The following is a 72,089-nucleotide window of genomic DNA, read 5'->3' as shown; positions in this document are numbered from 1 at the left end:
TGGTCCGTGCTGCTGCGTCCCCCCTCCACCTGGCTACCTATACTGAGGTACCTATTCCCAACTATCTATACTTAGGCATCTATCCCTGGCTATCTATACTGAGGTACCTATTTCTAACTATTAATACTGAGGCATCTAATCCTGGCTATCTATACTGAGGCATCTATTCCAGACTGTCTATACTGAGGTACCTATTTCTGACTATCTATACTGAGGCATCTAAAAGTGAGTATTTGATGACACCCTCTGTGGCAGCACATGGGGAGGACGAGTGGGGCCCTCAGGAGCCCGGGCCCAGTCACACAGGCGACTGCTGCGACCGTGGCCCCTACGCCCCTGCTAGTGTGTATGGGTCGAGATGTCGACAAATGGTTTTTCAGGGGTGTTTCGGTGTCCCAGCAGTGGAGGAGAAAGGGGAAATCCTATAAAGGATCCAGAGGCTTCACCCTCCCAAGGTGGGTGTCCCTTGGGGGCACTTTTTCTTTTACACATGGTACGGCCACTGGTGATTTGGGCGCAGGAAGAAGCTGAAGGGCAGCCTTTACTGTGCTAGGTAATCTCCGGGAATATATTAAAAAAAATTCCGTACTAATTTTCTCAGCAATGCAATCAAAACTTGATCCTGCCAATCATGATTGAACTCTGACACAGGGCACTGACCATGCAGATGATCCACAGACAAATCTAGCAAGTGCTGCCTCTCTGGCTGATCTTGTGTCACCCGCCGCTGTGCGGCTCGCAGCTTTCATTATAGCTCCGCTGAAAACAAAAGGCACAGCCGCTGGGAATCCGGACGTGTGCTGGGAATGGGATGCCAATATTTGCAAACTGTTGCCTGTCATTTAAGATCGATTTTGGATGGCAGACACTTTGTCAGGTGCTGGAATTGCATGTTGGCTGCCTTCCCACCGCACAGGAGGGAAAAGTGATAAGTGGATACGTTTAGTGATTTCAACAAGATTTACTCCTAAAACAATATCCTATGTGTGCATCGCAGTCTTCTGTATTACAGCTGCCTCTTTGATCAGGATATGCACTTAATATTACAACCAAAAGAGGGAATCTGTGCTAAAAATAAGATGCTGATGCGTTCCTCCTAAAACCCCTTGTGGTGTCTGGGTAGCGACCTGGTTAAAGGCGGTTATAACATCCAAAAATAAACAACTGCCAAAAAATAGTTAGCAACCCAAACTATATATGTAAATGCCATTTCTTCTAAAATAGGGCCCCACATGCAGCCCAGTTTTTTTTATCTTTACCTGGTCTGGGTGCCTTTCCCTAACTTTAAAGTGGATCCGAGGTGAACTTTTACTCATTGCATAATTGTGTTCCTTTCCTATTGTTTATAGGGCATTCCTCAAGCCAAATACTTTTTTGTTTTTGTTTTAATACTCTAATTCCCTATAAACTAAAAAAGCCACGCCCACAGGTTTTCAGAGAGCCAAGGCAGTAGCAAGGGCTCATGGGAGCTCAGTCTGGGCAGGAGGAGGGGGAGGTGTTACTAGCCATTGATTTCAGAGGCAGAGGGGAGGAGAGGGGATTTGGCTGATGGCTCAAGATACAGATAAGCCTGCTTCTATGTAATGTTTACAAACAACATGGCCGCTGTCATTGTATCACAGGAATAAATAATCATATTCTATTAAAACTGTTTGCAGCTAGATTTGCTGTGTAAACCATCTAAACTTTACATAAGATATATAGACAAGTTACCTGTTATAGTTAGTTTTTCATCTTGGATCCGCTTTAAGGAACTCAGGATTGCAGGAAGTTGTTTTCTTTGTCTTAGCTACAGTGCCAAGCTTATCTAAGCATGCTAATTACAGGCAGCTTCCTATTTCAGATAAGATAAGGACACTATGACCAGAAGAAGGTAATTGAACTCCTCAACCGATTGAAGAGTTTACACAGTAATGTAAGCATGTTGTCTAGGTGATGTTTGCTGTGGGAGGGTCAGTAAGCTGTAGCAGTAGGGAGGGAATATTAGCACTGAGCTGGGTTGAAAAAGGAAAAGAATGTAAGTGATGTCACTTTTGGCATTACAGAGAAACGATAAAGATGGAAACCAGCAGAAATATTATTTTCTTTTTTGTCATATCACATTTCTACTGAATTTGACAGTGAACACTAAAAACAACAATAGGCAGGCTAAATAAGTTATTTCTCATTGGATTATTTCTAATTTAGTTTTTCAGTTAATATGGCGTTTCACCGCACTTTAAGGGTGTTGCCTTTGATATAGGGTTCAAACCTTTGACCAGGGCTCAAGCCAGTACGTAAAAACAATAAGGAGTCTTTGGGCAAGACTGCAAATCTGAAGCACTTTGTGTCCGACAGGAGAAAAGCACAATATAAATGTTATGTGTCTTGACAAAAGTCAAGATAAAACAAAACTACTTCAACAGACGGTCATGTTAATTCACTGCCTTTAAAGCAGTTTAAAACCCTGACATAATATTCAATAAAAACATGTTTTCCTACTTTTTATATGCCATACGGTTATCATATTTGCATTTGTGCATAAGTATTATTATTCATTTAGAAGTTATAGGTTCCCAAAAGTACAGTTTTTTGCTTTGTGAGCTGACTTTGCATTTTATTAATAACTGGTTTTATTAATTCATTCATTCAGGCAGACATGCTTTCACTCTCTGTCTGTGTTGAGCAGCTTCTCCACAGTCAAAGAATGTGTCACATTCCTCACTTGATACATTTAAGTAAACACAAGATGACATTATCTAAAGTTTGGATGCCTCTGCATTTCACTGCACTGAACTTTCAAGCTCTGTGTGTAACCCTTCCAATGCTGGTCTAGTAAAAAAAAATGCTGGTTGCATTATATAATATGCTGTAAAAAATGTTTTAGAGCAAAGATGAAATGCATGGTTATATTCCGCTTTAAAGTGTAAATCTAGTTTCAATAAAGTTACTGTAGCTCAGCCAGCGATCTTGAAATGGGAGGCCATCATCTTGGTGCTTCAGACCGAAAGACGCACAGGGCCTCAAAATACTAATGCCAAGCAGCAAGTATTATTCCAGCCTGCACTGCCTAAGCCACTAGAGCAGGGGTGTCAAATACAAAGTGTGCCGAATTTGAGGACTAAGACCTAGCTCCGGGCCAACCTCAAAGTCTACTGGCCACCTTATAAAGTTCCCTTGTGTCTAATTGCCCCCACCCCCCTTCAGCTCCTATACAGTTCCTTGGTGTCTAGTGGTTTTCCACCCCTCCCCTATACAGGTTGCTGGTGTCTAGTGGTCCGCCCTCCCCTATAAAGTTCTCTGGTGTCTAGTGTCCCCCACTCTCCCCTGTACAGTTCCCTAGTGTTTAGTGCTTTCCCTGTACCTCCCCATGTGATTTCCCTGGTGCTCTAGGGTTTCACCTCCAATATAGCTTCCCTGGTGATCTAGAGTGGGCTAAACATAATGCTAAGTCGGGAAACCCCTTGAGGGTCAAATTTAATGGCTCTGAGAGCCAGATATGGCCCTCGGGCCGGAGTTTAACATGTATGCACTACAGGGAACATAGCATAGATGTGAAGGTGTTAAGCAACACAAAACTATCTCTGTATCTTTGTTCTGCACCCTCTAGTGGTGGGAGGGAGCAGTATTTGGAGAATCACTAGTTACTGAAATGGAACTACAGTCACCACATATAATGGCCCTTTTTCTCTTTAGTTTTCTCTTAGGAGATTATTTTTCATCTTTCATTTAAAATAACTTTTCAGCAGTCTGCAAATAAAAAGTAACAACAAGTAGGTCAAAAAGTACTGTGTTCATTATTGAGAGTATATTCTAGTGGCTTGAAAGTCATTTTACTGACAAGGGCTCATATGCAATTAACTTTTTATCCTAAAAAAGTACCAAAAAGTTGGTGAAAAATAACTATCAAGATTATTTTGAGTGAACATATCACCTTGGAGATAACTCAGGAGTAAACATTCATTGCACCTGGGCCCAGATGGGAAAATATCACCTAGGAGAAAACTTGGGAGAAAAAGTGAATTGAGAAAGGGCCACTGTGTCTAAAATGAATGACTTACACTACCTTTAGCATACTATTTATAGCACTGAAAAAGTCATTTTTATTCTGAAGCTAGAAAGCCTTACTTTCCTTTTCCCTCGGCTATGGTCATGTGATTATGCCTACAGGAAGCCACAAAGACATTCTGGGTGAGAAATCCAGAATGATCAAATTGTGTAAATTGGTGGCTGAAACAAAGACGGGATGCATTTATAAATAGAAGCCATGTACCTTTTTAACTGTAATGCTCATATATTTGCAATATTCTTAGCAACGGACTTATTTTATTTCCTTTTGCAGCATTCAACATACTAGTGAATGTTGGGGTTGTCCTGACGTATCCAATCCTTATCTCTATTGGCACAGTTCTCAGTGTTCCAGGTAATGCAGGTAAGTTAGTATTACCACAGTATTAGTTACCATCCTGTGGCCTAAAGCAACTAAAGATGTAAGCTTTAAAGGACAACTGTAGAGAGAGGTATGTGGAGGCTGCCATATTTACTTCCTTTTAAGCAATACTAGTTACCTGGCAGCCCTGCTAATCCTCTACCGCTACTACTTTCAGCCCCAGATCTTGAACAAGCATGCAGCAGATCAGATGTTTCTGACATTATTGTCAGATCTGACAAGCTTAGCTGCATGCTTGTTTCTGGTGTTATTCAGACAATACTGCAGCCAAATAGATTAGCAGGGCTGCCAGGCAACTGGTATTGTTTAAAAGAAAATCAATATGGCAGCCTCCACAAAACTCTCCCTACAGTTGTCTTTTAAAGCTGAACGCCAAGGATCTGTTGTAAAACTAATACAGTACTGTAGAGTCTTGGTTTTCCGCCGCTGATGGCGATCGGCTGATGCAGTGTAAGTGTGTTTTTTGGTTGCATGAAATGCAATGTTAAAAATAGGCCTAGCTGATAAAGTGCTATATCCCACTCTATATACATACCATGAATTCAGTATTAAATGTTAAAATACAGTAATTAAAAGTATATTAATGTTGGGGGAGCTTTAAAGGCTACCAGAGCCCAAGACACAATATAAAAAAGACATGGTATGCTGTCAGGATGGTGTGAGCCCTCTCTTACTGCTCCCTTGTTTGCAACCTTTGTGCTTGTGTTCCCCTGTTCTAGACCCAGTTAGCGGCTCTCGACCCCAGGATTAACTAAGGAAATACTGGGCTGCGCATGCACAGTATTTCCTTCCTTCTCCCCCTGTGCCCACGGCTACACCATAGCTAGATACGCCCAACTGTTTATGACGTAGCTGTTCCACTATTTCCATAGTGGAACTGCGCATGCGTGGTGCAGCATTTCCTTAGTGGACGCTGGAGCCGGAAGCCACTAACGGGTTCTAGAACGGGGGAACGGAGGCAGGGGCGTAGCAATAGGGGGTGCAGAGGTAGCGTCCGCATTGGGGGCCCTTGGGCCAGAGAGGCCCAGAAGGGCCCTCCCTCAACTACAGTATTAGCTCTCTATTGGTCCTGTGCTCATAATAATAACTTCTATAGATACTTTGAATAGTGGTAATCATTAACAAACTGTTCCCCATCCCCTTCTTGCACCTCTGATGCTATAGTTGCCATTGGCAGGTTTTGGTGCGCCGTATCAATTGTTATGTTAAGAGTGCTTGGGGGGCCCCATTGTAAAACTTGCATCGGGGCCCACAGCTCCTTAGCTACGCCACTGAACGGAGGCACACAGGTTGCAAACAAGGGAGTGGTAAGAGAGGGCTCACACCCTCCTACAGCATACCATGTCTTTTTTTATATTGTGGCTTGGGCGCTGGTATCCTTTAACAGCAGAGCCCACAAAACAGCTTAAGAAGTTGGCCTTCACCACTGTGAGTACTGCCAAAGATATGTGTTGGTTGGTTGAGACTGCTAGTTACTTGGGTTCCGGGCAGAGCAGGGACAAGGTCCTCCAGCACCCAAGGCTGAGACACCAAAGTGCGCCCCTCCATCCCTACCACCCCAGCCGTCACACACTGATTGCTATTAGACTAAGAGGGCCACAGGGCCCACAACCTCCCCAACACCTTAATATTTAGTTATCTGGCTTGCAGTCACTGCTATGTATCCCCTTTTATTATTTCTTTCTGCTTCATACACAATTAGGAATGACAGCTGAATGAATTGTGCGCCCCCTCCTACACTGCGCCCTGAGGCTGGAGCCTCTCCAGCCTATGCCTCGGCCCGGCCCTGGTTCCGGGTAACCGTGACTCTGCTGTACAGTGGTTTTAAGTGCAGATGGCCCAAAATAGGTCCACTGTAGTTTACATGGCAATCTTTGCTGATTGGTCATTGTTAAAGGGTAATAGCTTCAACGTCTCACCTATACATAAGATTTGAGGTAACGCATAAATGCGTATTTATGCCAGGTAGCTATTAAAGTGTATTTTGAATGTAGGCATGCAGTCAGCACTTGGACCAATCAGGGGTAAGGTCCTGTTGTTGGACCATTTGGTGGTCAGTCTTTGTCTCTCCCAAACACTGCAGAGGAGCATGCTCAGGACAGGATAGCCAGGGGAGGACTGGCTAGGGGGGAAGGGGGGAGATTTCCCCCCAGGCTGCCTCTCTTTTAATAATTTAGGGCTGGCTGATCCGCCAACCGCTTTATAATTATTATCCAATCAGATGACAATCGGTGCCACCACAAGCATGCCCATTTAACAATTTGACTTATTTTGGGTGGACAGTAATTGAATGTATCGATGTGCCGATGTGTTCATGAAGTGCGATAATAACAAACTATGAATGCGATGGAAACCCCAGCCGGTGTCCCTCAAAATGTATTATGTGCCCCACGGTGCCTGAGCATTTATACGTTACCTGTCATGCTGTCCCTTGAGTATCCTTGCTGCATTGGCGACCCACATGACTACCGGTATATAGCACTTGGGGCGCCGCGCGTGTGATGTCATTTGGGCTGGGGTTGCTGTGAAACCAGGCCTCTAGTTTGTGTTTTCCCTCCAGGCCGAAAGGTCCCAGTCCTCCCCTGAGGATAGCATACAGTGTATCAAACAACTGATAGATAGAGAACCTCCAGCACTGTTCAGAAGTTTATTTCCATAGACAAGTCTTGCAAACATCAATGTGCAAAGGCATGTGATGTAACAAACAACAGTAATCTGTATCCAATGTAATCTGTAACTGTGAATGGACAGTGTAATGGATGTGGCAGTGGGTGGCGGTGGTGCATGGCCTGACAACCATTTTGCAGGCTAGTCTATGAGGAAGTTGAAGGTGGAAAACAGTGGTCAAACCGTGCATCACCCTGATCCACAGCTAAAGTAGAACTGCACCCAAGACATAAACTTGATCAGACACATTGGCTGCATGCAAAAGGATTACATATCCAGACGCACACTAAAATCTGATTAAAGGGCAGGTAGTAGTGGACTTACCTCCAGACAGTAATGACACAATGGGTCTACTATTAAAAAACATCTTTATTTTCAAATAAAAAAACTACATATGCAACGTGTATCGTGGAACTAACCACTTCCTCAGGCAAAATACTGGAGCATCTGTTTACCAAGAAAAGCAATATACTTTAGATGCCCACAAATGCCTGCCGTTCTCTCGCCATCCATTTCACAAATGTACAGAATATTAGATGCATATCTGTGAATACTGAAGGATGACCTACACTGAGGACAGCTTCATTTTTTCCAGAACATCGATAAACAGATTTTTTTTTCTTTTGTGTAGCGATTGACCTGCTGAAGCATGAAGTGATCTTCAGTGTTGTGAGACTGGGGGCCACTATTATCATCTGTCTCGGCTTTCTACTGATGCTGCTCCCAGAGGAGTGGGACGAGATTACACTGAGATTCATCAACAGCTTGAAGGAGAAGAAGACGGAGGAGCATGCAGAGGACGTGGCCGATGCCGGCGTGCACACGCGCAGCAGGAGCAGAGCCAACGGCACAGTGTCTATACCACTGTCCTAAGAAAAACCCATCATCCTTTGAATGCACGTGAATGTATATTCTGTGAATATAATTTATTTCTCTAATTGTAATGTAAGATCACAGTATTAATTTAAAAAAATGAATTCTAAGTTAAATACATTCAAAATGTTTACATTTATACACTTATGTGTAAATAAAATCAATAAAGATTTTTTTTATGGAAAACTTTTTTTAAGGATCTTATTTTCCTTAAAGTGAACCTTAAGTCACCAAAATAAAAATCAATCAATCAACAGCAACTGGTCTGAGTGTATTAAGTGATTCAAAACTTTTAAAACGTTTTCTGCTGTTATGGTTTGGAGTTATCACATACTTTAGGAGCACTGGCCCTTTAATAGTCAGTGCCAAACAGTTGCATGCTGGGGGTTCTCTTTATCTATAATATATTCCTCCTTTTCCATTTATTTCCCTGCCTAGCTGCCTAGCTGAAACATGATGCTCTGCTCACTTGTGTTTACAAGCAAGACTGAGGTGACTCGGCGATTGGAGGAGAAAAGAAAAAAAAAGTTAAGAGCAGAAATGACATCAGCATTTAGCCTCAAACTGTGGGTAAAAGACATGGCCCCCGCCAGGAACAGAATTCTTTTCATTTTCTATATACAATTCACTGAAATCAAAATGTGGACAGTACAATACATGTGTTATGCAAGTAGATAAAGTATTTATCTACTTATATATGTGTTTTTTCCCCCTGGCATAGTATGGATAATCCTCCTGCTGGGGGGTGGGTCCCATGTAAAACTTGTACCAGGGCCCACAGCTCCTTTGCTACACCACTGCCTATGTGTATCTTCCTAGGGTAGTTTTCTTCACTTACTGTTCTCTAGTAACTTCTGTAGTGAGAGGGGATCCATCAAATGAGGATAAAAAAAACAGCATTACAAACCTAGTACATACCTAACCCTATTTCACAACATTTCAGTCTCATCTGATTTACACAGCTGCAGAAGAGCTGAGTCAGATGACCTGATTTGCATAGCCATTCTGAGTCAGGGACTCAGAAAACATTACAGGAGGTAGACTGCCGCAAGAGTAAAGTAAATAGCATTTTTCAAAAAGGAGGCCATCAGTGGTGCCATTCAGAGTATCTCTCCTTCAATTTCCTTAAATGAAACCGGAAGTGAGAGTGATATGGAGGCAGACATCATTATTTCCTTTTAAACAATGCACATTGCCTGGCTCTCCTGCTGACCCTCTGCCTGCTAAGATGTACTACTGACTTAAAGAGGAACTTCAGCCTAAACAAACATACTGTCATTAAGTTACATTATTTCTGTTAATTAAAATACATAGGTAATATAATCTCTGAACCACCCTGTTTTAAAAGAACAGGCAAATGTTTGTGATTTCATGAGGGCAGCCATGTTTTTGGTTGAAAGGAGGTGACAGGGAGCATGAGACACAGTTCCAGCTGTCCTGTGTCCTGATCACCCCTCCCAGTTGCTAGGCAACGTGAATAACAACATAGAAAATCCCATCATGCTTTGCACAGCATCAGGGGGGAAAAGCCCGGGCAGTTTTCTTTAATGGGGCGGAGCTTAACTAAAAATGCAGCTAAAAATGAGACTTCTATAAGAAAAACAAAGTTCTGATGCTGTGAAACTGTTAAAGAAAAACCAAGCCCTTTCAGTTCTGCTGAGTAGATTTTTAGTCTGGTGGTTCACTTTAAGTTGGACTAGATTTGTCACATGCTTGTTTCAGGCGTGTGAGTCAGACACTACTAATGCATGAAAAATCAGCAGTGCTGCCAGGCAACTGGTGTTGTTTAAAAGGAAATAAATATGGCAGCCTCAATATCCCTCACACCTCAAATTCCATTTAAATGAATAAATAAATATGAAAAATGAATCTTTCAGCTCTCACAGTGCAGGATTTTCCAGGACTTGATGAATGGGATGCACACTGTTCAGCTTTATTAGTAGCGTACAATGTATAAATGTTGGCACCTGAGCCCTGGATACCAGCTGATAGACTCAGGTGCGCAATAGCTGGCAGCACTTGTTCCCAGGCAGATACCAATAACAAGAACAAATAGAGCCAGCTGCGCCCGCACTGCAGTCAGCATGGTTGTTGACTAACGATTGGCATTTGGCATTCCAGCTCTGGTATCTTGGCTTCACTCCCATCCATGTCAGTAATTGGTAGAAATTTAATATTCTATACATGTTTTATTAAACTATTAACTATAAAGCAAGCCTGAACTGAAAATTAAAAGTAAAAAATAAACATACACACATCATAATTACCTTCCATGTAGTCTACTCATCAATCTCTTTCTCCTCTCCTTCTCCCAGTTTGTCCACTGTGATCAATGGAATTCTCTTTCCTCCATTTTGAAAATGGCGATGACCCCATAACAGCTTCTGGGTCAGCACGCTGTTAAACTGTAATATCGCTAACTTGAGCCATAGGGAAACATGGACATTACCTTGCTCATCAGGTGTCCTTTCAGTTATAACTGACAGCAACTGATAAAATCTTGTCAGAACTGAAAGGAATCGTTCTAAGAAGAAAATGGTGAGCTTCTGAGAAGAACTGACAGAGAGGTAAGTATGTAATATTAATTTGCCAATACATCATTTGTTTATTTTAAATAATTTTACTCAGTTCAGGTTCACTTTAAAATGTCTGGCTGTCCTTTGCAACTGCACTCAATAAGGAGGTTAGATTGTAAGCTCTTCTGGGCAAACAGCAGAGTTTTCTATTATGCAGGAGCACACTGCATACATTATTTTGTAACTAAAGGTCAAGCTCTTTGAAAAGAGGCATTTCCACTACGGTTTGTGTCTGCTCCTCTCGTAGATTATAAGAAGAAGATACTACATCTATGCTGCAGTTTTCAGTGTTGTTCCAAAAAGACCCCATTCTGAGCCCGGATTTACATCACAGGAGCCTATAGGCACAGATGTCCTGGCACCCTAGAATTTGCCCTCCACGGACCTACAAACCCCCGCCAAATCGCACCAAGTGTGCTGACTGGCCCAGCTGTCACCTCTCTCTTACTTCCCTTGCCCCTCATAAGTAGCTACAGGTGCCTCTTAAAGAGACTCTGTAACTTCGAAAAGATCCCCTGGGGGGTACTCACCTCGGGTGGGGGAAGCCTCCGGATCCTAATGAGGCTTCCCACGCCGTCCTGCGTCCCACGGGGGTCTCGCTGCAGCCCTCTGAACAGCCGGCGACAGGCCCGACTGTAATTTCAATACTTACCTTTGCTGGCTCCAGCGGGGGCGCTGTGACTGCTTTAGGCTCGGAAATAGACGGAAATACCCGATCTCCGTCGGGTCCGCTCTATTGCGCAGGCGCCGGAGACTTGCGCCTGCACAGTAGAGCGGACCCGACGGCGATCGGGTACTTCCGCCTACTTCGGAGCCGACAGCCGTCAGAGCGCTTGCGCAGGAGCCAGGAAGGTAAATATTACGTCACGGCTGTACGGAGGGCTGCAGCGAGACCCCCGTGGAACAGAGGACGGCGTGGGAAGCCTCATCAGGGTCCTGAGGCTTCCCCCACCCGAGGTGAGTACCCCCCAGGGGACGTTTTGCCGTTACAGTTCCTCTTTAATATTAGTTAGCCAGAGCTGTTCTCACATTGCACTGCTATGGAACAACTCATCAGTTAAAACGCATCCGTTTTTCAGCATTCAGTGTGAAAGAAACCTAAAAGTGTAATTTCCCTTCAAATGTAAGACTATTGCTCAGAGACAGGTACTCATCCATTGTGACGCATGTCAAATAGTCTCAGCTATCCTCGGTTTGCCAGCCCTGCTAACCACTGGCAAACTGTGTATTATTTCAGACAGGGCCAATATACTGTACATACCGAGACTTCTCCATCTATGACAAGACCAGCAATCGCTGCAGATAAACAGCCAACAACCAGCCTGCAGGCGGCAAAGGACACAATTGTGTCACACTTAATATACTACAGAGAACAAGTCTATTAATACATTTTACACAGATCAGTAATTTGTTTGCACTGCGCTCGGCAAGCCTCAGAGGCAGTGTACAGTATGTGCTGCATCAGCCACAGTTTGCTCAGTCCAATCCCTTTGATTGGAGAAGGTTCTTGCCCAGAGGAGGAAATCCCAGCTGGATTCCTGTTTCAAAAGTAAATGCCTTTGGTGCTCTCATACGCTGCTGCCAGCCTCTGTGATTAAATATAAATACTACAAGCTTGTTTAAACGTTACTAGCGGTGTTTTCTAAAAATAAGGAGGTTTCGCTGGAGAAAGGTTTTAATTGTATTTATGTCAAGATGGCTTGAGCAGACAGTGAAGAGTGCCTGGTAAAACTTTAACATCGCAGCCATCCTGATCTTCCGAAATGCGTTATAGGGAGAGAAGTAAACGCTCTGTGCTGCTTCCACCATCAGAGGGCGCTGCAAATCATGGGGAACTACTGTACAATTATGAGCCCTAGGCACGGTTAAAAAGGAACTTTAGCAAAAAGGGGGGGAAAATGAATACATTGTAAAGTGAGAAGTTAAAAAATAGATGTCAGATTAAGAAATGATTGATATTCGCCGTGTAATTTGTTCATGTTGTTTGATCCACAATCAGACTGCACGTCATCATCTTTACTACTGACAGACATGAAAAAAGCTCCAACTGACATTTGGCCTCAATTCACTAAGCTTATCTCCTCTCTATAATAAAGTTTCTAGAGTGGTCACCATGGTGATGAGGCATGTCGTATTCAGGAAACATTTTATCTCAGGCAAACCTAAAGTTAACTCTTCTGTCTTTAAGTTAACTCTTCAATCCTTAAAATAACTCCACAGTTAAAGACAGGCTGTTTATTAACTGCGTGTGAAAATAACTACAGAGGAGGTAAATTAACTACAGAGGAGGTAAATTAACTACAAAGGAGGTAACTTAAAGCGGAATATAACCCTGCATTTCAACTTTGCTCTAAAACATTATTTACAGTATATTATATGCAACCAGCATTTTTTTTTTTACTAGACCAGCATTGGAAGGGTTACACAGGGCTTTAAAGTTCCTTTAGATTTCTGCAGACGCATCCGAAGCTGAAAAGAGATACATTTTGTTTACAGAAATGTATCTAAGTGTTGAATGACTCATCTCTCTGACTGAGAAGGAGCTTGGAGGACTGCCAAAGAGTGTGTAACTGTTTATCAATAGATGCATAGAATGTAACAATCTGAACTTCTGCATATCTCTCCACGGAACTTGAAACGTCTGTGTTTAACCCAGGGGCGCCTCTGGCCATTTTGTCACTCCAGGCAAGGAAACCTGTGGCGCCCCCCGCCCTCTCCATGAAAATATTTGCAATGCAACAGCTTTTCACCAGAAAATAATCGTATTACAGTAGTGGTTCAGCGCAATACTGCGAGCCCCTGCTCTATCGCCACTATACCACTGTGTCCAATTGTAATGTACTGCTTGATTGTACTTTTGGTACATTTTTGCCATGGATTGATTGAAATTCTGATCGATGTGATGGTTGATAATCGCCAGATTCTATCATTTTGAAAGAATCTGTCTGTAAAAATGAATGCATGTATTGATAGCAATAGGCTAGGTTTACTAATAACAAGATTGGGTGATTCAATTGTAAGGGTAAGATTGGGAGGGGGGGGGGGGCAAAGTAGAGAGTAACAAGGAACATTTATAATTATTTTTTTCCTGGCGGACGGACTCAGTGCTGACTCGCTCAGTAGGCAGTAGCAGTGTTAGGGAGTCTTGCCAAAGGTCTCCTACTGAATAGGTGCTGGCTTACTGAGTAGGAAGAAGCAGAGATTTGAACCCAGGTTGCCTGTGCCAGAGGCAGAGCCCTTAACCATTACACTATCCAGAGAGAGGAGTAAAAGCACTTTTATTTTGCTTTCCTTTAAAGGGGAACTGAAGAGAGAGGTATATGGAGGCTGTCATGTTTATTTCCTTTTAATCAATACCAGTTGCCTGGCAGCCCTGCTGGTCTATTTCTCTGCAGTAGTATCTGATTAAAACCAGAAACAAGCATGCAGCTAGTCTTGTCAGATCAGACTTATAAGTCTGAACCACTGAAACACCTGATCTGCTGCATGCTTGTTCAGGGGCTATGGCTAATAGTATTAGAGGCAGAGGATCAGCAGGGCTGCCAGGCAACTGGTATTGTCTAAAAGGAAATAAACATGACAGCCTCCATATACCTCTCTCTTCAGTTCCCCTTTAAGACAAGAAGACAGCCAGCACTAGGGGAAGGGGGGGGGGAAACAAAGGTGAATGAGGGAGAGAGGAGGAGTAGAGAGAGACTGAGAATAACCTGAGATGGAGCAGAGAGCTTATCTGTATTGCAGCCATATCACACAGAGGCGACTTGCCTGTAATGTGACTCTGAGATAACACTAACATTAGGGAATGCCATACAAAGTGTTGTAGACAAAAGGTTTGTAGATTCCTTATTTGAGGCTGAGCAGTAGAGGCTTTCATTAGAACTTTTTATCTCCGTTCCCTAAGTTTTCAGTCTCTAAGGACAGGAAAAATAAACTTTTTTTCCCTCAGAGCGCCCTGCAATAAATCTGCCGCTCTAGGCAATTAGCTTAACAGCTGGTCTCTAGAAGCGCCTCTGGTTTAACCCTTCCAATGCTGGTCTAGTAAAAAAAAAAAATGATTTTTGCATATAATATGCTGTAAATAATATTTTAGAGCAAAGTTGAAATGCAGGGTTATATTCCGCTTTAAGGAATGAAGAGATAAGTTAACTCTCTAACTGGGTGGAGCTACGTTTTCTCTTGCCTTTTTATCTCCAGCATGATCTTAGTGAATTGAGGTCAATTATCTATAACCACACCTCCATACAATGCAATAGGCTAAAAGGTTGTTTTATTTTATAGATATACATATGCACAGAGAGAGATACTGGTTGCTTGGCAGTTGGGTTTTCCCACAATGCAACAAAGTTCACAGACAGGAAACTGTCAGGATCATAGTCATGACATCAGACTGTGGGAGGGGTTTCACCACAATATCAGCCGTACAGACTCCCCTGATGATCTATTTGAGAAAAGGAAAAGATTTCTCATGGGAAAGGGGGTATAAGCTACTGATTGGGATGAAGTTCAATTGTTGGTTACAGTTCCTCTTTAAAGAGACACTGAAGCAAAAAAAATTATGATATAATGAATTGGTTGTATAGTACGGATAATTACTAGAACATTAGTAGCAAAAAAAATATTCTCATATTTTTATTTTCAGTTATATAGCTTTTTTGTAACATTGCATTATTCTCTAATATTTACACACTATTCAGCATTCTAAATGTTTTTACAGAACAGGCAGTGAACTTTTGACCTGTCCTGAACTGTTCTCTGCAAAAGAAAAAACAATACAGTTAAGATAATAGCCTTCAGAACACAAAGCTCTCTGTGACTTTGAAAGTCGTGGAGCTCAATGGCAATTTGCATACATAACAACTGTAGTTTCTTATCTCTTTCTGTACTGGAAACAACATTAGACTTATGTCCCTGCTTTATTTCTTAGGTGTACTAAACATACAAATCATTATATCATAATTTTTTTTTCGCTTCAGTGTCTCTTTAAAGAGGAACTCAACTGACAAATAGTGCATACATTTGAAATCGGCGCCGGTAGACTTGGGCGCAGAATACAGCCGGTATATGGCTGATCCTGCTTCTGCACAAGTCCGGGCCGTGTTAATTACTATTCCCCCTCCAGGCCGCCATGGACAGTGGGGAATTATATAATTCGGCTTCCAGCTAGTGCTGGAAGTCGAATGATTGTGTTTTATTAAAAGCAACTTCGGCTCCATCCTCTGACGGCACCGACGTTACTCACTGAGCGCCGCTATAGACTGATTCCTATTACGGTCTATGGTGGCGATGGCTGCGCCCAAATCTAGCGAACTGAAAAGCACTGCCCTGCAAATAGTAGTAGGACAAATAGTAGTAGGAGGGAAATAAATCAATACGTTGCAAAGTTACAGATAGCCCAGCAGAGATGATCGTAATGTGCTAATTACGATTTTGTGAAATTTTGCATAACTTTTTCAATTATGATCATAATGGAGAAATCATAACTACAAAAAGTTACGTGCAACTTCATGTAATTTCAACGATACACAAATTTTCGCAATTACTATAAAAATTTCATGACAAAATTTTCGGAATTATTTTTCGGAGGAATTTTTGTGTAAAACACAAAATTATGATTTTGATCACTGTCCTTGCCAAGTTGTTCCTGGTGCATGCAGCGTTTTACTTTTTTCATAGGACACCGGCAATTGAAGCTCCTCCCCCACCAGCCGCAATACAGTGCCCTGCCCAGCCTTTGAAACTGCCGCTCCGACACCCCCCCCCCCCCATACAGTGATAGCGTCACTTTGCAGCGTCGCAGAGAGCAGCGCTTCAAGTATCCCAGCCAGCACTGAGGAAAGACTCCTGAAGCAATTAACCCCTTATGATCTGCAAGCATGTTTCCAAGACTCTGCTGCTGTTAATGTTATGTTATGTAACACATTAACGGAAGCACAGTGTGGGGAAGATGCATGGAGATCATGCAGGGTCAATTGCTCCAGGTATCTTGCCTCATATATATGAAAACAGCATATAAAAAAGTACCATAATCTCCTTAAAGGATACATTAGCGCAAAATATATTTAATAAAAGGGACGACTACTGTCTGTGTGCGGAGTTGTGCAGAGGCTTACTGTACCTCCCGTGCACCACCACCTCGACTTAAACTTGAGTCATCAAAAAATTCCAGCTTAAGAGGGTCAAATATTTGGGTCGACTTATACACAAGGTCAACTTATATTTGAGTATATATGGTAGGTTATCAATGATCTTCCTGATCACTAGATTGTGACAGGGAGACAAAAGGTGCCTTGCCTGGGGTACCAAAATGGCCAGAAACAACCCTGATCAACTGTAATGTTTTCAGCATTCGGGTGGCCGAATGGTGGTAAAAGGCCGAATAGATAATTCACCTTGATCTCACAAAGTAACGATAATAAAGCGCTGACTTTGCTCTATGAGGTTCAGGCTAGCAGCGATGATGTGAGGCTCTCCCCAGCCTCTGAACAATGAGACAAATACGCGGTTTTCTCAGTGATATTGGGGGAAGTGATCCGCTGCTGTGAAGTGCAGAGATCAATAGAGGAAGAAGAAAGAAAAAACTGAGTTCAGGCGGCTTCTAGCATTGTCATTATGGGAAGTCAGTCTAGCGGAAATTCTTTACCCTTTCACTATAAATACAGAACATATTATACTAGGAGCATTTTGTGCACAATATGGAGCAAAGCAACTACTCGGGATGCCATTTCAAGAAAAAAAATCATCAATGTGAAAGCACGGTAGGCAGTGCATAAATTATAGTATACTAGCACCACAATTAGAAGTGCAATAAAGATAAACTAGCTATGAGCGCCTATACGTCCTGCGCATCCTTTTGAAAGCTAATATATTTAAGGTATTATCATTTTGTTTTGCTTTACAAATATCTATGAATTTTCTGTTACTTATTTTTAACCCATGGGCTAAGTCCAAAGTGTGCCCCCCCCCCCCCATGCACACACACATCTTCTCTACCCCTAAACTGTGCCCACCCCAGTATAGGTAGCAGATGTATCCCAGCTCTAGGTTCTCCTTCCAGTATAGGTAGCCAGGTGTTCCCCAGTATTAGGTAGGTCCGCCCCTTCCCCTCAGTATAGGTAGCAAAATGTGCCCCCAGGCTTAGGTAGCCTATCTCTTCAGTATAGATAGCTTATGTGCCCCAGTATTAAGTATGTTCTACCCCCAGTATAGGTAGCCAGATTGCCCCCAGTATTGGGTAGGTTCTACCCCCCAGTATAGGTAGCCAGATGTGCCCCCAGTATTAAGTATGTTCTACCCCCCAGTATAGGTAGCCAGATTGCCCCCAGTATTGGGTAGGTTCTACCCCCCAGTATAGGTAGCCAGATGTGCCCCCAGTATTAAGTATGTTCTACCCCCCAGTATAGGTAGCCAGATTGCCCCCAGTATTGGGTAGGTTCTACCCCCCAGTATAGGTAGCCAGATGTGCCCCCAGCATTAAGTAGGTTCTACCCCCCTTCCGCCCCAGTATAGGTAGCCAGATGAGCCCCCAGTATTAGGGCCTATTTCCACTACACGCAGTTTGGATGCAGAATGGATGCAGAAAAACTGACTCCAATGAATGTCTATGGGCCTGTTTCCACTAAACACGATTTTTCTGATGCAGATTTTCCCATAGGCATTCATTGGAGTCAGTTTTTCTGCATCCATTCTGCATCAATTCTGCGTGTAGTGGAAATAGGCCCTTAAAGCGGAATATAACCCAGCATTTCAACTTTGCTCTAAAACATTATTTACAGCATATTATATGCAACCAGCATTTTTTTTTTTACTAGACCAGCATTGGAAAGGTTACACACGGAGCTTTAAGGTTCCCTGGAGAGAAATGCAGACGCATCCGAAGTTTAGATAGATATATTTAAGTAAACACAATGTAACAAGTGGGGAATGTGACCCACACTCTGACTGTGCAGGAGCTGGAGGACAGCCAGAGAGTGTGTAACATTCACCACTTGTTACATTGTGTTTACTTAAATGTATCTATCTAAACTTCGGATGCGTCTGCATTTCTCTCCAGGGAACTTTAAAGCTCTGTGTGTAACCCTTCCAATGCTGGTCTAGTAAAAAAAAATGCTGGTTGCATATAATATGCTGTAAATAATGTTTTAGAGCAAAGTTGAAATGCTGGGTTATATTCCGCTTTAAGTAGGTTCTACCCACTGGCGAACTGAGGGGGCTATTCCGGGTGTCTGGAGCCTCCCCCCTGCACTGAGCTGTGTATTCAGCCAGGGAAGCCCGCATAATATAAACAGCCTCATTCTCCCTCCCTTCTTACTTCTGGTGCTTCCCTCCAGCTAATAGAATGAGAGAGGCAGCCTAGCTTCCCCAACAAGAAGATGCAGCCTGCAGTAAGAGAATGTTGATTCTGGAGTCCTGACTCCCCACAGCACAGAAGTGTCAGACATGATGAAATTAGAGTACAGGCAAGCTGGTAAATATACACAGCATGATGCAGAGCTTGCCTGGACTCAGGGTCTGTGGGCAAACATCTGTCTGGTCTCTCCCCATTGTTATAATGACTGCATGTGTGGGTAAGGTGTTAAACAAGCTGAAAAGTTTTTGACAGTCCCTAGACTCCAGGAGGGCTTCTTTCTGACTTGTGTGAGAGACTGACAGGGACAGGAGTCCGATTACAGGCAAGTAACCTGTCTGATGTGGGACTGCAATACAGATACGTTCTCTGCTCCATCTCAGGCTATTCTCAATTTCTCCACTCCTCTCTCTGGGCTAGTGCACGCCAAAATGACAATAGCAATCGCTAGCAATTTGTGAGTGTGATTTTGTGAAGTGATTTTCAGAGCGATTTTTGAATGAATTGCTCAAAAACATGCTACATGCAGTATACGTGCGATTTTGAAAAAATCACAACGCTGCTGTGGGAACACCCACATAGGGTAACATTAGCCAAGCGCTTTTCAAATCACTGTTGATTTGAAAAACGCTCAGAAGCACTCTTGGTGTGCACCAGCCCTCCCTCATTCACCTTTGTTTCCCTCTTCCCCTAATGCTGGCTGGCTGTGTCTTCTTGTCATACAGGAAAGCTAAATAAAAGTGCAATCCTGGTGAGGCAAAATATTATTATTTAGTATTTATATAGCACCGCCATCTTCCGCAGATGCATATATCCCTGCATCATATGGGTATCGCTTGCGCTATGTGACACTATGTGGCATATTCCACTGAATTGTCCAAACTAAGTCTATCTCTCGGGGAGTTGTGCCAGCGCTGTACCCCGTTCACATTTGCTGCTACCAGAAGCCCTCAGAAACACTCGTGTCCTTGAGTACTTCCAAAGATAGGCAGCTCCGTAATACGCCAGCACACTTTTGTGCATGGGCAGTATGGAGCCACCTGTATTCAGAAGCACTCGGGGACATACGCGCTTCTGGATCTTTCAGGAACCCCCCCCCCTTAAAAATCCTGCGTTTGCCCCTGCTACCCCCCAGTATAGGTAGCCAGATGTGCCCCCAGTATTAGGTAGGTTCTACCCCCCCACCCCAGTATAGGTAGCCAGATGTGCCCCTAGTATTAAGTTCTACCCCCCCCCCCCCCCAGTATAGGTAGCCAGATGTGCCCACAGTATTAGGTAGGTTCTACCAACCCAGCATAGGTAGCCAGATGTGCCCCCAGTATTAAGTAGGTTCTACCCCCCCCCCCCCAGTATAGGTAGCCAGATGTGCCCTCAGTATTAAGTAGGTTCTATCCTCTCTTTCCCCCCTCCCCCTCTATAGATAGCAAATATTAGGTAGCTCCTGCCCCAGTATAGATAGCAGATGTGCCCCCAGAGTGTTATAGTTAACTCATCTCTCGGTGCTGGGGTCTCTCTTTAGCCGATTTGCAGCATTCCCTCTCTGTGACTCCCCCAGTGGCATTATGGAATGAGAGATGCTGACGTATAAGTAATACAGAGGGGATGCTGTGATGTGGCTCCTTGTGCCAAGAAGTGAGTAAACCCCTCACACCCTACCTGCGAGCCACGACTTGCAGCCGGGGGACACGGGGCACTTATGGAGGTACAGCAACTGCCGAGGGGGGGGGAGAGGGGACCATGCTGACACCTCTACAGCTTCCCCAAAACCACCAAACTGGACTAGCACCATCATAATTAAATCAAAATATTACTTAGAGTATTGTACCAATGAAACGTGCAGAAAGACAAGAGCAATTATAACAACAATGAAGAGTGGTTATAAATAATATCGCACCAAACCATATAGATCAATAAAAAATTCAGCTTTATTGTCAAAAACATGAGTAAAAACAACTAACAACGCATGTATGCCAGTGGGGTCCAAACATGATTAACAAATGTGAAAATAAGTACAATAACATTGGCAATGCACATCTCAAATATTGCACCAATCAATCAGACATATAAGTATCCCTTAAACAGACACTGAAGCAAGGGAAAAAAATTATGATATAATGAATTGGTTGTGTAGTACGGATAATTACTAGAACTTTAGTAGCAAAGAAAATATTCACATATTTTTATTTTCAGTTATACGTAGTGTTTTTTTATAACATTGCACCATTCTCTAATATTTGCAGTCTACACACTACTCAGCATTCTAAATGATTTTACAGAGCAGGTCAGTGAACTTTTGACCTTTTCTCTGCAGAGAAAAAGAAAATACAGTGACTGACAGTTGAGATATCAAGCTTCAGAAGACAGAGCTCTGAAGGTCATGGAGCTCAATTGCTCATAGATAACAACTGGAGTTTATTAACTCTTCCTGTACTGGAAACCATATTAGACTTATGCCTCTGCTCCTAATGTTTTATTTCTTAGCTGTACTAAACATACAAATCATTATATCATAAAAAAAATTCCACTTCAGTGTCTCTTTAAATAGGTAAGATAAGATAAGATAAAGTGCAAGAACAATTTTAAGGAGCAATATACTGTAATTGCAGATAAAGTGCCAGTGCTAAATCAGCTATGATAAACAGTGACATACTTATATGTCTGATTGATTGGTGTGATATTAGAGACATGCATTGCCTTTGTTGTTGTGCTTATTTGCACATTTGTTAACCACTTCACCTCCAAGGGTTTTTCCCCTTAAAAACCAGAGCAATTTTCACATTTCGGCGCTGCATCCATTCATCTGCCAATAACGTTATCAGTACTTATCACACTGAAATGATCTATACATTGTTTTTTTTTCTCCATCAATAAGGCTTTCTTTTTATTCAAACTGCATGTTAAAGGGAATACAGTAATAAGAAAAAAATGGGGAAAAAAATCATTATTTCTCAGTTTTCAGCCATTATAATTTTAAAATAAAATGTTCTACTGTGGATAAAATTCACACATTTTATTTGCCCATTTTGTCCCGGTTATTGCAACGTTTAAAATATTTCCCTAGTACAATGTATGGCGCTAATATTTTATTTGGAAATAAATGTGCATTTTTTCAGTTTTGCATCCATCACTAATTACAAGCCCATAATTTAAAAAAAATGCAGTAATATACCCTCTTGACATACATATGAAAAAAGTTCTGCCTCTAAGGTAACTATTTATGTATTTTTTTGATTGTCATTTTTTTTATGAAAAAAAAATTATTTGGGTACTACGGGAGAGCGTGGAAGGGAAGGAGTTAATTTTAAATGTATGTGTGGGTCTTTTTATTAAAATAAATATATGTAGGTGTAAATTTAATATTAGGCCACAAGATGTCCTCGCGCATTATTTCCTATTAGCGTACTATACATACGTGAACAGGAAGTAATGCGTAGACGTGTTACTTCCTTAGTTACAAGGACAGCAGGCCTCTCATTGATGCCGGCGAACAATGACACAGGGACTTGGAACAATGAATGGGAACTGCGTTCCCATTCATTGCTCTTTCCTCTAACGATCAGCGGTGTGAACAAGCGCGGGATCAAGCAGGAATGCGCGGTGGCAAAGGGACGAGTATCTACTTCCCTACGAGGTGTATTGGTGTTTTGCAGGGACATAGATACTTGTCTCGGGGGAGGTAAAGTGGTTAATCATGTTTGGACCCCACTGGCATGTATGTGTTTTCAATTGTTTTTACTCATGTTTTTGACAATAAAGCTACATTTATATTGTTCTGTATGGTTTGGTGCGGTATTATGACTACTCTTCATTGTTGTTATGACCTCTCCAGCCTCTGCCTCTACCCAGCCCTGCTGATTAGCCAGAGCTACATTTTTTTTTAAAAAAGGGCGTTAGGTTCAAATGTGATGGGAAATGTTGGCCTCCGCATCCAAAACAACTTTTTTAGAGCGTTTTCATTGATGATCATGACATGTTAGCAAAAATTATTTTGAGCAAGTCATGTTTAGGCCTCACTGTGAGTATGATGGTATATGGAGAGAGCCTGGCTGCCAGCAGGTGAAGCCAGTGAGTCATTGCTCCCAGTAGGTAGGCAAATCTCATTGTAGATCAGAGAATGATTACACGCTGCATGCTGCTCTGAACGCTGTAATGTGCATACGCTGTAATGTGCTGCTGGGAAAGGCCCCCCTGGCTCTCCATCGTACAGTTAAATATTCAGCTTTCGGTTTTTGCCATCCTCCCATCTCTGCTTTGTGTCAATGTTTAACTAGCGCTAGCCAGGAGTCCCAGCAGGGCAGCTAGTCAGGCAGGAGATGGCTGGTGTGTCTGTAGAAACAGGGTGAAGTTCTGAAAACAGAAGTCCTTCAAACATGGAAACTGTATTTTTCTACATTCATGTGAACTTTTAGCTGGATCTTTCACTGCGATGGGGCTGAACAGTTCCAAACTCAACCACAAGGTGAGGAAGGTGGCACCTCTGGACAATAAAGATGTTTTTGTGTCACCCGCAATTAATGGCCTGAACACCTATTCAGATTATGGGAGAATGGATAATGGAAGTCCAATGTATGAACGACAGCTTCCACCTCTCAGGGAGACCCTGTATGGAAGAGGCCCAATAGGTAAGAGGTATGAATGTATTCTCGGTTCATAGACAAGGCACACATAAGATTATGGGACTGATAGAGACTATGTTCACAGTGGGGTGTTGCGGTGTAACTAGAGGCGGCTATAGACCTGTGCAGCTGCACAAGGGCCCCATGTCTCCTGGGACCCGTGCAGCTGCACCACAGTCAGGGCCAGATTATCCTGTCTCTCCCTACCTGTGTTACTCCCCTCCGTGTAGTTGTCTTTCCTTCCATGTTATTATCGCTCATATGTAGGTGACTCTCATTATGACTATGTACTTTGTGAAGTGTTGTGGAGGATGGCAACACCACAGCTCCCAACTTTTCAGAGGGACAATCCCTCTTTAAAAGCCAAATCCCTCTGTCCCTCTTTCTTCCTCGTTTGTCCTTCTTTCAGGACAGAACTCGGGTTCAGTAATGTGTAATAGTGCAATAAACCACGGTGTCCTCTTCTCCTTTCAAAGCAGTCAAAGCAGGGTGACGCCCGCGGAGCTAGTGGGAACGTCTTAAGGGGACCCCTTCCTACTCCAGCTGCCTTGTCCTATCTACACTTCGCCTTGGGCTAAGTATCTCCTCTCTTTTTTGCACCATCTCTTATCTCTGATGCACTTTATAGACTGCTCCTATTTGTTGCATATTGGTTTATTGCAGTCTTATTGTAGGTTTATTGCACTATTACACTTTTCTGAACCCGGGTTCTACAACTGGAGGGCTCTTACTGATGACCACTAAGTTGATTATAGATGCTCTCTTCAGAATTGATATTGAATATAATATAAGATACATTTATGCATATATTGTTTATTCAATAGGGTATAATTGGTTGCAGCTGGATGATTTAGGAACATGTGGTCTTTTTTAATTGATTTTAATATCCTTGTTGAACTTCTAATGTGTCATTATGTATGATATGTGATATATTTTGGAATAAAGCAATTTTTGTACATTGAGTGGTGCTGTCCATATGGGACTTCTTTTTCTCAGGTTGTGGGTAATAGTATTTTTTCTATTATACATATGGGATGTATCACGGAGATTTGAGCATTTAGCGTGATGTGTTACGACTTCAAAAAGGTTGGGAACCGCTGTCCTAGGAGTAGAGATGTCGCGAACGGTTCCCGAACCGTTCACCGGCGAACATCTCAGTTTCTCTGTGCTATGTACTACTTCCTGGTCGCTATGACCCGGAGTAGTACGCCTGCACTGGCCCGGCGGTGCGCGTCCTAGATCGTGTTCCTGTTGCCGGGCACTTTCTGCGCATGTGCGTGACGTCATGAGTGAGATTCGCCTGGCGAACGGTTCGGGCCATCTCTACCTAGGAGTAATTCAGGAAAAAGGTGAATTGCATATAGGCTTGTGTGTGTGTGTGCACGCGCAAAGAGGATGAAGGGGGGCACAAAATTCAGGTTTCGCTCAGGGCGCTGTAAAATCTAAGGCCGGCAGCCACAGCCACAGCTTATTACACTTACTCTGTCCAACTCTGATGGAGCAAAACTGGCTCTGCAGACTTCACCAGCATCACTACAGTACAAAGCATTTGGGGAGGGGTAGAGAGGCTGGGGGTAGAGTAGAGCTGTACATAAGACCCTGCGGAACACTGAATAGGGACGGTCTACAAATTTTTTGTCTGCAAAACTTTGTATGATTCCTTATCTGTGGTTAAGCAAATCCAGTCATTAGAACAATTGTGCAGAGAGCAGAAAGTTTTTTCTCTCCTTGCCCTTAGTTGTCAGTCTCTTAGGACGGGCCCCCCTGTGGCTTCTGGGCCCCCCTGCGGCTGCATTCCTTGCAGGGTCTATTGTTACTCCCCTGGCAGCACTATATAAATACACAATGATAATTTGGTAGAGGGACTTTAGACTATAACTATTGTAGGCATTAGATAAATTCCCGCGAGGAAAGTCAGTAACATGACTGCACTCAATAAATTACACTATGGAAGATATTAGCGCTATATAATTGATACCGAATAGAAATGGTATGGTAGGTTGTTGGTTTTTTGACCATTAAAATTTTTGCATATTCTCATCTTTCTCTTAGGAATTTTGGTGACACTGCTGCTGCTGCATGAGAAGTAATTGCTGGTGGCCCAGTCATGTATGGGACATAATGAATGCATGGAAATGATGTGCTAGATTAATACCGTGCTTACAGAATGTAACTTAGGTTCACATAGTTTTAGGTATTGACGTGGATCCACCCATGAACTGTTATGACCACGCCCCTCTCTTGTGGGGTCCCCTACATTTATTCTGCCCAGGAGCCCACTGTTGGCTTTGTTCACCAAAGGGGGCGACGTAACGGTCGCATCGTAATGCAGAACTTCCTCTTCAATGCACCACCTATTGTGACTATAGCGACATTCACAGTGCAGCCGGTATGGTCTAGTAAATTGTGAGCCACTCTGAGGGATAGTTAAGTGACAAGACAAAATACTCTGTACAGCGATGCGGAAGATGTTGGTGCTATATAAATACTAAATAATAATGACAGGTGGTGAATTCCTCTCCTTCAGCTGCGCATATGAAAGAGCCTATACTGTTCTCTACCTCAACAACCAAGCACCAGATTATTCTACTGATTGCATTCATTTTTCTACCCCACCCTTGTTGATCCCACTCTTCACACATAGAGAGTGATTCGCTGTTTTCTTTCACTGGCTCTGTATATCTGTTACTTGGGACTCGTTAAATAATTAACAGAGGTTAATCACAACACTTAACTATTCCACATGAAGTGACCTCCGTAGAGAGCTATGAAACCCCCACTATGAATGCAGAAATGTTGTTAATGTTTAATTTAGAGCAGTTAATAATTGCTGCTGGCTTCCAGCTCTGCTCTTATTATGAGAACAATAAATATTAACACTCGGATATATATTTAGAAGGATTGTTATATTTGTGCCTCTTCGGTTTGACAGATTTACAGGATTGGAGATCAGTCAGTTTAAATCACTTGGTAAAAACTGGAGCAGGGTTGAGGGTATCCTATGACTGAAGTGCCGGATAGGTTATGAGTGAGTGTTCCACCTACTGTATGGCTGATATTGGCTTGCTAGTTATTGGTGCTAGAAGAGTAAACATGCTGTGGCTTTTTGGCAGTGGCATAGCTAAGAAGCTGTGGGCCCCAGTGCAAGTTTTGCATTGGGACATCCCAAGCATGCTATACATAACAATTGATACGGCGCACCAAAACCAATCAAGGACAATCACAGTGTAAGCGGTGCAAGAAGGGGATGGGGAACAGTGTGTTAATGATCACTATTATTCAAAGCATATATAGACGCAATGTGGGCAACATTGCAGCAAAAAACAAACGCAATGTGGGCAACATTTCAGCAAAAAACAAACACAATTTGGGCAACATTTCAGCAAAAAACAAACGCAATGTGGGCAACATTTCAGCAAAAAACAAATGCAATGTGGGCAACATTTGAGCAAAAAAAAAAAAACACAATGTGGGCAACATTTGAGCAAAAAATAAACGCAATGTGGGCAACATTTCAGCAGAAAATAAATGCAATTTGGGCAACATTTCACCTGCAAAAAAAAAGAATTTACTCATCTGACAGAAGTCTCCTCACCCGCCTGGCCTCTGGCGCGCAGCTCCCCGGAGATATTGCTCCTGCAATCTCCCGTGCTGAATGGAATAGCAGGGCTACGGGAGGATGGCGCCTGAAGCCCTGTACTGGAGACACAAATAGTCTCTACTACAGGGCTTCGGACGCCATCTTCCCATAGCCCTGTTCTGCCTGCCGGAAGACTATGCAGGCTGGAGCGGGGCTGCGGGCTATGAACTGGCGCGGCGTCTATTAGACCAGCCCAGTGCGGACAGCAGTGTGATGTCACGACGACATCACAGAGCCTCCGAGGCCCCTAAATATGTGAGACCCCAAGTGGCTGCTTGGCCTGCTTTTTGGTTATTCTGAAGCCAAAACTTCCCACTTTGGACACTGAAGATCAGGGGTAGAACCACAAATCATGGGGTCCCCTATCAAAACTTTGCTGGTGCCCCCTTAATTTTCACAAAACCTCCCTTGCCTCCCCTTGGTGACCCCCATAGCCTGGGGGCACATCTTATGTGGGTCATAAAACAAGTATGAAAAAGGGGGGGTTGCGCATCCCTAAAAACATGCTGGTTAATCACTCAGGCATGCACCACCTCTATTAGGCTGAAAATGCATGCCCTGCGTCCAAAATAAATGCTACATTTATTATACTATGGAGGAACTTTGGCTTCCACTATAGTTTGCATGTAAAGTATAATATACTGGACACTTGCGCCATGGTGAGGCAGACCTCCGGGCAAGTGACCGAACCTAAATTACAAAAAACATAGGTATAACCTTGGGAGCAGCTAAGCAAAAATGTGTAACTTACAATTTAATGGACAGCGAGGAGAGGGCCAGCGCATACCACAAAGGCTGCATCTGAAATGACATAAAACAAGTATGGCCATCAGGATCTTCACACCTATAACAAGTGTAGCCACAAAAACTCCTGATCTGGAGTATCATAGGGAGGGAGGATTAGTAGTTGGCCCCCCTTACCTCTGGGCTCCCCTGCATTTGTAGGGGCTGCTCCCCTATAGTTACATCGCTTCTGAAGATTATGTTAGGCACCAATATCAGTAGGGCTGGTAATAGGGGATAGAGAGGGAGGTTAGGGACAGTAGACATTAGGCAGGGAGGTTAGGGTTAGGCATTAGGAAGAGAGTTATGTTGGCCAGGGAGATTAGCGTTAGGCACTAGAGCGGTGATTACTTTAGGCAGGGAGGCAGGCCCAGATTTACATCACAGGAGCCTATAGATAGAGATGTCGCGAACATAGAATTTTCTGTTTGCGAACGCAAACTACCGAAAACTGTTCGTGAACAGGCAAATCTGCCGAACCCCCATAGACTTCTATGGGCAGACGAATTTTAAAACCTACAAAGACTGTTTCTGGCCACAAAAGTGATGAAAAAGTTGTTTGAAGGGGTCTAATGCCTGGACTGTGGCATGCAAGAGGGGGATCCATGCCAAAAGTCTCACCAAAAATTATGGAGTTGATGCAAAGTCGGGTTTTAACCCTTAAAGGGCAGAAATCACATTATGCACAGCTCTGGGTGTCAGTGGGCTGTGGAGTGTCACACACAGAGAAATGCAATAGTACTATCAGAATACAGTGAAATAATAATGCACTGGAGTAGTACTGTGCATGCAACTTAATGAGGCAACAGCAGTAGTGTGCACACAGCTCTGGGTGTCAGTGGGCTGTGGAGTGCCACATACAGAGTAATGCAATAGTACTATCAGAATGCAGTGAAATATATCTGACAAGCTTTTGTCAGATATGTTCAGAGGGTCTGTGCGCAGCAATTGTGAGATTGAGGAGGACATGGGAAGCCAGTGGATTATTACTTGAAACAATAATTTTCTATATGATGTTATCTGTCTCTTCTATTACTGAGGAGAAATTTTGGGGCACTCTTCTTTATTGAGGTTCGGGGGCTCTCTTTAGATCCCACAGCAACATGTCGATTGGGTTAAGGTCTGGACTTTGAATGGGCCACTGCAACACCATGATTATTTTCATTTTTGGTCATTCTGTTGCAGATTTACTTCAGGTCATTGTCCTGTTGCATGACTAAATTATGGACAAGCTCCTGCTATTGCAGAGATGGCCTCATATTAACTGTAGAATTTTTTTGGTATATAGTGGAGTTCATGGTTGTCTCATTGACAACAAGGTGACCAGGTACTGTGGTTGCAACACAAGACCAAACAATCACCCTTCAAGCTCTATGCTTGATCTTTGGTGTGGGATATTTGAGCTGATATTATGTAATTGTTGTTTTTTTCCACACGTGGTCTGTGCATTATGACCAAAAATCTCCGCTTTGGTCTCATGATCTATTTATAGAAGTTCATCATTCTGTAGTGAGAATGATTTCTCACAAAGATTTACAGATTGATGGGCAGTAACAATTCTTTCTCTAGCATTAGTGCTAATGTCTTGTGATCCCAGCAAATCAGAGCTTTACAACTCTATCAGCTGATCAATCAAATCACATGCTTCTCCCTGAGTTCTCCCAGACATGATGATCACTACTGCCTACTTGTGATTTGGGTACACACTGCCTACTTATTTACAGGGGAGCAAACAACTTTTATACTACCTACTTATGTTTTGAGCAGACTCTTTTTTTATTATGTATTGGGACATAGCACGTAGTTATGTTTTGGGGGACAGAAATGTGTTATATATAGGGACATACTGCCTCCTTATGTTGTTTTGGGGGTGGTGCTGCTTTATTATGTATGGGAACACATTGCCTACTTATATTTTGGTGGGACACTAGTTTATTATATATGGAAACAAACTGCCTAGTTATGTTTGGGGGGAGCACTAGTGTATTATATATGGAAACATACTTCCTACTCTTGTTTTGGGGGAACACTGTTTTATTATGTATGGAGATACACTGCCTACTTATGATTGGGGGGACATTAATTTTTTATATATGGGAGGGGCACATTACTTTTTTATACATGGTAATACATTGCCTATTCTCGGCGACGGGGGCCTCTATAGGATCCCGAGGCTTCCTTTGCCTTAGGTAAGTATGTGTTTTGGTACCCGAGCTTCTGCGTGGGTACACTTTAACCTGATGAGTACAGAGGGTCAATGAGATGGTAATATTCTGAGCTGATACAAATTGTGTTGCAAATGGCATACAGCATGAAATTAGGTCAATCCAGATCTGAAGCAACTGCATTTTACTGGGCCAGTTCCAACATACTTACCGGTATGTATAATTTACTACAAAACTTGCATCACCTTACTGACTGACCATGTCTAATTATGAGTGAACTCTGTCATATAAAAGTAGCTGTTTCCATACCTTCATGATCCACATTCCTTCTATTATTGTTTTCTGTTGATTACAGTACCCAGGCCAACATCTTTTGACGTCCCATTGGATAATGGCGGAACAAATAGCATCATCAAGAAGCACCCCCCTCGAAGACTTCAAGTAAGAACACTTTGCATGAGACCTAGGTAAACTTTAACTTAAAAAAATGATTTGAAAACATGTAGAAGAAAGAACTTCCCATCCCTCTGCTGATCATTAAACCCACAGGCTTCCTTTAAAGGAACAGTATTGCAAAAAATTTTACAATTTAAAATACATCAAAACACATGAATTAACTCTCCCAGAGTTAAATGTGCTATACATGACTCTTCTCCTATGTTGCTGTCATTTACAGTAGGTAGTACAAATCTCACAGAACTGAAAGGTTTGGACTAGGCCATCTCCTCATGGGGGATTCTTGGGGTTCATCCTGGATGGCAGTTGCTTAGACCAACTGCCAGAATAGTGTGCAAACAGGTAGGGAGGGTGGTCTGCATCTTTATATAGATCCTTTCCATGGAGTGCTGTTGTAAAGAGTAAATAAAATACTGAGCATTCCCCATGAAGAGATGGACTAGTCAAAAACCTGTCAGTTCCACCAGATTTCTACTACCCTCTGTAAGTGACAGCAGCCTAGGAAAAAAGTAATTTACAGCTCATTTTACTCTGAAAGAAATTTACTTATTATGTGTTCACGTGTATTTAAAATTTTACCATTTTTTGGGATAGTGGTCCTTTAAATGAGTCTTTTAAACAAACGAATACATTAATTCGCAAACTTTTTGTGGAAAACCGAAAGTTGCTTTAGGTAATACCTTTTATGAATAAGGGCTTGTTTCCACCAAAATACATGAATTGAGGTGATGAAACATGCTGTATTTGCGTCAGATTTTCTCTTTGTCATAGTGCACGGTTTTCAGTGCACAGACTCTATATTGTTATATCAATAACATAAAATGCACACGTTTAGTGCGCACAAATGCATGCAGCATGCGCTACATGGCGACACACAGGTGGGAAAGCTATTATATGTGAAAACAAATGCACTTGCAAATCACAAAGTGCCTTTAACAAAGCAGACCAAAAAAGGTTTATTTTCAAAACAGATGAAAGTGGGCATAGGAATCTTACAGATGGGAACCATTACCTTATAGTTGGTAAACAGGCAAGGCCGGATTTATACTTTTTGTTCTCCTAGGCCAAGTATGTTGTGCTTTGCATTTCATGTGCAGAAGCACCCCTCCCATTCCATGTGCACCTCCCTCTTCCATGTGCATCATCCATCTACTGTAGCTCCTGTCTTTCATGAATAGCTCTCCTCAGGGGCGTTGCTAGCCCCAAAGATCAGTGGCTTGTGCCCCAGATCTATTCTGGGGTGCCCCAGATGTCCCCCAGGCACAGTGAGCTGTAGTGCCTCAATGGCGGTCATACTGGGTGCTGTGATGCCTTTATGGGGGCATGCAGAGAGCTATGGTTCTTCTATGGGAGCATGCTGGGAGTTGTGGTGCCTCAATGGGAGGGAGGCCCGTGGGAGCATGGGATCGGGTCCACTAGAAGGGCAGGGAATGCTATGAAGGAACTGCCAGATAACCTGGTGGTAGGCCAGCACCCCCAGCAGAAAGCCAGGGCAACCAGCACAGAAGCCAGATAACTCTGTCTACTTATGTTTAAGTGACACTACCTATCTATGTGAAATGATTATTATTATTTTTTTTTTGTATTAACAGAGAGGGGAGCTTAATCTAAAATTTTGCTGGGCAGGCCTACTTAGACCGCTGTTAAGTTCATGTAAATTTGGCTCCACCCATGACAACGCCCAATTTCCGACTGGAGTGCACAGAAGTGCCCCGGATCTCTTAGGATCCTAGCAACGCCCCTGGCTCTCCTGGTCATCGGTTCCCCTTCTTCATGTATTGCTCCCCATTTTCAGCCTCTTTCATATGTAGCAACCCCTCTTTCATGTTTAGGCGCTCCCTTGGGCTGCTGCTGCCCAAGACCCGGGCCTCTTTGGCCTTTCCAGAAATCAAGTCCTGTAAACAGCTACAGGGGGGTGATTCCCACCAACTTGCTACATACTTTCATTTATTAATAAAAATTTAACAGAGATTCCTGTGCTCACTTTCATTGTTTCAGATGCCTTTTTGAACTCTGTTAGCATGGTTGCAAAGAAGCTGATGATTGCATAGAATGTCAGCTGATCTGTCTGTCCATTAAAGCGGTATTGTCACCATAAAAATCAAATTTCAACAGCAACTGGTCTGAGTGCATTAAGTGATAAAGATGCTAATCCTGCATTCAAAACTTGCAAAACTTTTTCTGCTGTTATGGTTTGTAGTTATCACATACTTTAGGAGCACTGGCCCTAGTGCCAAACAGTGCCAAAGAGTTGAATGCTGGGAGTTCTTTTTATCTATAATATATTCCTCCTCTTCCATTTATTTCCCTATCTAGCTGCTTATCAGAAACAACCTCTGATTACTTGTGTTTACAAGCAAGGCTGAGGTGACTCAGTGATTGGATGTGTAAATAAAAAATTAGACAGTGCAGTTGTTAGTATACACCTCAGTGGGTGCGTCTGAAGACTCTGGGAGGAGGGCAGCTAATGAATACACAATGAGCAAGAGAAGGGAGGGGGGGAAACAAAAGTCAGGGAGGATATGATGTCAGCATTAGCTTGGCAAGATGGCCACTGCCTAGAATAGGATTTTCTGCTTTTCCTTTATTAAATTCACAGAAATCATTACTTAGTATTAGCACAATACATGTGTTATGTAAGTAGAAGTAGTATTTATCTACTTATATATGTGTTTTTTATTTCTAGGTTAGCATGGGTGTCGCTTGTTCTTTAGCCAGCAATGCTGGAAACACACGATGCAACTTCTGGTCAAGTCGACAGGAATCAAATGATTATTTCTGACCAGTCCGATCTGTTTCTGATCGATAAAGGGATCAATTTTGAGAAGTTATAATTGGAAAATCAATCCTTTTATCGTTTGAGAGCTGTTTGGACATGTACACACGATACAACTTCCCGTCAGATTATCGGTGGGAAATTGCATTGTGTGTTTCCAGTATACGTTTATCCTGATTGCTCCCATCTACTGTTCTATATAATGTAAGATTATCCACTTCAGCCTGACTGGACGAGTATACACGTCCAATGTAATTGTGGAGAGTGCAGGGTCGGATTTGTACTTTACAGCGCCCTAGGCCGGCTGTCACCAACCCCCCCCCCCCCCCCCATTCTGTCCAACTCTGACTAGTGTTTACTGGGTTACATGGGCTCCTGTCTGTTTTGCTGCTTTGCCCCCCCTGTTCAAAGAAGCAGCGCATGCTCTGTCCACTCCATGTTATTTAGCACTCCAGCCTGGATGCACAGCAGGCAATAGTGTTCAGGGCTTGCATAATTCAGAAATGATGCTCATATATGAGCAGCACTTGTCAAGTACACATACCCATAACACTCCAAGCCTCGGCTGCTGTGCACATCAGTACAGGAGTGCGTAATAACTTCAGCTTTCACTGATGGCTAACACAGAACAATGCTTTGCTGCTTCTAAAACATGTCAGGAAAGAGTTAAACTGTAGCACAGAGAGAATGTTGCTGTCATTCCTTAGAAAATAAAAACAAACCATAAATCTAACAGGTCTCAGGTCTTTAACAGCTCTGACCAAGTAATAAAACATCAGTCTGGGGGAGAGGAGAGCTGATAATTCCTATCCTTGAATGCGTGCATAAAGAAACTAATCTGAACTCAAAAGTTCTACTACTTGAGCCCATATATTTTTTTTTCTCACAGCAGCTTTTATGTCCCCACTCATTATACTGGACGAGATCTTCAGATGACAACAGATGCTGACTGTCATCACACACACTCTGCAGTGAGAGAGATGCAGGGATCTCTGGAATTCAGGCAGAATAGAGCAAAGCAGAAGTGATTTAGTTTGACATGTGACCTCTTATCTCTCCAAGTCCTGCGCCCTGCTGAATTTTATCGCCCTAGGCCTTGACCTTTGTGGCCTTTCCAGAAATCCGGCCCTGGGAGAGTGCACCACCAGTTTGTTACTAAATGAGGCACATAGTTACATAGTTACATAGTTACATAGTTATTTTGGTTGAAAAAAGACATACGTCCATCGAGTTCAACCAGTACAAAGTACAACTCCAGCCTGCTCCCTCACATATCCCTGTTGATCCAGAGGAAGGCGGTATCATTTTATCCAGGATGAGTTGTAGAATACATTTTGGTGTGTTTTAAAGCTTGGACCCACATTACATGAGAAATGGGTTGGGACAAACTCAATCCAGCATAAAAAATACTTTTCAAAATTATAATCAAATTTGGGAAAGTATTAGTATAGCTACACAAGACATATAGGGTAACATTTTAACCGTGAGAAATAGTAGAATAGATTTTAGGGTGTTTTAGAGTTAAGGGCTATGTCTTGTGTATTCTTTTTAGTAATCAACTGAATCAAAAGCAAATAAAAATGTGTATATTCTGTACTAAAACCAAGACTTGTAAAATGAAAACAAAGTGAAAGAATATAGAAGAAAATAACTATACTGTTACCTTAGGAACTTGGCTTTTTAAATATGTATGCCATGAGGGTATATTACTGTTATTTTTGCAAATAAGGTTTTGTAATCATCGATAGTGTACAATGAGTAAAAAACATTCCAAATACAATATTGTCACCACACATTGTACTAGGAACATAATCTAAATGTTGTAATAACCAGGATGGATTAGTAAATACAATTTGTGGGTTTAACTTATAATTAGCACTGTTTATTGTAAAGCTTTAATGGATGTAAATTGAGAAATAGTGTTTTTTTTCCATTTGTCCTTTATTTTCCCTTTAAAATACATAGAAAATAAGGTTATTACTAAACAACAATATTACTCACGAAAAACCTAATTTGTCCTGAAAAAAAACAATACATAGATGATTTAGGTGTGATAAGTAGTGATAAGGTTATTGGCCAGTGAATGGGAGCAGCGCTGATATGTGAAAATTGCTCTCGTCTTAAAGTGGTTATTATTGTGCCGTTTCACAGATGTTATATTCTGCCGCCTAGTGGATGCACTGGTACCTTGCATTTGGAAGTTGCAAAAATGTCAAATTCTCAGCTGAACGGCTGGTATCAGATATTCGTGGTGGAAATCTTGATCCCACTGGAGCTCAATGATGAGACTTTTAGATGGTGATCTAAAAGCTGTCTGGTTTAATGTCCTGCCACAATTATAAAATGGCAACATCAAATGTTTCATTAACTTCTTTACAACCACAGCCAAGGCCAGAGAGTTTTACAGTTCAGTGAGATTCTTGTTGTCAGCCGCCTGCAGGCGAAGGTCAGGGCTGTAAAGATCTGCAGTCACTTATATTAGGCCTGTCCAGTCCAGAGCATGGAGACTGCCAATGCCAGGAGAGTAACAAATAGCCATAGCAGCCATAGCAACTGCTATGGGGACCTGCAGCAGAGGGGGCCCAGGTTGTACTTGATGTGTTCACTATTAACTTTCCTTTGTTTGAGGACATGAATTATCCAGAGGCTACCTTCTACTGAGTTATGTAGTTACATAGTTACATAGTTATTTTGGTTGAAAAAAGACATACGTCCATCGAGTTCAACCAGTACAAAGTACAACACCAGCCTGCTCCCTTACATAGCCCTGTGTATTTAATTTTTACTTTTTTTTTCTTACAAGTTTGCTTTAAAGGACAACTAAAGTGAGAGGTATATGGAGGCCATATTTATTTCCTTTTAAGCTGTACTAGTTGCCTGGTGTCCTGCTGGTCCTCTGCCTCTAATACATTTAGCCACAGACCACGAAGCATGCATGCAGAAGATCAGGTGTTTCTAACATTATTGTCCCATCTGACAAGATTAGCTGCAAGCTTGTTTCTGGTTTGATTCAGACACTACTGCAGACAAATAGACCAGCAGGATGCCAGGCAACTGGTATTGCTTAAAAGGAAATAAATGTGGCAGCCTACATATACCTCTCACTTCAGTTGTCCTTTAAAGGGAATCTGAACTGAGTAAAATTATTTAAAATAAACACATGATGTAGCTGCAAATAAATATTACATACTTACCTCACCATCAGTTCCTCTTAGAAGCTGACCATTTTCTTCTTACAGTGATCCCTTCCAGTTCTGACAACATGTTGTCAGAACTGAAATATACCAGTTGCTGTCAGTAATACAGTGGGTTGCAAAAGTATTCGGCCCCCTTGAAGTTTTCCACATTTTGTCACATTACTGCCACAAACATGAATCAATTTTATTGGAATTCCACATGAAAGACCAAAACAAAGTGGTGTACACATGAGAAGTGGAACGAAAATCATACATGATTCCAAACATTTTTTACAAATAAATAACTGCAAAGTGGTGTGTGCATAATTATTCGGACACCTTTGTTCTGAGTGCAGTCAGTTGCCTATAGACATTGCCTGATGAGTGCTAATGACAAAATAGAGTGCACCTGTGTGTAATCTAATGTCATTACAAATACAACTGCTCTGTGAGGGCCTCAGAGGTTGTCTAAGAGAATTTTGGGAGCAACAACACAGTGAAGTCCAAAGAACACACAAGACAGGTCAGGGATCAAGTTATTAAGAAATGTAAAGCAGGCTTAGGCTACAAAAAGATTTCCAAAGTCTTGAACATCCCACGAAGCACTGTTCAAGTGATCATTCAGAAATGGAAGGAGTATGGCACAACTGTAAACCTACCAAGACAAGGCCATCCACCTAATTTCACAGGCTGAACAAGGAGAGTGCTGATCAGAAATGCAGTCAAGAGGCCCATGGTGACTCTGGACGAGCTGCAGAGATCTACAGCTCAGGTGGGAGTCTCTGTCCATAGGACAACTATTAGTCATGCACTGTACAAAGTTGGCCTTTATGGAAGAGTGGCAAGAAGAAAGGCATTGTTAACAGAAAGCATAAGAAGTCCCGTTTGCAGTTTGCCACAAGCCATGTGGGGGACACAGCAACCATGTGGCAGAAGGTGCTCTGGTCAGATGAGAACAAAATGGAACTTTTTGGCCAAAATGCAAAACGCTATGTGTGGCGGAAAACTAACACTGCACATCACTCTGAACACACCATCCCCACTCTCAAATATGGTGGTGGCAGCATCATGCTCGGGGGGTGCATCTCTTCAGCAGGGACAGGGAAGCTGGTCAGAGTTGATGGGAAGATGGATGGAGCCAAATACAGGGCAATCTTGGAAGAAAACCTCTTGGGGACTGCAAAAGACTTGAGACTGGGGCGGAGGTTCACCTTCCAGCAGGACAATGACCCTAAACATAAAGCCAGGGCAACAATGGAATGGTTCAAAACAAAACATATCTATGTGTTAGAATGGCCCAGTCAAAGTCCAGATCTAAATCCAATCGAGAACCTGTGGGAAGATCTGAAAACTGCTGTTCACAAACGCTGTCCATCTAATCTGACTGAGCTGGAGCTGTTTTGCAAAGAAGAATGGGCAAGGATTTCAGTCTCTAGATGTGCAAAGCTGGTAGAGACATACCCTAAAAGACTGGCAGCTGTAATTGCAGCAAAAGGTGGTTCTACAAAGTATTGACTCAGGGGGCCGAATAATTACGCACACTCCACTTTGCAGTTATTTATTTGTAAAAAATGTTTGGAATAATGTATGATTTTCGATCCACTTCTCATGTGTACACCACTTTGTATTGGTCTGTCACGTGGAATTCCAATAAAATTGATGCATGTTTGTGGCAGTAATGTGACAAAATGTGGAAAACTTTAAGGGGGCCAAATACTTTTGCAAGCCACTGTATAATGGCAGCTGTCAGTTGCAACTGAATGTGCAAGGTAATGTCCATATTTCCCTATGCGTCAAGTGAGCGATATAACAGTTTAACAGTCTGCTGACCAGGAAGCTGTTATGGGGTAATGGCCATTTTCAAAATGGAGGACAGAGAATTCCATCGATCACAGTGGACATACAGGACACAGGAGAGGATAAAGAGACTGATGAGCACACTACATGGAAGGTAAGTATGACCTGTGTATGTTTGTTTTGACTTTTTATTTTCAGTTCAGGTTCTCTTTAACCCTCCTGGCGGTAACCCCGACCAGCACTTGGGGTAGCTGCCACAGAGGATTTCTCTGCCCCGGGATGTTTTTTTTAATAAATATTGTTTAATCCGTTGTAGCTAGCAGTTCGCTAGCTACCATTGCCCCCCAAGTCCCTCCGCTCTCTACCAATCTCCCCCGATCGCCACCGTTATACGTACCCCCAGGGATCCCGCGATGGTGCAGTCTCTCCAATCAGCGCCAGGCTTCGCTATGGGGAGGTTCGGGATTGCGCATGACGTCATGACGTCAGACCTCATGTCCAATCGTCGCCATAGTGACGACTGAAGCACATTGGGGAGGCTGCGGCTCTCGCTGGATCGCGGCTAGGTAAAGTATAGCGGCGGCTATCGGGGGAATCAGAAGGGTGCGGGGGGACTTGGTGAACTAGGCTAGCTACAATGGATAAAACAAATTGAATTTAAAAAAATCCCTCCCACGGACGCAGCCTGAAAAGCTGCGTACCGCCAGGAGGGTTAAGCTTTACCACGAGGATTAACATTAACTGGGATATTGAGGACACTTGCTCTAATAAAAGTAACTTATTTAAATCAATACTGCAAGACAATTACTTAACTCACATGGTAACTGAACCAACCAGGGGAGTTGCTCTGCTTGATTTAGTCATTTCAAATAGACCAGATGTTATATCTAAGGTGGAGGTTTGAGAACACTTGGGAAATAGTGACCTTAATATAGTAACATTTGACCTACTATTCGACAGGGTTGTGATTCAACAAGGGGACAACTAAAACTAAAAAAGGCTAACTTTAAGAAACTCAAGGACTTGCTAAGACTGGTAGACTAGAATAATACATTACAGGGCATGGACACTGAAAATAAATAGCTAACTTTCAAACAGAGACTATTTTGAATGTACATACCTTATGGAAATAAAAAATCTAGATCTAAAAAAGGGTAGTGTGGATCAGTGATGCTCAAATACCCCTTTTCAAAATTCGAGTTAGGTCGAATTCGAATAGTAAATTATTCGAGATCAGTCGAATATTCGAGTCGAATAATTTTTACTATTCGATTCGACCTCGGAATTCGAGCTCACTATTCGAGTCGGTATTCGAGCTCATTATTCGAGCTGACTATTCGAAATGGCCTTAAATAGCTTCCAACACTTGTTTTGAGGGTGAATGATGCAAGAAACCTCTTTTTTTCCAAGTAACAACAGCAAGTGATTATGTGGGGATGTTCCTTTAAAAAAAAAAAGTTGAAAAGAGAAGTTGTGTCCAGAAATTTGTTCAGTACTGTATATACTTCTTCTTCTTCTTCTTCTTTATCTTCTATATCTTCTTCTTCTTCTATATCTTCTTCTTCTATATCTTCTTCTTCTATATCTTCTTCTATATCTTCTTCTTCTTTTATATTGTCTTCTTCTTCTTCTTCTTCTTCATCTTCTTCATCATCATCTTCTTCTTCTTCATCTTCTTTTTCTTCATCTTCTTCATCTTCTTCTTCATCTTCTTCTTCATCTTCTTCATCTTCTTCTTCATCTTCTTCATCTTCTTCTTCTTCTTCATCTTCTTCATCTTCTTCATCTTCATCTTCTTCATCTTCTTCTTCTTCATCATCTTCTTCATCTTCTTCATCTTCTTCTTCATCTTCTTCATCTTCTTCTTCATCTTCTTCTTCATCTTCTTCATCTTCTTCATCTTCTTCTTCATCTTCTTCATCTTCTTCTTCATCTTCTTCATCTTCTTCATCTTCTTCTTCTTCTTCATCTTCTTCATCTTCTTCATCTTCTTCTTCATCTTCTTCATCTTCTTCTTCATCTTCTTCATCTTCATCTTCTTCATCTTCTTCATCTTCATCTTCTTCTTCTTCATCTTCATCTTCTTCTTCTTCATCTTCTTCTTCTTCATCTTCTTCATCTTCTTCATCTTCATCTTCTTCATCTTCTTCATCTTCTTCTTCTTCATCTTCATCTTCTTCTCCTTCTTCTTCTTCTTCTTCTTCTTCATCTTCTTCTTCTTCGTCTTCTTCATCTTCTTCTATATCGTCTTCTTCTTCACTAATTTCTCTTTTCAAATTTTTTTTTTTAAAGAAATGCAGCTATTTTTGAGCATAACAAATAGCTGGTGGCGCACGCATGTTGGAAGCGCCATTGTATGTGCTCCCTGAGTCCCTGGCAGTGGAAACACACAGACAGCAGGAGGTAAATTCAGCAGCAGGAGGAGGAGGATGAGTGTGTGGCAGCAGGCAGTCAATGAGGCAGGCAGCGTGACATAATAGCCCTGGTACCTAGCGGTGATACCAGGGCTGTAAATAAACACAGCAGGCAGGAGGTCCCAGACAGCGGTCGTGCAGCCCACATTGTGTCCAATACACAACTGGGACAACACAGTTTTCAACCCGGGCACCTCAGAAAAATTAAACCTTTTTTTTTTTTTTTTTATGGTTTTGTAGTTTTGGTTTTACAACCAATTACACAGATATAGCTATTTTTTGACGTAATAGCTGGTGGCAGAGTGGCAGCAGAAGGTAAATCTGTGTACCCTGGCGTTGGGAAACACAGACAGACAGACAGCAGCAGCAGCAGCAGGAGGAATGGAGGAGTAATGTGAGCAGCTATTGTTTGACGTAATAGCTGGTGGCAGAGTGGCAGCAGAAGCTAATTCTGTGTACCCTGGCAGTGGGAAACACAGACAGACAGCAGCATCAGCAGGAGGAATGGAGGAGTAGTGTGAGTGTGGCAGCAGGCAGGCAGCGTGACCTAATAGCCCTGGTACCTAGCGGTGATACCAGGGCTGTAAATAAACACAGCAGGCAGGAGGTCCCAGACAGCAGTCGTGCAGCCCACATTGTGTCCAATACACAACTGGGACAACACAGTTTTCAACCCGGGCACCTCAGAAAAATTAAACCTTTTTTTTTTTTTTTATGGTTTTGTAGTTTTGGTTTTACAACCAATTACACAGATATAGCTATTTTTTGATGTAATAGCTGGTGGCAGAGTGGCAGCAGAAGGTAAATCTGTGTACCCTGGCGTTGGGAAACACAGACAGACAGACAGCAGCAGCAGCAGCAGGAGGAATGGAGGAGTAATGTGAGCAGCTATTGTTTGACGTAATAGCTGGTGGCAGAGTGGCAGCAGAAGCTAATTCTGTGTACCCTGGCAGTGAGAAACACAGACAGACAGCAGCATCAGCAGGAGGAATGGAGGAGTAGTGTGAGTGTGGCAGCAGGCAGGCAGCGTGACCTAATAGCCCTGGTACCTAGCGGTGATACCAGGGCTGTAAATAAACACAGCAGGCAGGAGGTCCCAGACAGCGGTCGTGCAGCCCACATTGTGTCCAATACACAACTGGGACAACACAGTTTTCAACCCGGGCACCTCAGAAAAATCAAACCTTTTTTTTTTTTTTATGGTTTTGTAGTTTTGGTTTTACAACCAATTACACAGATATAGCTATTTTTTGACGTAATAGCTGGTGGCAGAGTGGCAGCAGAAGCTAATTCTGTGTACCCTGGCAGTGGGAAACACAGACAGACAGCAGCATCAGCAGGAGGAATGGAGGAGTAGTGTGAGTGTGGCAGCAGGCAGGCAGCGTGACATAATAGCCCTGGTACCTAGCGGTGATACCAGGCCGTAAATGAACACAACAGGAGGTCCCAGACAGCGATCGTGCAGCCCACATCGTGTCCAATACACAACTGGGACAACACAGTTTTCAACCCGGGCACCTCAGAAAAATTAAACCTTTTTTTTTTTTAATGGTTTTTTGGTTTTGTTTGTAAAACAAATTACACAGATATATAGCTATTGTTTGACGTAATAGCTGGTGGCAGAGTGGCAGCAGAAGGTAAATCTGTGTACCCTGGCAGTGGGAAACACAGACAGACAGCAGAAGGGCAGTACACAGCAGCCCACTGTAGGTGTAAAATGTGTGGCTGCAGGCGACGTAATAGTCAAAGTGAACCAGGCTGGCTTAGTGAGCAGGAGCCAGGAGGTGGTAAAGGGTGGTAAGGCACATTAACGATGGTTCTTAGCCAGTTCATGTCCCCCTCTCGCCGACAACAGGGGCCAGGAACTCGCCTTCCACCCACGCCTGGTTCATCTTGAGAAACGTCAGTCTGTCCACAGACTTGTGAGACAGACGTGAGCGTTTCTCGGTGACCACACCACCAGCTGCACTGAAGCAGCGCTCGGACAGCACGCTGGAAGGGGGGCAGGACAGCACTTCCAGGGCGTACTGCGCCAGCTCGCTCCAGATCTCCAGGCGCTTGACCCAATACTCCATGGGATCAACAGGGGCATCGCTGTCAAGCCCGCTGTAGGACCCCATGTAGTCAGCCACCATGCGGGTCAGGCGCTGGCTGTGACCGGTGGAGGATGCTGCTGCATGCACCTCCTCTCTAGTCACTGCTGCCGGAGCCTCTACAGTCCTGTAGAGCTCGTGGCTGAGAGACAGCAGGTCTGTGGGGCGCTTGCTGCTGGATGCAGGCACCTGCTGCTGCCTCTGTGCTGGCTGCTGGACAGTGGGGGTGGAAGGCTGGGGGAAGGCTTCCTCCAAGCACTCAACAAGGGCCTGCTGCAAGCTCCTTATTTGTTGCGCTGGGTCTCCTCCTGCAGGCGGCAGGAACTGGCTCAACTTCCCCTTGAGGCGTGGGTCCAACATCATGCTGATCCAGATGTCCTCCCTCTGCTTCATCTGGATCACCCTGGGGTCTCTGCGCAGGCACGTCAGCATGTGCGCTGCCATTGGGAAGAGGCGGGCCACGTCTGCTGGCACATCGACGGCAGTGCTGCTGTCCTCATCCTCCTCCTCTGCCTCGTCAGCCTCATCCTCTCTCCACCCCCGCACCAACTCAGCTGCACTGTGCTGCTCCCCCTCATCAGCAGCAAGGTCAGGGACCTCCACCAAGTCCTCCTCCTCCTCCCCCTCAGAGGTGGACTGTGCAGCTGCTTGCCGCTCCTGCTGGTCCAAGGCTGCCGCTCCCTGTTCCAGCAAAGCATCGAGGGCCCTGTTCAGCAGACAAACCAGGGGTACCCACTCGCAGACCATAGCATGGTCCCTGCTCACCATGTTAGTGGCCTGCAGAAAGGGAGCCAGCACTAAGCACACCTGCTGCATGTGCCTCCAGTCATCATCGGGGACGATGGACGGGATGTTGCTGGTCTTGTCCCTTCTCTGAGCGGCGGAAACAGTGGCCAGGGCAAGGTACTGGTTGACAGCGTGCTTCTGTTCAACCAGACGCTCCAACATCGCCAGGGTGGAGTTCCAGCGAGTCGGAACGTCAAGGATCAGCCGATGGCGTGGCAGATCCAGCTCCTTTTGCACGTCTTCCAGGCTCGCACAGGCTGCAGCCGAGCGCCGGAAGTGACGCACAACGTTCCTTGCCGTTTCCAGCAGTTCGCCCATCCCCTGGTAGGTGCGCAAGAACTTCTGCACTACCAAGTTCAGCACGTGGGCAAGACAGGGGATGTGGGTCAGGTTTCCCCTGTCTATTGCGGCAACCAGATTGGCCCCATTGTCGGCCACCACCTCTCCGACTCTGAGGCCTCTGGGGGTCAGCCAAATCCTCTCCTGCTCCTGGAGTTTGGCCAACACATGGGTTGCCGTCAGCTTGGTCTTCCCAAGGCTGACCAAGTGCAGCAGCGCTTGGCAGTGGCGGGCCTTCACGCTGCTGCTGAGGCGGGGGGTTTGGCCAGGTGTGCCGGAGGATGGCAGAGGATCGGAGGAACCTGCTGCAGTTCCCCTGACCCTGCGGGGTGGCACCACCCACTGTGTTGCTGCTGCTGCTGTGCCCGCTGCTGCTCTCCCATCCTCACCCCCTTCCACCAAGCTGACCCAGTGGACAGTGAAGGACAGGTAGCGGCCTGTCCCGAAGCGGCTGCTCCAGGAGTCCATGGTGACGTGGACCCTTTCACCAACCGCGTGCTCCAGCCCTCGCTCCACATTGGCCATCACAAAGCGGTGCAGTGCAGGAATGGCCTTGCGGGAGAAAAAGTGTCTGCTGGGGAGCTGCCAGTCTGGGGCTGCGCAAGCAAGCAGCGCACGAATGTCGCTCCCCTCCTGCACGAGCGTGTACGGCAGGAGTTGGGAGCACATGGCCCGTGCCAGCAAGCCGTTCAGCTGCCGCACGCGACGGCTGCTGGGAGGCAGAGCCCTAACCACCCCCTGGAAGGACTCGCTCAAAAGGCTCTGGCGTGGCCTTTTGCTGGCACGGGAATCAGCAGACACAGCGGAGGAGGCCACTGAGGACTGGCTGCCAGAACAGGCCTCAGTGTCGGCGGCAGGAGTTGCAGAGGGGGGAGGAGCAGTGCGTTTCCGCACTCCTGCTGGTGCTGCTGGAGGAGCAGGAGGGCGGGTGGCTGCTGTTGCTGCTGCTGCTGAAGGCTGTGCAGTGATGGGTGTGGTGCCACTGCCAGCACCAGATGCCTTCAGCCTCTGGAACTCCTCATGCTGGTGGAAATGTTTTGCAGCAAGGTGGTTGATGAGCGAGCTGGTGCTGAACTTTAAGGGGTCTGCACCTCTGCTCAACTTCCGCTGACAGTGGTTGCAAGTGGCGTACTTGCTGTACACAGTGGGCATGGTGAAATATCGCCAGATTGGTGACAGAAACATCCCCCTACGGCATGGAAGCGCTGCTGCCTGTCTCCCTGTGGTGGTGGGGGGGGGGGCTTGGGTGCGGCTGGTGGTGGTACTGGCAGATGCTGCTGCTGCTGCTGAGCCTGAGACACCAGCAGGCTGTGGGACCTGCCTACTGCTGCTGCCAATGCTTGCAATGATGCGCCTCCTTGCAAGGCCCACAAGAGCATCCTCCTCCTCCTCCTCAGAGCTGCTGAGGACGACATCCCCTGGAGGTGGTGGCACCCAGTCTCTGTCTGTCACCGGGTCATCATCATCCTCCCCCTCCTGAAACATGTCCTGCTGGGATGAGGACCCCCCAAACTCCTCTCCTGATGCATGGATGGGCTGCTTGACTGTCGCCACAGTCTTGCTGTCCAATCCCTCATCCCCCAAAGTGCCCATCAGCATCTCCTCCTCAAAATCGCCAACAACAGCAGACAATTGACTCATGATGCCTGGGGTCAAAAGACTGCTGAATGACAGGTCGCCAACTGACGGTGAACTGGCCTCCTCCCCAGGCCCTGCTGGGCGGCTGCTGCGAACAGGGGTGGTGGTGAGGGTGGAGGCCTCGGATGCAGAGCTGATGGCGGGCTGCTCATCCTCCGTCATGAGTTGCACCACAGTGTCTGCATGCTTTTCCTCAATGGGACGTTTCCGACCCGGCTGGAGGAAAATCGGAGCAGGTGCTACACGCTGCTGCTGCTGTGTCTCTGCAGCGTGAGTTGCAGATGCTCCTGCTGGGCGGCGCCCAAGGCGTCCACGGCCAGTGGCTATGGGAGGAATGTTAGCCACTGACGCTGCTGCTGCTGCTGCTGCGGAACTGTGCATGGTGGCGCGGTCGCGGCCTGCCACAATGCTGCTCCCTCTCCTCCTGATTCCCTTGCTGCCCTTCCCCTTGCCCAAACCGCGCTGGCTGCCACTTCCAGACATCTTCGATGTTTTGGGCGTATAGACAAAAGTTTTTTAAAAGGGCGGGTGAAAAGTGGGATACTTTAATGGAGTGGGTTGGTGGGTGAGGTGACTGAGTGAGTGTCCCTAGTACAGTAAGTAAGTAGTAACAGTCAGGAAGTACAACTAGCAGTTACAATAATCAGTAGTAATCACAAGTAAATTTAGTGTGTGTACACTACAGACAGTGAGTGCACGCACGCGCAAACACGCGCAGGAGCTAGCCTATGAACAGTGACTGAGTGAGTGTCCCTAGTACAGTAAGTAAGTAAGTAGTAACAGTCAGTAAGTACAACTAACTAATTACAATAATCAATCAGTTATCAGAAGGAAATAGAGTGTGTGTAGTGTGTGTACACAGACAGTGAGTGCACACACGCAGGAGCTAGTAGCCTATGAACAGTGACTGAGTGTCCTAGACTCCTAGTACAGTAAGAGTAAGTAGTAACAGTAAGTACAACTAACTAATTACAATAAGCAATCAGTTATCAGAAGGAAATAGAGTGTGTGTAGTGTGTGTACACAGACAGTGAGTGCACACACGCAGGAGCTAGTAGCCTATGAACAGTGACTGAGTGTCCTAGACTCCTAGTACAGTAAGAGTAAGTAGTAACAGTAAGTACAAACAACTAACTAATTACAATAATCAATCAGTTATCAGAAGGAAATAGAGTGTGTATAGTGTGTACACAGACAGTGAGTGCACACACGCAGGAGCTAGTAGACTATGAACAGTGACTGAGTGTCCTAGACTCCTAGTACAGTAAGTAGTAACAGTAAGTACAACTAACTAATTACAATAATCAATCAGTTATCAGAAGGAAATAGAGTGTGTGTAGTGTGTACACAGACAGTGAGTGCACACACGCAGGAGCTAGTAGCCTATGAACAGTGACTGAGTGTCCTAGACTCCTAGTACAGTAAGTAGTAACAGTAAGTACAACTAACTAATTACAATAATCAATCAGTTATCAGAAGGAAATAGAGTGTGTGTAGTGTGTGTACACAGACAGTGAGTGCACACACGCAGGAGCTAGTAGCCTATGAACAGTGACTGAGTGTCCTAGACTCCTAGTACAGTAAGAGTAAGTAGTAACAGTAAGTACAAACAACTAACTAATTACAATAATCAATCAGTTATCAGAAGGAAATAGAGTGTGTGTAGTGTGTACACAGACAGTGAGTGCACACACACAGGAGCTAGTAGCCTATGAACAGTGACTGAGTGTCCTAGACTCCTAGTACAGTAAGTAGTAACAGTAAGTACAACTAACTAATTACAATAATCAATCAGTTATCAGAAGGAAATAGAGTGTGTGTAGTGTGTACACAGACAGTGAGTGCACACACGCAGGAGCTAGTAGCCTATGAACAGTGACTGAGTGTCCTAGACTCCTAGTACAGTAAGTAGTAACAGTAAGTACAACTAACTAATTACAATAATCAATCAGTTATCAGAAGGAAATAGAGTGTGTGTAGTGTGTACACAGACAGTGAGTGCACACACGCAGGAGCTAGTAGCCTGTGAACAGTGACTGAGTGTCCTAGACTCCTAGTACAGTAAGTAGTAACAGTAAGTACAACTAACTAATTACAATAATCAATCAGTTATCAGAAGGAAATAGAGTGTGTGTAGTGTGTACACAGACAGTGAGTGCACACACGCAGGAGCTAGTAGCCTATGAACAGTGACTGAGTGTCCTAGACTCCTAGTACAGTAAGTAGTAACAGTAAGTACAACTAACTAATTACAATAATCAATCAGTTATCTGAAGGAAATAGAGTGTGTGTAGTGTGTACACAGACAGTGAGTGCACACACGCAGAAGCTAGTAGCCTATGAACAGTGACTGAGTGTCCTAGACTCCTAGTACAGTAAGTAGTAACAGTAAGTACAACTAACTAATTACAATAATCAATCAGTTATCAGAAGGAAATAGAGTGTGTGTAGTGTGTACACAGACAGTGAGTGCACACACGCAGGAGCTTGTAGCCTATGAACAGTGACTGAGTGTCCTAGACTCCTAGTACAGTAAGTAGTAACAGTAAGTACAACTAACTAATTACAATATTCAATTACAATAATCAATCAGTTATCAGAAGGAAATAGAGTGTGTGTAGTGTGTACACAGAAAGTGAGTGCACACACGCAGGAGCAGCTAGTAGCCTATGAACAGTGACAGTGAGTGTCCTAGTACAGTTACAGTATATAACTACAATACTAATACAATCAGTAGTAAAGGACAGCAGAAATACTGGTATAGATTAGAGAGAAATAAACAGAGGACAGGAGGACAGCTGCCCACACAGGCAAGGCCCTGAGGCCTAAAGCTGTAAGCCTGCAGCAGCTGGCCTGTCTCTATGTAACACAAAAGCTACTAACTAAAATACAATGTCTAACTAACTAACAACAATATAGGTGTGTATAGGAGGTGTATGTGAGCAAAAACGCTAGGTAAATGACCACAATAAAGCTCTTGCTAAGCCAAAGCACAAAGGAGCAACTCTCTCTCTATGCAAGTCTCAGGCAAGGACGGAGAAACGTAACATGGCGGCCGCTATTTATAGGGTAGGGGCTGGCCAGGGTCCCCCTCTGTGATTGGCTGCCGTCAGAGGGCCTGGGAGCCCTCTGATTGGCTCTAAGGACATCAATCTGGGCTATGACGCTATTCGAGCTCGGTACCGAGCTCGAATAGCGCCGTTTGCTCGAATAGCTCGAATAGTGAATGGGCTATTCGAGTGTACTCGAATAGCCCATTCGAATAGCTACAGCTATTCGGAGCTCGAATACCGAGCTCGAATAGCTGGAAAAGAGCTCGAATATTCGAGCTACTCGAATATTCGAGCTCTGCTGAGCACCACTGGTGTGGATACATAGTACTGTTTTAGAAATGATTAAGTGTAAAACGAATGCGTTTAGTGTCCTAAAGAAATAGGGGACTGCATTTGCACTAAAGAATTATAAGGAATGTAACAAAAATTGCAAAAAGTACGTTAATGAGACTTGCAAAACTGGAAAATGAAAAGAGTGGCTAGGGATATAAAGACAAATCCCCAAAAGTTTTACAAATATATAAACGCTAAAAAAAAAAGAAGGTAGAGAATATGGGACTTTTATAAGTTCAGGCGGGAAACTTGAAGACAGAGCTAAAGAAGAAATTTAAATTGCTTTGCTTATGATTTTACCAAGGTGATGCCTTCATCTCATAATATGACCCTGGGTTGTTCCCACTCTGCCTCATTCACCATGAATTGCCTAACACAGGAAGGTGTGCAGGCACGTTTAAATAAGATCAAAAATAGACAAGGTGCCCGGACCAGATGGCATCAATCCCCGGGTATTGAAGGACAACCCCCCCTTCCTCGCTGCAGAGCCATGATTTGTGGCAATGAGAGTAAAGTGGGGTGCAGGGAGGCATCCAGTGAAATGGGGGCACTGATTCTTTCCACTATGCAAATTGCAGTTTTGCACAGTGAGCACTCTGCTATGTAATGCTGTAATTTTCATAGCAGGAAGCCTCAGCAGCCGAGATTTTATGACTGCTGAGTCACCCAAACTTCTCTTCATTGCTGCAAATCGCGGTGGCTCCCAGTCCCAGCACTCAAATTTTGCTTCTTTGCCGATAGTCGTGGCTTCATAATGGGCTCCTATGGCGGTGCCCTTTTTTCTGCCAAAGCTCCTGTGCCCTTTTTTCCTGTTATGCCCAAGGTAGCATGACTTCTAAATATGGTCTTGGCTATGAATTCCAATTAAACTTTAATACATCTTCCCCCTTATGCTTTGGTCATAGAAACAAGCATATGACAATGGCATTATATCACAGTGGTTTTTTAATATGCTGCAGGAAATCTGGATATCTTTGTGCTTTATACCTTTCAACAGTATACATAAATATTTATTAAAGAAATTTGGTGAAAATGTCATGAAAAGCATGATTGTCCCCTGTTTGCGCAGTAACAAAAGTTATCTCAAACAGCACCGTTAAAGCGTAACTAATGCCATTCAGCGCATCCTAACTGCTTAAAATCAGTCCTGCTTGACTCTCCTTGTCCTGATTTGGTCTGCAGAAACTGGAGCCGGCGGTGCTGCCAACGCTATTATCTGCCGAGAGGGTGATCAGTAAACAAGAGGCTGCCGCTGCACGGAGGGAGAAGGTAGGTGCTCATCTTTATCTGTCTGATGCACAATGTCTCACAGAGAGGCCATGTTGTTGGGAGTACAATAGGAGGAGGCATCAGCGTAATGAGTCATCGATAGCTGCCAGACCAGTCAACAAGCTCGGAGGAAGAAAAACATGACGGGAATAAATTAAAGGGAACCTAAACTGTGAAGAACAAGCATTCAGATCAGGTGCTCTGACTGAAGTCAGACTGGATTAGCTGCATGCTTGTTTCAGGTGTGTGATTCAGCCACTACTGGGTCTACTGCAGCCAAGAGATCAGCAGGACTGACATGCAACAGGTATTGTTTAAAAGGAAACCTACATATCCCTCTCAGTTTAGGTTCCCTTTAAAACAGATTTATTGAGGCAAGGCTAGAAATTAGTGATGTCGATGCCGGTAGGTCTAAAAAATGTTAAAAGGGAAATACACTTTCACAAAAAGTAACTCGCATCATGTACATCTACACTACACAAACTGTTTTGTAATTTAAAGCAAACCTGAAAAAAAAAAGAAAAAATGTATGATACAATGATTTGTATGTGTAGTACGGATAATGAATAATGAATCATTCTGTCATAGTTGCAGTTTACAAACAGGGCCGGATTTGTACTCTTTATCGCCCTGGGCCACTGTCACCAGCCACTCTCCTTCAGTATAGGTAGCAAAATGACCCCTCTCCCCCTCCTTCTAGTATAGGTAGCCTGATGATCCCCCCAGTATAGGCCAGATGACTCCTCCCCCTTTTCTTTCAGTATAGGTAGCCAGATGACCCCTCTAGTATATGTAGCCAGATGACTCCTCCCCCTTTCCCTCCAGTACAGGTAGCCAGATGACCCTCTCCTTCCCTCTAGTATATGTAGCCAGATGACTCCTCCTCCTTTCCCTCCAGTATAGGTAGCCAGATGACTCCCTTAATCCCCCCCCCCCCCTCTCCCCTTTCAGTATAGGTAGCCAGCTCGCCTTCACACCGCAGCAGCTATCAGCGTCACTCATTTCTTCACTCGTTTCCAGTACAGAAGCATCCTCTTTCTTTCCGTCTCCAATGCTGCCCGAGTCCATAGCCGCCGGCCACAAAGCAAACGTGCACAGAGAGCCAGGCAGCAGCTGCCCAGGTGGCTAGCAGCAGAGTATCACGGTCAGACGCTCGCCTTATCTCCCTGCATTGCAGCATTTGCAAGCTTGCAAATGCTGCACCAGTTTAGCCTGCTGTTTTGGTGCCCTTCCTCTTGTGGTGCCCTAGGCCTTGGCCTAAATCCGTCCCTGTTTACAAACTACGCTCTGTATTTTAAGCTATAAAACAACACCCTTTTCCCCCGAAGTGGATTTCAGTGTTTGCTATAGGCGCTCTTTTCCCTAGATACACCTCTGGGGTGGGAGTTGGAACCATGCTGTTTGAAGTTGAAACGGCTGGGATAGTTTGGTAAACATGATCCCAAAAATGCAGATTCTTGGAAGTGTATATTGAGGGGGAGGAAGCGGTGTTAGCTCAGATGGGGGAGGAAGGAGTTCACTTAAAATTGAACAGGTCTAAAGCTTTACCCAGACCTACAGTAATTGCACATAATATTGACAAAAAGGTCCCTAAATACCCTTTATAAATAAAACATAGCGAAGTACAGTATTGCCCGCTCCTGCCCACTGGCTTAAAGTGAAGCATTATACAGTAGATGTTGCATTCTGTACAAAGAGACATGTAATTACCTTCTGAAAGCAATACTGTTCTTTATGCTTTGATCCGCAGATGACCCACGTATGACTAAGTGAGACAGAGCAGATCACTCTGCATCAGGTTATTTGTGTATCTTTCTTAAAAAGCACTAACAACCTACGCAGAGTACAAACAGTACAGAGCCATAATACACAAAGTACATGAACAGCAGCAAAACCGGTAGGCAGCTAAGAGTCTGTTGCCTGAGAGATCACACAATGACTATGATTTATATCTAAAAGCTATGTAGTCCTTAACTGGATCAAATTTAGTTTAAAATAAATATCTTTTAAAGGGAAACTGTTGAGATAGGCAGTTGTCAGGAATGACCAATTTAAAGGTACAAACTAACACCACAGGGAGGCAAGGCTGGTGCTGGAGGTATGCAGGTCATACTTACCGTATATCTGTGGAAAGTCTTCATCATGCAAAATATTCTTTCCAAACTGGTGGTGCTGAACCAGCTGAAGTCATTATCAGCACTGAACTACTATCATTGGAACTCTTGTATAAGACTCTTTGTATGAGAAGGGCCAAACACATTATCCAATGGAGAAGAAGAAGAAAACGGGGCACCACATCTAAAAATCCCTTTATTCCGGTTGGGAGATAGCAGGTACACAGCAGTGGGGGTATCAAGTGCCTGACAGCTGTGTCGCTGGTTTAAACCAGCTTCTTCAGAGGCAGAATGTTCTTCCTCTGAAGAAGCTGGTTTAAACAAGCGAAAGAAGTGGTGCACCGTTTTATTCTTCTTCTCCATTGGACTTTACAAGGATTTAGGACGTGCACGCTCTGTGTCCCAGCTCCGATGTCTCTGCCCTGCTGCATTTTGGTGCCAGGTACTGTTGTTTTCTTCTCACACTTTATTGCCAAACACATTATCAAGGACAACGCTCAACCTTGAAATGCCTTGTTTGAGCTCCTTCCATCTGGTAAATGTTAGATCAGTCCCCATACAAAATAAAACACTGAAAAACATATTTTTCCCATCTGCCATGAACCTGATAAACTCTGAATCCTCTCTGAAATAATTAACACTTTGTACAAATTGTTTAAAAAGTTGGGAATACCTGGCATACTTGTATAATTCTTCTATTTTTACCTTTGTTACTATCACTATGTTCCCTATATGCACTGTGGGGCTGTCATGAAAAGTAATTTTGTTGTGTTACACATTGACAATAAAGTGCTTGAATCTCGAATCTCCTCTCTAAAGTGAGAAGCCTCAGGATAATCCAGAGACTTCCCCAGTCCTCATCCACTAGACCGTTCCAGCACTGTGTTCCCTCGAAAGACCATAGTCAAGCCCTTGTCAACATCTTGCGCAAGCGCAGGAGAATGGATCTGATCAGGCTTGTTTTTTTTCCACTGAAGCCTGAGCAGGTCCAAACTACTGCGCAGGTGTTGTCTGGCCATGAGCTTTGGGGGTCTCAGGGCTAGAATGGCCTGGAAGAGGATGATGGGCAAGCTTATGAAGGATCCAGAGGCTTCCCTCTACCGAGGCAAGTATCATATACTTTATGCTTAGTAGAAAGTTGGTACAAGCACTTTCAAAAAACAACTCTGCTGCAGCAAAGGTATCCTATTCCACAAAAGAAAGTCAAATCTCTAAAAAGCAAGTCTCAGTGCTAGTTGATGATACACCTCTTCCTCTTGCAGAGCTTATGCAAGCAGAGGCCTCCTGCAGTCACCCAGTGCTCAGACAGACACAACAGGGTGATTGTCACCGATATAAGTAAAATACGTTTAGTGTCTTGATAAAAAACAATTCGCAGTTTATTAGATACAATCTGGTAATAGCATAAAAACAGAACTCGCATAGTGGGTAGAACAGGGACCCAATGTAATTCAATCAGCTTTTAAGCACACAGTGGTAATAAATACCAAAAAGTTGCCTCCGAGATGCCCACTCTCTAGTTCTGACTGGTTTCAGCTCTATGCTGTCATCAGGGGCCACTAGAGAATGAGCTACATTATGGGCAGATATAGGCTCTTAACTACTGTGGTTTAGGTCTGGTTTTGCCAAAATTACATGCAGACTGATGCTTCTGCAATTGAGAAGCATTAGAAGCACAGCCAGGGGCGGTCCTGCCATAACACTATCTGAACATCTTGCGTCAGGCAACGTCTTTCAAGGGGCGGCCTCTGGCCCACCTCCCTCCCCGGCCGCCGCTCATTTCTTGACCGAGTTCAGGATGACGGGATCCCCTCTTGCTGGCGCTGCATGCCCAGCCAACAGGCATGCAGAAGAGGAGTCAGATCAGCAGCGACTCGCAGTGGAGATATGAGATCGGTTCCCTAGCAACATCGATTATACAGGATGTAAGCACTTCCTGTATACTACTAGTCCACCACTCATGTCTTCACTATAGAGGAAGTAGGAGATTTGGCTTTCTTTTGTGCAGTGGGAAAGAGGTAGAACTTCTATAATTTTTTCTCAGCGATACCTTGAGCTCACACTAGAGGCTAATTGTACCCTTCTATTGTGAGTAAACACACTTTGTAAATGTTCTCACACTACTGTAATAGAAGGTATATTTATGGGGGATAACAGCCTGTTGCTTCCTTCCTCTCAGGAACTAGAGAAGAAAGCGGGGATGTCTAAAAACTCCGGGGTGAGAAGACAGCAGCTCCACAAGATGCAAATGCAGGAACTAAATCGCAGACTTGAAGAGGTGGGGGAAATGATGGTCTAAGATGCATGTCAGCCAGGGGAGGAACAATAGGAAGTGCATCCCATTCAACTGCAGAGGGCCCTGAGCTATGGGAACCCCAACTATATACCCACCATTCCTCCTATACAAGGGTTCATACTCCAAATCAGATGTTGTTATGAGTGGGGGATCATGATCGCTAGACTTTTTTTATGAACAATGGTAGGTGGGCTCTCAGGCTGTGGGAGATATGGAAAGTGGTTTGAATGCTGGGGGGGGGGGGGGGGCAAACAAAATTTTGCTGGGAGAGTTGATCCAGGGATTTATCTGACCGCCATCTGGAGTCAGAAAGGATTTTTTCCCTTTTAAGGCTAATTGGCTCCAGGCCTTGTAAGGTTTTTCGTCTTCCCCTGGATCAACTGGGATATGTGCAGGTTCAGGATGGTATTTTTTTTCTGATTGAACTTGATAGACGGATGTCTTTTTTCAACCAAAATTGTAACTATGGCTGCCTGGGTATCCGATTTTATTATGTCAGTGCTGGACTACCATAGTAGAAGCCAGACCAACTAGAATCAGTGTGGTGGCTAGAAAGTGTGATGGTTAAGGGCTCTGCCTCTTACACAGGTAACCTAGGTTTGAATCTCAGGTCTTTCTGTTCAATATGCCTATTCGGTAAGGAGTCCAGGTACACTTTAAGAATTAAAATCTCTGAATAACATAAGCAATCTAACAAATCTGTACAGGTTTTTTTTAAATGATTTCTTCTAGAAGTATGCAATAGTGAGAGTGGCTGACAGGTTAGTAAATTAGTAGTGGCCTCTCAGCAGTCATATGCATCATTTGCTGAGCAAACATTTTTTTTCTTATGTATGACAAATCAAATTATATTGAGGCTGGGTTTACAGTGGGCAGTTGAATAATGCACTCTTTATAATGAGAGTGAACTGCAATTGAGACTAGACATAGACTTTAATACAAAGCCTGCATGCAGCGAGTACTGTGTTGAGCTGAACTTTCCATAATTTCGTGTTTCCCTAATTACAGAAGCAAATTTTTCCACTACGACACCAATTTGTACTTTCGTAATTGCCATACAAACCGTAATTCGGAATTCCGTAAGCAAAATTTCGGTTTCGTAAGTTTGCGTTTCGCCACAAATTCATGTTTAATGCAGAATGTCGTAATTTCATGTTTTCTATAGAAAGAAAGTTATTTTAGTTACGAAAATGGATGTCATTTTGTTTCTAATAGTAATTGTGCACATTTAGGTAATGACTAAATTCAGGAAAGTCACTCATTAATTGCAATTACTGATTGCAATTATTGATAATGCAAAGGCCCCTGTACATGCTGTCACTTCACATTTCCTTTAACCAGTTCAGCCTATCTGGACGAACTTACTCGTCCAGATAGGCTCTGTTGCTGCAGCCGCATGGTGCGCGCTCCCGCCACTAGCCCCCGATCAGTGAATGGGAATATAATTCCCAATCACCTAAGTCCCCTGGAGAAATACCGACGCTTTCTATTCAGAGAGTGCAGTATTTCTGCCCAGAAAAAAAGTTCCCCAGCCTTTTTGTAGTTCCTGGATGCGAGATCGTTCGCATCCAGGACTTTTTTGACTGTGGCCATCTTGTGGCCAAATAGTAAACTGCACCCACATACATTTTTTTATTAAACCATTATATTCTTTTACATGTAAAATTAGCTGTTTCCCTCCCACACCAAAAAATACCCAAATACATTTTTATTAAAAAAATAAATAAATAAAATACAACAAAAAAAACAAAACAAAAACAACAAATAGTTACCCAAGGGTCTGAACTTTTTAAATATGCATGTCAAGAGAGTATGTTATTATATTATTTTAAACTATAAGCTTATAAATAGTGATGGACGAAAATTGAAAAAAATGCATCTTTATTTCTAAATAAAATATCGGCGCCATAAATTGTGATAGGGACATCATTTAAACGGTGTAATAACCGGGACAGATGGGCAAATGAAATACATGAGTTTTAATTACGGTATCGTATATTAATTTCAAACTATAATGGCCAAAAACTGAGACATAATGATTTTTTTTCATTTCTTTCTTCATCTTCCTTTTAAAATGGATTTAGAAAAAAATAAAATGCAAAATGTACTACCCAAAGAAAGCCTAATTAGTGGCGGAAAAAACAAGATATAGATCAATTAATTGTAATAAGTAGCGATAAAGTTATTGGCGAATTAGTGGGAGGTGAACGCTGCTCGGATGCATGAGGTTTTCGACACTGTGGTGCTGAACCGGTTAAAAGCATTTCTGAATGCTAAATAAATAAATAAAATGTAAAAGAGTTCTTTCTCGCATGGCTTGGCGGTTAATATTTGCCCAGCACTAGTCAGTTAATTGAAACTTGAAAATTCATATTCACTCGCCAGCCCTTGCAGATGGTTATAATTGAATTGGGCCCATGAAGGCAAACCCATGGGCAAATCGAATGTGGATGTTTATTGAAAACCCTATTGACAGTCAGTTCATGTCCCTGGCTGCCATCTAGTGTCTGTTTGTGGCCCTACACTGACATTCATTGGTTTCTGTTGCTTGTACAGATGAATCGTCTGCAGTCTCAGGCTGAAATAAAAAGAAACAATCGCAGGGAGAGCAAGATCAATAAACAAAGAGTGAAAGAAATAAGGGCGAAGAAAGTGAGAGAGAATGTGATGAGGTGTCACGAAGATGAAGATTTCCTGCCGCTGGAACATGATGAAACTTTTAATATGCATCATGGTGAGATTTACAGTGTAATATTGCAGAGCCTCTGAGTCAGAGCTGCCTCCCTGCAGCACAGTATAGAAGCTGCACTGTTCTGCCGTGTGCTGCCGATGGCAACAGTTATTATACAGCAGATGCGGTTATAATGATCTCATAAGGGGCCCAATGTATGCGCATGAAGAATGGGCTCTGCTGCACCTAGCAAATAGGCAAAATGCAATACATACATCTGATTGTTATTTTACACATTCTACATCCTTTTAAACAACACCAGTTGCCTGGCAGCCCTGCTAGTCTATTTGGCTCCAGTAGTGTCTGAGTAACACCGGAAACCAGCATGCAGCTAGTCTTATATATACATATGCTTGTTCAGGGTCTATGGACAAAAGTATTAGATGCAGAGGATCAACAGGGCTCCCAGGCAATTGGTATATTCTAAGAGGATGTGGAATGTGTAAAATAACAATTAGATGTATGTATTTTATTTTGTAAAAGGATATAAATATTGCAGCCTCCTCCTTATACCTCTTGCTTCAGTTGTCCGTTAAAAGAGTACATCGTCTCGTGGATTTGGGCAGGGTTGGGCTTTTACCCAATACAATATTTATTATAGAGGCATTCCAACTAATAAAATAATACACAGAATTATATTCTTTTAAATTTTGGTTATTATTTAGTATTTATATAATGCAAACATCTTCCACAGCACTGTACAGAGTACATTGTCTTGTCACTTAACTGTCCCCCAGTGGGGCTCACAATCTAATCCCTACCATAGTCATATGTCTATATCGTGTAGTGTATGTTTCGTAGTCTAGGGCCAATTTAGTGGGGATCCAATTAACTAATCTGTATGGTTTTGGGATATGGAAGGAAACTGGAGTGCCCAGAGGAAACCCACACAAACATGGGGAGACCATACAAACTCTGTGCAGATAGTGCCCTGGCTGGGTTTCGAACCAGGGACCCAGCAGAGAGTGTTAAGGGCTACGCCACCATGCTGCCCCCTGCTCAGGGGCGTAGCAATAGGGGTTGCAGAGGTTGCGACCGCATCGGGGCCCTTGGGCCAGAGGGGCCCTCCTTCAACTGCAGTATTAGCTCTCTATTGGTCCTGTGCTCATATTAATCACGTCTATAGATACTTTAAATAGTGGTAATCATTAACAAACTGTTCTCCATCCCCTTCTTGCTCCTCTGACACTGTAGTTGCCATTCGCACGTTTTGGTGCACTGTATCATTTGTTATGTATAGAGTGCTTGGGGGGCCCCATTGTAAAACTTGCGTCGGGGCCCACAGCTTCTTAGCTACGCCACTGCCCCTGCTGTTTAGGAGTACTTATATTGCAAAATGCACATCGGTACGGGCTCAATGGCTAAGGGAACTTATGCATCAAATAAAGTTCTGTTGCATGTATAAATGTGATTTCTGGAAGGTAAGTACTCTCAGACAGAATATTACTCATTCAATCACTTTGATTGTGGCTTTGCACATTTCATATTTAGTGACCTGGACCCTGTCACTTGCTGGGACTGTCAGGCATGGTTCAGTCACTTGTCTGGACTGTCAGGCAGGGGCCAGTCACTTGCTGGAACTGTCAGGCATAGTTCAGTCACTTGCCTGGACTGTCATGCAGGGATAAGTCACTTGCTAGGACTGTCAGGCAGGGTTCAGTTACTTGTCTGGACTGTTAGGCAGAGTTCAGTCACTTGCTGGGATTGTCAGGCAGAGTTCAGTCACTTGCTGGGACTGTCAGACAGGGTTCAGTCACTTGCTGGGACCATCAGGCAGAGTTCAGTCACTTGCTGGGACTGTCAGACAGGGATCGGTCACTTGCTGGGACTGTCAGACAGGGATCAGTCACTTGCTGGGACTGTCAGACAGGGTTCAGTCACTTGCTGGAACGGTCAGACAGGGATCAGTCACTTGCTAGGACTGTCAGACAAAGTTCAGGGGTCTAGTCCTGGGAAAAGAAGTGAGTGGACTCACCTCGAAAAACACACTGAAGAATGGGCGTGGTCAAGCATAATGTGGGCGTGGTCATGGGTGGGGCCAAATATACATGACCTTAGCAGTGATGTAAAAGGTCTGCCGGGGAAGTTTGAGCTCTGCCGTAGTGTATCCCCCCAAAATAGATGCAATCTGACAGCATTTCACCAAAAAGACACATAATCTGGTAGAAGTTCCTCCAAAATACAGATAATATGGCAGTGGTTCCCCCAAAATAGACAATGTGGCAGCAGGAGTTCCCCCAACATACGCATAATTTGGAAGCAGTTCCCCAAAATACGCGAAACCTGGCAGCGGAACACCCAAAATACACATAACACCCAAAATACATATAATCTGGCAGCAGTGGTCCCCCAAACATACACAATATGGCAGCAGTTCCCCAAAATACACGTAATCTGGCAGCAGCCGTTCCCCAAAATACATATAATCTGGCAGCAGTGGTCCCCCAAACATACACAATCTGGCAGCAGTTCCCAAAATACGCATAATCTGGCAGCAGACGTTCCCCTAATTTACACATAATCTGGCAGCTGTTCCCCAAAATACATAACAGCGGTTCCACAAAAATGCAGATAATCTGACAGCAGTTCCCCCAAAATAGGTACCCCAAGCATAGGTAGCCAGGTCTATAGGTGTCCCCAGTATAAGTAGCCATGAGTATAGTAGTCCCCAGTATATGTAGCCAGGGGTATGTGTCCCCAGTATATGTAGCCAGGGATGTATGTGTCCCCAGTATATGTAGTCAGGGGTATATGTGCCCAGTATATGTAGCCAGGGGTATATGTGCTCCAGTATATGTAGCCAGGGATGTATGTGTCCCCAGTATATGTAGCCAGGGGTATATGTGCCTAGTATATGTAGCCAGGGGTATATGTGTCCCAGTATATGTAGCCAGGGATGTATGTGTCCCCAGTATATGTAGCCAGGGGTATATGTGCCCAGTATATGTAGCCAGGGGTATATGTGCCCCAGTATATGTAGCCAGGGATGTATGTGTCCCCGGTATATGTAGCCAGGGGTATATGTGCCTAGTATATGTAGCCAGGGGTATATGTGCCCCAGTATATGTAGCCAGGGATGTATGTGTCCCCAGTATATGTAGCCAGGGGTATATGTGCCCCAGTATATGTAGCCAGGGATGTATGTGTCCCCAGTATATGTAGCCAGGGGTATATGTGCCCAGTATATGTAGCCAGGGGTATATGTGCCCCAGTATATGTAGCCAGGGATGTATGTGCCCCCAGTATATGTAGCAAGGGGTATGTGCCCAGTATATGTAGCCAGGGGTATATGTGCCCCAGGATATGTAGGCAGGTGCATATGTGGCCAGTATATGTAGCCAGAGGTATATGTGCCCCAGTATATGTAGGTAGGGGTATATGTGCCCCAGTATATGTAGCCAGGGATGTATGTGTCCCCAGTATATGTAGCCAGGGGTATATGTGCCCCAGTATATGTACAGTAGGGGTATATGTCCCCAGTATATGTAGCCAGGGGGTATATGTCCCCAGAATAGGTAGTCAGGTGTCCCCCCAGCATGAGGGGAGCAGCGGAGTGGAAGGAGAGCTGTGAGCAGCGGTGGGGGAGGGCAGACATCTCTCCCCCCCCTCCCTCACCTTAGGTGCTCTCCTTCCCTCGCTCTCTCCTCCGAACTAATGTGCGGGCAGCCGGCGGGACTTACCTCTCCTCGTCGTCGGAACACCGGATCTGCGTGCCGCAAGTCTGGTCTGTTCCAGACCAGAGCAGCGGCACGCAGATCCAGAGCCGGAACGAGGAGAGGTAAGTCCCGCCCGCTGCCCGCACATTAGTTCGGAGGGGAGAGCGAGGGAAGGAGAGCACCTAAGGTGAGGGAGGGGGGGAGATGTCCGCCCTCCCCCACCGCTGCTCACAGCTCTCCTTCCACTCCGCTGCTCCCCTCCACAAATGCCAGGGGGGGGCGGCGTCCACCCCAGGGAAATAGTAAGTGGACGCCGTCCTCCCGCGTCCACGCCCCACTCGACCCCCGGTTCAGTTACTTGCTGGGACTGTCAGACAGGGTTCAGCCACTTGCTGGAACTGTCAGAAAGGGATCAGTCACTTGCTGGGACTGTCAGGCAGGGTTCAGTCACTTGCTGAGACCATCAAGCAGGGTTCAGTCACTTGCTGGGACTGTCAGACAAGGATCAATCACTTGCTGGGACTGTCAGACAGGGCTCAGTCACTTGCTGGGACTGTCAGACAGGGCTCAGTCACTTGCTGGGACTGTCAGACAAGATTCAGTCACTTGCTGGGACTGTCAGGCAGAGTTCAGACAGTCACTTGGGAGAGTTCAGTCAATTACTGGGATGGTCAGACAGGTTTCAGTTATTGCCGTGCCTGGGTGGGCTTGAACCACCAACCTTTCGGTTAACAGCCAAATGCACTAACCAATTGTGCCACAGTTATTTTCTGGGACTATCACTGCCAGAGCCAGATCTCCCTCCTCACTACAGGTGCTGGGGTTATACAGCAGTGTAATCTTGTACCTGGTTTATGTTTAGGGCTTGTAGGACATGGAGGGACAACTTATTGTTGGATCTTGCCAGCAAATCACTACAGTGTGCAAACAGATCCAGCGCCAAAACTAACAGCACCTGAGCTGTGAATGCCAGATATACAACTAAGAGAGACAAGCTAAGAGAGAACATGGTGTGTATACATATTAAAAAATAAATAAATAGGGATGAAAGATGGGTTTAGGAACAGCATGTGTAAATTGATACAGACATTGGCTATCATTCATAAAGCATTTCCGCATTCGGAAATGCTTAAAACAGCTGACTTTACCAACCACTTAGCAAAGTCAGCATTCATAAAGCCTCTTTTCGCATGGAAAAATGACACTACCGAGGAGAGTGATAAATCACCGCCTTGTGCGGTGATTATCGGTACAAATGTAGCAAAATGTTCATTCATAAAGATCATCGCAAGCGGTGTGAGGTCGGGAAGTTATGCTCCCTCTGATGTGGCGATACCAATGTAAATGAATGGAGACACACAGACCTCCCAGGCAGCTGCAGCAGAGCGGAACACGGAGAAATGTATCAACTCGGCAGCTTCCGTGTCTCTGCAAGCCTACCGCCTGCCTACCGCCAGCCTAGTTCGGACCGCACTGCTACCGCAACTGGATACTTTTTTATGAATGCCCCCCCAGAAGTCTAAAAATCCGCCAGCGGTGTTTTCCCGCCCTGATTCTCTTTACCGACAGCCTGTTCATGAATGATAGCCATTAAAGGAAACCAGGAGTGTCAAGAATAAGAAAGCTATTATTGCTGACTTCCTTTAGAATAAATAAGCCAGTTGTTGCTTAAAAGAATGACGCATTTTGCGGGTCTATCCCGCTTCCTCAGGTAAGTAAATATAATACGCTGAGCAGCCGAGGGTTAAAGAGGTGCACGAGTCTTACACACCCTAACCGTTCGGCACAGTATCTTTACAGAACTGGGAAAGCAGGATAGACTGCGAAATGGGTCATCCTTGTTATTTATGCAAGAAAACTGAAACTTCCACCATTAATGACTGTTGTGTATCTTCGAGAAAGTTAATCCAACAAACTTCTCCTTTTTAACTGGTTTTAATTGTTCTGGGGCCTCCAACCAATAATTATTTCTTAGACACCTCGGTTGGGAGGTTGTAGTTTTTTTTTGTTTTAAAATCACAAAAGTTGCTCAGAAGTGTGACCACTCGATTCTTGAAGTTACTAGAAACCGAACCTGAGCAGAGGTGGATGGCAACGTCCTGAATTGGTGGTTGCAAGCCTATACAGACTGATTTGTGAGTAGCCTTTCCTTTATTTCACAATTTGGTCCCTGGTGTTCCTGGAGGATTCTCTGGTCCCTATCTCCCATTTGGTGATACTAAATCAAGATAATACAGTGATGAAAGTCATTAGCACTGATAAACATTATTATTATTATTATTGATTTATTTATGTAGCACCAGCATCTTCCGTGGCGCTGTACAATACACGGTATAACAATACAAAATAAACAATACAACAGTTAATTCAAGACAATGGTGGATTGCCACAGTGAACAAATCAACTACAGATTTTTACACAGGGGTAGGAGGTATGCGCACACATTACACAGCACTTAGAGACAAAAGGGTAAGAGAGCCCTGGCCAAAAGGCCTTACAGTCTAAAGGTCAGTACACACGCCGGACTGGAGGCAACGACGGGTCTGTCGTCACCTCCCGCTGGGTGGGTGTTCCAGCGACAGTCCAGCGTGTGTACAGTCTGTCGGCGGACTGATACGGCTGTTTCCGCCAGGCGGATCGCTCAGAAACAGCCATATCAGTCTGCAGACAGACTGTACACACGCTGGACTGTCGCTGGAACGCCCTCCCAGCGGGAGGTGACGACGGACCCGTCGTTGCCTCCAGTCCGGCGTGTGTACGGACCTTAAAGGATTAAGGGATAGGACAATAGGTGAAGGGAAGCTGTGTATGAGATAGTAGAAATGGTGATCAGTGGCTGGTAGGAGAGTATGCTTGCCTAAAGAGGTGAGATTTCAGATTGCGCCTAAAAACTGTACTGTAAGTGGTGAGTGGCGGATAAGTTGAGGGAGAGTGTTCTACAGGAGAGGTGATCGAGAGAAGTCTTGTAAGCAGGAGTGATAAGAGGTGACCAGAGAAGAAGACAGGAGAATATTGTTAGTAGAGCAGAGATTGCATGTAGGATAGTATCTGGAAATACGTTTATTTATAGAGGAAGGAGCTAGGTTGTGGAGAGCTTTGTAGGAGAAAGCAAGGATTTTAAATTGTATCCTTTGTGTAACTGGCCACCAGTCAAAGGAATGACAGAGGGGATTGGGCTGGAGACTATGTAGGAGAGGTGGATGAGTCATGCAGCAGAGTTCATGATGGACTGTAATGGGGCTCAATGGTTGCCGGGGAGGCCGCAGAGCAGAGAGTTGCAATAGTCTAGTCGTGAAATAATCAAGGCATGCCAGAAGTTTGATAGTGTCCTGTGTTGGAAAAGGGCAGATGCGGGAGATGTTTTTTAGGTGGAGGCAACAAGAGGAGGATAGTTTGTCAATGTGTAGTTTGAATGAGAGACTTGAGTCCAGTATTACACCTAGGCAGCAACCCTGGGGGACCGGTGTTATGGAAGTGCATTCAACAGAAATAGTGATATCAGGCAGGGGCATTGAATTGTGAGGTGGGAAGATGACCATTTGTTCTTGTCCATACTGAGTTTGAGAAAACGGGAGGACATGAAGGAGGAGATTCAATTGAGACAGTCAGGGACACAAGCTGTTATGGTATCCAAGTCAGGTGCTGAAATGTAGATTTGGGTATCATCAGCGTATCGTTGATATTGGAAGTCAAAGGAACTGATGAGTTGACCAAGACCATAAGTGTAAATAGAAAAAAGAAGAGGTCCAAGGACTGAGCCTTGGGGAGCTCCAATAGTGAGGGGTCATGGAGAGGAGGTGGTGCTGGAGTGGGTGACTCTAAAGGTCCTATCTGTGAGATAAGAGGAAAGCCAGGAGAGAGCAAGACCTTGAATGCCCATGGATGAGAGGATTTGGAGAAGGAGATGGTGGTCCATTGTGTCAAAAGCAGTAGAGAGGTCTAGGAGGATGAGAATCGAATAGAGGCCTTTATATTTAGCAGTTGATAGGTCATTGGTTACTTTGAGTAGGACAGCTTTGGTCGAGTGGCTAGTGTGGAATCCAGATTGGAGGTCGTCAAATAGAGAGAGAATTAGCGGTGAGGTGACAGACTAAGTCGGCATAGACGTGGCGCTCAAGTAGTGTGGAAAAGAAGTGGAGGAGAAAAATAGGGCAGTAGATGGATCCGTCCATCCAGTGAAAGATTAGTCATGAGACTACAGCATTTGCTATGTAGTAAGATTAACATGGTTAGCGTATATACACCCAGACACACAAAAACTTGAATCAAGGTTCATATCTATCTTATACAAAAATGTTGTCAAGTTTTTTATAACCATGTCCTGTGAATGTTCCCAAGTCAGAGCAGGATCATCCACAAGGCGATCTAAGCAGTTGCCTGGGGGCCTACCAGGTGTCAAGGGGCCCTGCTGCCTTCTTTAAACCATCTCTCCCCTAAGATTACCAAAAGATCAACATGACGAGCCAAAGCTGCAACCTTGCCTTGGGCCCCATTTCGTCTTGATCCTTCCCTGACAAAAGTACACCATATTTTATTAAATATATTAGGCAAATACCGACTGATGATGTCAGTGGGGATGTGGGGACCTTCCTTTTAGTAGCAGTACATTTCTTAGCATAGAAACACAGTAATCATACAGGATTAATTGTTCAGCCATTGTTCTGTTTTTAGTGTATTTTTTAGTTTTATATACAGTTTTAATATTTTTTTTATTTAGGAAATACTTGGCATTGGAACACGAGGGACATTGCCTCTACGCCCGATTGTCAGCTGGGGAAGAACAAGCTGAATTTGTGGTTTGAGTCCCGCAGACAAGGGGCAGAGCCCAGCTACAGCTCAAGCAGTGACTCGCTGGACAGCTGGATCAGAGAAGATGCCCGCAGCCATCGGAGGCCTCCCTTAGTGAGGACTCACACTGAGAAAATCCCCACATTTGATGAATTTTATGATCAAGATTTTTAAAGTTTTGTTGGTTTGTCTAATTACTGAATCATTTGTCTTCAAGGACTAAAGGATTTTTTTTTATTGCTATGTAAATACTGTTAAGTGTGTATATCAGTCTGAACCCCATCTCTTGAAGAATGGGAAAGAGTGTGTGTGAGTGCGGGAGGGAGAGAGCGAGCTCTGTATAGACAGGTGGGGATATTTGACCCGACCCCTCTCGGGTTAACATGTTGCTCTCCGTAGACGTTACAAAATACAAGAAAAGGGGGTAACAACCCTTCACTAAGGGTGGACTAATATCGAGTAAGCAGCTGGAAACAGAGGCACCACAGTAGAATATAATGTACTAAAAGCAGGAGGTAGTGGTGGACTTACCACCCGCAAAATAGACCCAGTCTATTTCATCATAAATCGGACTTTAATCACAAAGTCCCATTAAGGCAATGCGTTTCGCATGCTTTGACCCGCTTCTTCAGGCAATAAAAAGGAGCAACTTTGTTGAGCTCTAAACCAGAAATAGCGCCTCCAGAGCTGCTTATAATATACAATAATATTTATGTCTGGGGGCTTTCCTATGAAGAACTGCTAGGGTATTAGTGTGTAAAACACTTTTTGGACTGCTGTGTGGCCCAGAAAATCCTTACGAGAGCATGGAACAGATGAAATGTTTAACAGTTCAAGATTTGTCTGTATGGGAGCTGAATAAATATTGTCATTCACCTCAGGCAGTCAAGACTTTAAACTTAGATTTTTAACAAAAATAAGATGCATGGGATTCCAGGAAAGTCCCATTTAGGATTTGGACTACAGATACAGTTTACCTTATCAGTTAATTTTCACTTAAAACGGACCTGAACTAAAATCTTCCTCTCTGCTCTAAAAGATAAGCAATAGCATAATAACCTTTAAAAAAACATGTCCTTGTTACAACTTGTAGAGCTCCTACATAGATGTTGCAGTGTTGTTACCTTCTGGTTTGCTGGGAGCTCAGAAAAGGTTAACCTCCTGTGTTTACATATTAACTCACAACTTGGCAGACAGATGACAGTTCAAATTGCACTGGCTCATTACAGAAGAGAGAATTAGACAGGCTGTTCTCTATAAACACACACAGGTTGGATTTTTCTGTGTTTTTCATATCCTGTGCAAAAGTTCAGGTCCGCTTTAAGGGCTGCTTTAAGTACCCCTAGTGTCCCAGTTCCATACTTGATGTCTTGTACTCCAGCAGCTGCTAGTCGGACATCTGTTGAGTTAAACTTAAAGTAAACCTATTCCAAAGCTCAGTTTAAAACTACTTACCCAAGAAGAGGGAAGCCTCTGGATCCTATAGACTTTCTGGGTCCTCGTAGCTGCTGCCAACGCTTGCCGGGACCCTACAGAAGATCTGGGCCACTCTCCTCTTTAAGCACAGCCGTGATCCACCCATGCCAGCATAGGCGCGTCTGCGCAGTAGCATAAAGCTGCTTGTGCATGAGCGGCTCTGGCTTACTGCACAGTCACGGCCGTACTCCCGTGGGTGCAGCATGGCAATGCTTGAAGAGGAGTGTAGCCTCCATCAGCTTTCTGACAAGCCCATGTCGGAAATCTCTGGGGGGTCTGCAAGCAGCAATGGGGGACTGGAGGATGGTGTGGGAAGCCTCTACAGTGAAGCAGGTAATTTCAGCGCGCTCTCATCCCCGCGCTGCACCTGACCTGGGCGTCACCATAGGCATAATGTTGTTATGGGCAGCGAGTATCGACGTACACGTCTACAGGATCCCTCTTCTTAGGTATTTCCTTTTTGACCTGAGATTTGGCTCGGGTACACTTTAACATTAGTGTGAAATGACAATCTGGTGGGTCCTTCCGTATACCCCTCGGGGGCCTTTCCCACTGGTGCGGTGGGTCATTTTACCGCACCTCACCACTATGCCCATGATTGCCTATGGGTGCTTTCATACACCGGTCCGTGCGGTATGCTGGAGGTCGCCAATCTACCAGCATTGCACCCGACCTCCGCGATGACCTGCAGTGGACCGAAAGTCATGCAAGTCTATGGCAATGCAGGGATTTAAAAAATTATGGGGCTGGCGGTGAGGCGTGTGTGCGCGGAAGCGTATTTTTTACAATACACTTCCGTATTTCTGACACAAGTGACCGCAAGCGAGTGTCACTTCCTGTTTGGATGTCGGCCAGAAGGGGATAACCGCATTCTAAAGCTGATGCCAATTTGCAGTTTGAAACCAGCCTCAGGGCTCAAACCCATGATTTGAAAAAGCTCTTGCTAATGTAATGCTATGGAAGATTTTTATAAAATTACATCGCTCAAGTGGGATCACACCCATAGCATTACATTAGATAGAGCTTTTCAAATCACAAAGCGCTCAGAAAAGTGCTCCTAGTGGGTTCCAGGCCTCAATGTTACTAAAGTGGCCCTGATCGACCAGGAAATTCATTTCATCAGGAAATCCTTTTTTTTCCAGGAATAATATAAACTGAGAATTGCAGCAGCATGAGTGAAGCAATTATGTTTACCTGCGGTGGGGGAAACAGATGCACAAATAACAAATCCATTACCATCACCGTCTCAGACATTAATCTTTAAGTTCTCAGAAGTACAAAAGTTCTGCCCCAGGCTGAAAAAAATACATAATTGCATTTATTATGCACCAAATTTTACCCATTAGGCATGGTGTGACGCCAAGATAAATACATTTTCACAGTTTCCAGCAGATTGTGAACGATAGTAGAATAGAAGGCATAGAGCTCTAGTGATAGAATCAGAGATATCCCAGATCAACAGAAGAATGTAACTGAAGGATGCCTGTTATTAATGTTCCCACATACACTTACATGCTTCTGTTCCATAACTGCTCAAATTAAGGCCTGGTGCACACTTGCGTTTTGTGTGAAACCAGGCCGTACGTCCGGGGGGATCCGGGTCCCGTACTGGGGCCGTACGGATCCCTCAGGATCCGGTCAGGTTGCGGACAAAAAAGTATCAGTTCGGCATCCGGAAAGTAACAGTTTTCGGATTGCCGATACTGTACTTTAAATAGGCGCAGCAGCACAGACAGGCATGGTGGGAGTCGGAGGGGGGAGGGGGGCACAGCGCACACAGTACAGGACAACAGCCCACAATACCGTAAGCACCCGTTCCTATTGCCAGTGTGATGAGAAACTTCCGTTTCTCATCACTTCCTATGGTGCGGGGAAAATGGTCAGGTTTCGGGTCAGGTGCGGCGGCCAGAGCCTGCGTTCCGGAAAAATGCTGCATGTTGGAAAAATCCTGAACGCAGTCCGGACCCTGACAGATGGACGGGTGTGAATGGATACATTGAATAACAATGTATCCATTCACATCCGGGTCAGTTTGTACAGTATACGGTGCGTTCCAGGTCCAGGGAAACCGGACCAGGAACGAAAGTGTGAACCGGGCCTAAGTATATGCAGTGAGCAACCTGAAGATGCTAGGCCTTAGTGCACGAAATTAGCCTAATCCCAAACCCTTAAGTCACGCTTTATCAATCAGGGATCCCTGGTACCCAGGGCCGGTTGTAGAATTTCTGCTGCCTGAAGCAAACTTTGGAGGATGTCACTGCTACTGATCCAGTGCAGTGATTGGCCCAATGACTATGCCATGGTCCTGCCCACGAGACAGTTAGCACCAGTTAGGAAAAGGCGCAGTGGGCGATCTATTGCCAGCACCTCCACCTCATTGGTCGCGTGCCAAAGCTTTCTCTCTCACCAGTGATGGGAGTTTTACCGTAACATGCCTGAATAAGAGGCGACACTTCACCTGATTATGATGTCAAAGGGAAGGGCGGTAGGTGCCACCAGTCGAATGAGGACAGGTATTCGGGGATGCATGGATGAGGAGTGTAGTGTGTGTGTCAGGAAGGGAGGCGGGAGAGGAGGCAGGAGTCAGGTGGCCCAAACTGTTTGTCCAAACATCGCCCCCTAGATTTTGCTGCCCGAATCATGTGATTCAGGTGTCTTCATGGTAGGTCCACCCCTGCTGAAACCCCAGGGCCCCTTCAAGGATACATCCAGGCTTTCAAAAGATCCACTTACCTGGGGCTTCCTCCAGCCCGTGGCAGCCGTCCTGTACCCTCGCCGCAGCTCCGGTGTCTCCCGGTCTTCTCCACTGGCGCAGCCAACCTCGCCAGGTCGGGTTCCGGGTCGGCTTCTTCTGCGCTCCACTGCGCAGGTCACATGGTCTCTCCGACGTCATCAGGACGGTATTGTGCAGGAGCAGAACTGCTACACCTGCGCAGTACCGTCCTGATGACGTCAGAGAGACCACGTGACCTGCGCATTGGAGCGCAGAAGACGACTCTGAACCTGACCTGGCGAGGTCGGCTGACCGGGAGCCACCGGAGGTGCGGCGAGGGCACAGAACGGCTGCCACGGGCTGGAGGGAGCTCCAGGTAAGTGGATATTTTTTTTGTTATTTGCATGGATCACTCCTTTAGGGACATTGTAGGAGTTCCCTGGAATTTATGCCTCTGGTGAGACTGGCCTCAGTTGAAGGAGTGAAAAAGTACCTCCTTGTCTCCTCTATAGAAAAAGGGGCTAAATTAAATTAAGGGTCAGTATAATAAGAAGCACACTAATAAAAAAAAACAGTACGATAGTGAGGCAGTATAATTAAAAATCCCCATTACCGAGGAACAATATAACTGTGGGGACTATAACAAGAAACAATAACACTGGTTACTGTAATAGGGAGCGCTATACAAAAGGAACATGGAATACTGGCTAAAGGAGGCTGTTAATGCAAAAGTTTTTAGCTACACCTTCTTTTAAGCTAGTTTTACACCTGGCCTTTGCACTAGCAGTGTGATGCTCCACCCCATCTCATTGCACCGCAAAAACAATAGATTCATATGACCCTCCGGCAGAGTGCACCAACAGGGTTATATGCATAGCACCACCCCCCACACGCTCTTTGTGGAAGTCCAACGGTAACATGCTATTGACTTTGCGATGGCTTGGTGGTGAATAAGACCCCGGAACTAGGAGAGCCATGAAGGAAAGGAGAGGTCTCTGATCGCCACTGGAGCCGATGGAAGAGGTGGGCCGTGCCGCCACTGCTGTAATTTATTCAGGGGGACACACAGAGGTGGGACAAGGTCCTCCAGCACCCAAGGCTGACACACCAAAGTGCGCCCCTCCATCCCTCCCACCCCAGCCGTCACACATTGATTGCCATTAGACTAAGAGGTGCCACAGGGCCCACAACCTCCCCAACACCTTTATATGTAGTTATCTGGCTTGCAGTCACTGCTATGTATCCCCTTTTCTTATTTCTTTCTGCTTCATACACAATTAGGAATGACAGCTGAATGAATTGTGCGCCCCCTCCTACACTGCGCCCTGAGGCTGGAGCCTCTCCAGCCTATGCCTTGGCCCGGCCCTGGGGACACACGAGGGACAGGAGCGGACACATGGCAGAGAGAAGGGAACACATAAGGTACAAGGACACAGTCATTGGTGAGAACATCTACAAGATGCTCCTGGACCGTGGACGCACCAGGTTTAGTATATTTTTTTTCCTTGTCTTTGGCATACGTATGTACACGTCGTCGGCGAGTTGGGTACAAAACTCCGCGGCAGTGTTAAATACTATTCCCTTCCAGTTGTCGCAACTCGAGGAAAATGTAATTCAGGAACCAGCAACTGCCTGAGCCCTGAATTACCCTTACGTGCCCCACGCAGCATTACATTGCTGCTAGGGGGCGCCTAGTTTCGGTGTCGGTGCTGAGTGCCGTAACCGTAACACTTCAACAGTTTATAATTATTTATTCCTGTGATACAATGAGGGCAGCCATGTTCTGTTTGTCACACTGTCACAGGCTGAGGGCTGGAGATGCTATCAGCTTGCCTGTGTGTAAATTCAGTCGCCTCTCCTCCTCCCTCCTCCCCTCTGCCACTGAAATCTCTGGCTAGTAACCTCCTCCTGTCCAGACTGAGCTCCCATAAGCCCTTGCTACAGTGCCAAGGCCCTGTGAAAAAGCAGTGGGTGAGGCTTGTTTTGTTTATAGGGAGAGTATTAAAACAAAACAAAAAAAGTATTTGGCTTGAGGACTGCCCTATAAACTATATGAAAGGAACATAATTATGCAATGAGTAAAAGTTTATCT

At 44.4% G+C, this 72,089-nt stretch overlaps 2 protein-coding genes across 8 annotated transcripts in view; both read left to right on the top strand.

The window, feature by feature from the left end:
* The window catches only part of SLC35F4 (solute carrier family 35 member F4), a 316,112-nt gene extending 308,065 nt beyond the window's left edge, over positions 1–8,047 (top strand). For all 7 annotated transcript variants that reach the window (XM_068254189.1, XM_068254188.1, XM_068254190.1 and 4 more), the window contains 2 exons: positions 4,322–4,411; positions 7,728–8,047. In XM_068254189.1, the coding sequence (XP_068110290.1) occupies positions 4,322–4,411; positions 7,728–7,969 (332 nt within the window). In that variant the 3' untranslated portion in view covers positions 7,970–8,047. The remainder of the gene's footprint in view (positions 1–4,321; positions 4,412–7,727) is intronic.
* Positions 8,048–23,149: 15,102 nt separating this feature from the next.
* On the top strand, positions 23,150–66,684 carry CCDC198 (coiled-coil domain containing 198). The gene is made up of 6 exons (XM_068252009.1): positions 23,150–23,511; positions 30,449–30,534; positions 50,137–50,223; positions 54,517–54,615; positions 57,190–57,367; positions 65,738–66,684. Exons 1-6 carry the CDS (start codon positions 23,316–23,318, stop codon positions 65,980–65,982), a joined length of 891 nt encoding a protein of 296 aa, XP_068108110.1. The 5' UTR covers positions 23,150–23,315; the 3' UTR covers positions 65,983–66,684.
* The last annotated feature ends 5,405 nt before the right edge of the window (positions 66,685–72,089 follow it).

Source organism: Hyperolius riggenbachi, chromosome 9, assembly GCF_040937935.1.
Source record: "Hyperolius riggenbachi isolate aHypRig1 chromosome 9, aHypRig1.pri, whole genome shotgun sequence".
Taxonomy (NCBI): Eukaryota; Metazoa; Chordata; class Amphibia; order Anura; family Hyperoliidae; genus Hyperolius; species Hyperolius riggenbachi.
Note: the sequence above shows the minus strand (reverse complement) of the source record. Positions and strands in the feature narration are given on the sequence as shown.

Excerpts from the sequence above, each read along its gene's own strand:
- CCDC198 (XM_068252009.1), top strand. The coding sequence starts at position 23,316 with ATGGGGCTGAACAGTTCCAAACTCAACCACAAGGTGAGGAAGGTGGCA. Across the intron at positions 23,512-30,448 it reads GTATGGAAGAGGCCCAATAG|TACCCAGGCCAACATCTTTT; the intron begins GTAAGAGGTATG and ends TGTTGATTACAG. Across the intron at positions 50,224-54,516 it reads CCGCTGCACGGAGGGAGAAG|GAACTAGAGAAGAAAGCGGG; the intron begins GTAGGTGCTCAT and ends CCTTCCTCTCAG.